Source organism: Scomber japonicus, chromosome 5 (genome assembly GCF_027409825.1).
Source record: "Scomber japonicus isolate fScoJap1 chromosome 5, fScoJap1.pri, whole genome shotgun sequence".
Classification (NCBI taxonomy): domain Eukaryota; kingdom Metazoa; phylum Chordata; class Actinopteri; order Scombriformes; family Scombridae; genus Scomber; species Scomber japonicus.
In genome coordinates, this window is record NC_070582.1 from 10,631,771 (window position 1) to 10,693,051 (window position 61,281).

The following is a 61,281-nucleotide window of genomic DNA, read 5'->3' on the forward strand; positions in this document are numbered from 1 at the left end:
GGGTGGCCAGCTGAGGCCCCAGATGTGCAGCGTTGTTTGGGCCTTGTCCTGTGTTGTAAGTGTGTAGTGAGGAGCCGGCTACCGGACACACACTAAGGAATCTGGGCAGCAGATGACGGCTTGCTGTTCCCAGTGTGTAAGATAAACTGTAGGCTTTTAAGGATTTACAATATAAAAACGTTAAGAACAAGAAATCTTTGGTTAGTAAGATAGGACAAAAGAGTTAAGTGATAAAATGGACAAATGAGCTGCTGCAAATTTGATATTATCAACATTTTATATCCACTTAAACATTTCTATCTTAAACTAATTCATTGGATGAAATCCAAAATCGTAAGAGTGAATTCATGTAAAACAAGGTTGTTCCCTTCAGTAAAATAAGATTATCAGATTAGATAGTTAGCTCTAGTGTACAGTAATGTGATCGTGCCAAGACTATTTTCAGCCTAATTTCTCCTTTAATGTTATGGTGCAGAGAACTTGGTGATGTTATGTGTTAGTGCCACATGAGACATATCAAACCCGCATTAATCGATTTGGCGGGCACTTGAGGACAACGGAAACAAGCTGTAAACACAACACTATCATGCTATAAGTTGACATTGCAAACAACAAGTTAGCAGAAAGTTGCATATTTACACATCCAAAAGATACAGAGCAACATTAGCACTCAACTTTAGCACTGAGTCATGTCCCTGGCCATCTGATTAAGTCTAATATTCATTTTCCTTTTAACTCTATTCTTGTTTTCTACCAACCCCTGTGAGAAATATATGCTTCTTTAGCTGCTACATTTTCCACTGTATTCACCAGCTAACCTTTTGGTCCTGTGCCGTTAGTATTGTGGGTTTTCAGAGCTTTTTATACCACCTGCTGCACTTGGAAATGGGATTGATGAAAGTCGAGAGCGTGAACCAGAACAGTTCATTTATAAAAACAAACAATGAACTAAAAGATACTGAAATGTAGAGGTGAGGACAACTGCAGGGCTGCTCGTAATAATAATACGAAGAAGAATCTTTTTTTATTCAAAACATTGAATAGTGCAGCTACTTGGACTAACTATCATTTTATCACCTTATAAATCACCTTATAAATCTGATATGGGGAACGTGTTCGTATTCAGTGGCTTATTTCCACATCCAGCAGACACAAGGCATCACTATGAGTTCACTTTTCACATACATTGTATTGGATGATCCATTGATGATTTCAAAATATTGGTTGTTGCAGCTTGAAGTATTGATAATGCTCATTTAAACAAAGTGGCCATCATACTTACATCCTGCAGCACACTGCTGTGGTAAATCACAGTGATCAATGCTAAGTATTTTCTTATGTCCCTTTAGTTAATGTAGGATTGCACCCAGTTCACTCTGACAGCAATAAAAAAAATCAATTTTCCATTTTTGTCTTTTAAGTGTCCCTGGCTGTAACCCTGATTGAGGATTTTTTTTTCTTGTAATTTTGTGACAAAACAGAGCCAAACTCTTCTTATTCTACATGTCTCTTCATTAACTGTTTTCAGGTTTTCTCTTTTTGTTTCTCAGCACATTTAATCTGTGCTGTGGGAGAGTTTGTCCTCCTCTTGCCTCGGTTTTCTCTTTTTTCCATGCAGTCATGGAGATGGCTGCCTGTTCCCACACTGACTTGTGAACAGAAAGTTGACCAGCAGAGGTAACGCTTGTCTACCTTTCCCACCGGTTTGTTTGCTTTCCACCTTACACTGCATACGGAGAATGAAACCTTACTATTTTGAGACACTCGGGGGGGAAAATACTCCACCCAGAAGTTATGCAATTTATAAGCATAAAAATGTTCCATATTTTTTTCATGAATGGCTCCTCGAGGGCCACGTGTGAGTCCATGCTGGATGGGCACCATGAACATGTATCTCAGGGAGGGAGTGGAAGTGTTCTGTCATGGTTGAACATGGGTGTCTGGTGGTGATTAGAGACCATTTGTTTCTGTCAGAGCACAAAGCTTCAGCCTTCTCTCTGCGTGATAGATGAATTAGTGGAAGTGAAATGGATAGAAGGATAAAAGGGACATGCTCATCAATGAAACGCTATGACACTGAGATGAAATATCTGTTTTTTCTCCAGTGTTCTCATGGAGGGAATTTTCCATTTGCAACTCAACTCCATGTATCCAAGTGTCCTATTCTCTCTCTCTCTGCCCCCTTGTTGTTTTCTTTTCTCTCTCTCTCTCTCTCTCTCTCTCTCTCTCTCTCTCTCTCTCTCTCTCTCTCTCTCTCTGTCTCTGTCTCTCTCACTCTGTCACACACACACACACATGCACGCATACACACACACACACACACGTATACATAATAAACATACTAGTTGATGACCTGGCTAATGCTTGTTCTTTGTCTAAAGAGCAGAGATAAAGACAGAGAGGAAAGTGGCGAGTGGTGCAGTAGACCCCCCTCCCCTCCTGTCCTCCCCAAGGGGATCGGATGTTCTCAGCCGTTATAAGCAAGCAAAGCTGGCGGCCGGCAGACCGTCTGGCTCCAGAGCAGCCCGGGTACACAGACAATGCCAGACCTTCTGTCATGAGGTTTGCTTTCACTGAGGTCAGCTAAACAAGCCTCCAGGCCCTAAACACAACCATGTGCACACGCACTCCTTCATCCTCGTACACACATGCACATGTGAACACACTCAGATATAACTTACTTTATTTCCTACCTTAAGCAACAGTGTCAGTGTCTTGTTTGTGTTGTCTGCGTCTGTGTTTGCAGTGTCACTCTGTCCGGCAGTCAATGACCTCACTCTCCTTCTCTAACTCAGAGAGGACAGGCGTTTGACCTGCTCACTGTGCCAACACTGCCATACTCTGCATGCCGTCGCATTTTAATTAGAGCATTACTCTATACATTATTACATGTACATTGTTAACATTGTGTCACCAGCAACTGTCACAGTGAGCTGTAACGACAGATACTGTAGACTGTCAGTAAGTAAATTCAATCAGCTGTTCAATCAGCTATTGAAAGGTGTTTCCAACATTTTTGTTTCCACCTCATTAACACATATATGGGGGAGCAAAAGATTAGGAACAAATTACAATATAATGCAATCCAATGCAACAAACTGTAATGTCAAATATTACCAAAGAGATTAACACAGATTTACAGGGTATGTGACAAGATGAATGCATATAGGCTTCTCTGTATGATAGCCTACCCTTTTGGTCTTTTAAATTATACACATTTTATCTATTTGGATGTTTCTGGATATAAATGTATGTTTATTGCAATTTAAGAGTCTCACTGATGGTGTGTGCAATGTGATTGTAATTCAGTTTCACTTAATAATAATGCATGCTGAGCTTGTAATAACATGATTTGAGATTATATTGCACTTAATATCTTTTTTTCTGAAATGACCAGCATACAAGAAACTGTAAGTTCGTCCAGAGTTTTTGTTTGTGCCTTCATTTGATGTCAAACTCCATGTTTTTTATTCTTGATGTCCTATATGAATCGCTCTATTCTCATTTTTATACTTAATATTTATTTTGACATCAGTTCAAAGAGATAATTACATCCTAATTCTGTTTCTTGATGCTCAGGCAGCAGATTTGTGGATTTTATTGTAATGTTTTTGTCCTCTGCCGTAGTAAGAAAAGCACATTTGTTGCAACTGTGTTTTATAGCAGTCATTCGCTCTTTTGTGTCAGAGGGGATAGACGGAGACCAGAGGGCTGCTGGACGGGTCTGGTCTCCTGCATTTGGGGATGCGCCAATCTGCCTGCACTCAGGAGAGCATAGTAACTTTTGTGAGTGAGTTATTCCAGCTGAGGCTCCTTTGTAGCCCGCTGCGGCTGTTTTTGATTTCACAGTTCATCCCCCTCCTCTCTCCCAGCCAGCATCTCAGAACAGACCCCCCTTTCCCCCTTCCCCTCCACATCACCACCCCTATGCTACACACTGATACTCACTCACATTTACTCTCACATGTTAAAATAGCGACACGCACCACAACAGGTGTTTACACTCGCTTGTCTGTCCACACAGGTTTCAGGATGATTTATGAGAGACAAGAGGAAATTAAGCATGACGGATTACACTATGTTTAAGACACCGGCAAGACTTGCAGAGTGTGTGTGGTTTCCTTTATAAGAGGCTGATGGTCTGCAAAATATGAGAGCTCTTACAGATTCATCCTTAAAAATTATGGAGCATACACAAACACACACTTTTATAAAAGGACAAACACTCTCTTCAAGGTGTTTTTAATGTCATGGGAAAGTGGGAAACCAAATATAAGATATTTTCTAGTGAGTTAAAAGAAGATGTGGAAGATGGATGTTTGATTTCTTTTTTTCAGACATATTTTTCATCACTTGTCATCAGGAAAATATGATGCAGCTATTGTGTAAAACATGTGGGAGTCTGATAATGTGCTGTCTGAATATATATATATATATATAATATAAACTGTCTGAACTTGAGACAAATGATTTGCCCAAGAGAAACAAACAATCCCTCCATCTTTAAAATTGAGAAGCATACAATGCAGTCTCTTGAGGAGCAAATAACAGCTACATGCCCTAAAATGTTTCCTTTTATCCTTCCTCCCTTTTGGCCTGCTCCCACTCTGCTTTCTAGTCCATCCTTCCCCCTCTTATATCTCCTTCTCTTCCTTCTCACCCACCCCTGTTTTTTTTTTATCACTCCCTCTCTCCCTCTCTGAATGAGCTGCCCTCGGATTACTGGGGCTTGTGGAGGTCTATCAGAAACATGTGTGGAGGTTTGGAGGCGGCTGATGGGAAGTCCTTCGTCAAGCGGCTCACCCTCATTTCTCCCAGAGCGCCCGAGCCAGTGGGGAAGAAAAACTCTTAGCGAGTTCAAAGACAGAAACTTATTGGCCTTTTACAGGATATTATTTTCCACTGAATGGATAAACAGGAAAAAACTTCTCACCCTAAACCGCTCTCTGTAAAATACAGGAGCCATTTGGAAAACTGGATCATTCATCAGTCATCACTGCTTCAGCTTTCAGCCTGTGCTTCTCCTGCCCTCTGTCTCACTAACCCTTATTGTGTATTTTTAATTACAAATAATGACATTAAACATATAACATTTTAGGATCCAGTACCATCTGAATTTGTAAATGAAATATAAAGAATGCAATTTAAACTCAGGCTGCATGGACAATGTGGCTCTCTGCAAATGCTTAATTATAATTATGTTAATAGGTGACAACAGTAGAGGCACCCATTGAGAGTAATTACACTTTCAATTCACCTTTTTGGAGAGCTTTCAAACAAATGTTACACTGCCACCATGTGGATATTAAGTGTATTGTCATAGTGGATATACACTTGCAGTAATCCTCTCAAAGTGAATATTTTGTTGTGTTGTGTGTCTGCATATGTGTTTTCTCTATTTGCACGTGTTTGAGCACACAGCCTACAATAAGAATGTGGTGGCAGACGTTATTTTGCATTTAGATCTGATGTGGAAGAAGTGATTGACGGCCTTTTGTCACCACATTGTGCAATGCATAATTAACATTTCCCATTCTTGCTTTAATGGACACTGTGCAAACAATGATGATATGTAACAAAATGTCTCTGAGGTGTAAATTCATCCATGTTTTGCTGCTTATTAAGAAGTTATTGCTGTTGAAACAAGAGAATGTCTTCCTGGTTTCTCTGTTTAGCTACTGAGCAGAGTCTGAGCCTGAGAATGGGCCAGAGAGGGAATGGAAAAATCCACGGCATTTAGGTAAAGCCATGTCATAAAGGCAACACTAATGAGCCGGAGGTTTTAAGAGAGGGAGGAGGAGGAGGGGGAGGAGGTAGAGGAGGAGGAGGAGGAGGGGGGAGGAAATGGTTTACATATGGATTTGAAAGAACACAGGCATCACAGCTATGTTGTGTATTTAATGAAGCAAAGTAATCCTGGTCCACATGTCTCTCTGCTGTTCCTGCTGCTGCTCTACCACTCTACCATTCATACTCCCTTCTGTTTTATGTGAACTCAAGAAATAGTTAATTTTATCTAAATTACATATTAAATATTCTTCTGAGCCCCTTGACCAACAATTTGACTGTGTCCTACAGCAACTTCTGTGAGGCTGCCGGAACTACAAATGAATAATTTGAATATTTTTGGTGTCTAAATTGCTGCTTTACCACAGCAAATGTAAGGGTTGACTAGAGGTTACGTGTCAATGCATAATAGATAAATGTAGAAAATTGCTGAGGACCACAACAAGTCTGATTACTTTCTTTTCCTTAAATGATCTTCTAAGCCACACGAAACTCCATTCCTATCATTGCAATAGTAATGAGATTGTTGTTTTATGAGTGATGAGTAGAACCTGGGCGAGGTCAAAATATTTTTGAGATATACAAAATATTAAGGCTCATTCAGCTGCTTCATCTGCACATGATATTGCAAAATAATTAAAGTAAATATATATATGGTATGGAAATCACAATCCTCACAATGCAAGGAATTGAATGAAAAGCAAAATGTTCCTGGAGCTGCAGGAAAAATAGATACAGATATCCAACAAAGCACAATATGGGTTTGAAAATTATAAGCAAAAGTATCAGTTATACTTTATTAGTAGTAGAACAGCTGAAACTCATAAATTCATTAAGTAAATGTAGGCTTAGTTTAACTGTAACCAAAAACAATGGGAGTAGGGATCCATAAACATAAAAGGTGCTTCCAACACTACTTTTTAAATATTAGTGTTCAAAAACTCAATATTTTGAAAATGTCTTGAAACTTTCCTGTATATCCAAACAGGGGAAAAGGATGTGCACTTCACCACCGTCAGGAATCTGATTGAGTGACTTTAGTGATGTTTGTTCATACTAAAAGTTTACTGGCAGCCCCTCAGTGCTGCTGACATTCTTCACTTCAACCAACGAATTAAAACAGCAGAGGTGATTTGGTTTTGTGTGGGAAGTTTTTTTTAAGGCTCTTTTACGTGACACATAATTAAGGCAGTTTGGTCCTAATCTGCCCCCCCCCCCCCCCCTCTTTCACATGTAATCCCCTTTTATCCTGCACATCTGTGGCCCCAGTGTGGGTCCATTTTTAAGTCCAAAACACACATTTGACAAAGGAAGTAACGATAATGAACATTGCATCAGTTACAGGGTTGATGTCATACTTTTAAGTTTTCTTGTTCTTTCTCAAAGCACAATTGAAGCACATGAATGACGCATCTGATCCTCTCATGAAGACATTATAGACAGTGTGACTGTTTCTATGTTTGCAGCATCACACTCATTAAGGCTCATCAGTGCAGGCCTGCAGGAACACTCTCATGAACTGAAATTATTAACCCTCAGTGGGCAGGATAGTGAAAGAGAAATGATGATTTTAAAACACACACACACACACACACACACACACACACACACACACACACACACACACACGCACAACAACAACAACAACAACTGAGGGAGACAGGAGTAGTCTCTCTCATTATTGTCCAAACCTGAGGAACATGTCTATTTACTTCCCTGAAACATGCAGAGTCCTCCTGGAGCTGATGCGGGACGTTCAGCTCCAAATTGACTGCCCGAAGGTTTGTTTGCGCAAGGAGTCAAAATAACATTTGGAATTGCAAAATATATCTCTACAAGATTGCAATATATTAAATATCTAAGTCTTTTTAACCAAATTTGACATAATGATTACATATGATTACAAATATCTGTCTTCATATTACGTTATATTGCTTGGAAGATCAGAAAGCCATGAAAGAGAATGTAATATTATCAATGAATTAATCAACATTAGCCATGTCTTAAAGACCTAACATGGCCTACTGTACACATAGAAAATGAAAACCCATTTTAAGGATACAGTACAAGAGATCCAAAAGTTAACAATTGCTCCAATACTAATACTAATGAGAACACATTATAGGGAAACACCAAAAATAGTGATGAGTCCAATAAGAGCCTCCACTGCCTGCAGCTCTCTGAAATAAGCAAGTTTTAATGTTCAAGAGTAATGCTTAATTATCCATACATGGCCATTTACAAGCATATTGCCACAGGGCTCCAGCTCCACAACAGTCCCCAATCTAATAGGAGATAGCATTATTGCGTGCAGTCAGAATTATTCACTGCATTACCCACGATTCATAGCACGTATTAACACAAGCAATTTCATGCATATGGATACAGTGGGTCTTAGCAGGGGAGCTCCTGATTGCTCTGAAACTAATTTCACAATCATTAGTTTTGGTGGTGATGTGAGTGACAGAGTGTATTTACCAGATTTCAGAAAAATTGCAAGTTTAAAAAAGGCTTTACAGAAGTTGTAAAGATGAAAAGGTCCAAACTGAGGGAAGCTTGGTTTGATAAGGAGAAACGATATGTTGACTATGATGTTGTGAGATAAACATTTCCAAACTGTTCCTTGCCAAATACAAAAGAAAGAAAGAAAAAAAAGAAATTGACAAATCCTAAATGATTATAATTACCTAATGGTATTATTGATGAGGACAGTGTCTCATAAAATGCAGGGGGTATATTTATAAGAGTCACAGAGAGAGGTCCATGGTAAATACAAGGCCAAGTGCTTGAGGTACAGGCCAAACATGAAGCCGTTTCGCCTGGAGGTGAAGTTAATGAATCATGGCCAAGTGCTGCATTCCATCCATATGTAAGATGAGGAAATATTTTGCAAAGCCTCTGAATCAACTTAATGCTGTTATGGGCCATTGTTCACAATAAACATGTAAATTGTGTTTATGGAACAGCATATAAATCAATGGCACTGATTCACAAATAAATTATAATCACTGTGAGTGCTAACCAAAATTTAAAAAAAAATGTGTGTCCTGTTGTACATGAATACAAACTAAGAAAATATCTTTCTATTGTTGAAGAGGTCTTTTTCAGAGCGGACATGTTTATCTTGCCACAGTAAGAGAAAGCACAGGTGTTACTAATAACATGAAGGATGACTCTCTCCTATTCAAGTGTCCAAATAAGCCATGACAGTGAGCCAGAAAACCCAATACTAGGAAGCTAAAATTGAAGCAGCTAAATGGATATCAGCAATCTTTCATTTTATTTTAACACCTGTACTTTTCCTGCTGTGACATGCCAAAATGTCTTTTCCTTTAGATAGGAACAATTTTTAATACCTACATGATTAAAAAGTCAACAGAAATCAGCTGAGCTCTGTTTTGATGAATGAAAAGTAGGACACAAACTATTGTAGTAATAGTGGAAAGCCACCAGGTGGTGATATCTTACCTATAGTGCTGATGGTTGTATTTCAGTTACAGTGGATGTAACTTGTGAATGTAATGGGTTGGTGTGATAAATTGACAGTGTATGCCTAAAGTTTGCTTTCAGCCTTGTAAAATGTATCAGGATAACATTATAGATGTAATTTAATGTAAAAATTAGTACAACACCACACGGCATGGCTCATACTCTTCTTGGGAACAGAATCAAGAATCACATTGATTTTCCAAGTAGCAAGAATGATGAATGCAGTATGGGCCAGATGTCAAAAGAAAGCACAATAGACATAAAAATAACAGTGTAAGTAAGAGAGATTCTGTGTAGTGGGGGTGCTTTCATATTGAAAACTAGATGTGTGTAAAAAAGCAGAATACAGAAAGAAGTAAAACACAAACGTATATAAATAAAAGTGTATATAACTATAAGTGTGTATTAACACTGTATATGTACAAATAAAATGTATATACATCTACACAGTGCAGAACAGAAATGTACAGGACACCATATACACTGTACTGTATGAATATGAATGAGACTGAACATTTATAGAGTTAATGGTATGGCAAACTTGGTACCACTTTCTAATAAGGCTCTTTTTAAACATGACTGACGTAATGTCTAATGACATGGTCAACTGATCCTTTAATAATGTTTTTTTTCCTTTAAAAGCCAAATAAGGAGAAGTTTTAGGATCCCACGTTGTGAAATCTCCCCTTTGACCCTTTCTATCTCGTAATAATATTATTGAAATGTTGGTAATACATTATTAAGGCTTTTGGTTCAGGGGAGGAGCCTTCATGATAAATTAAGAGCTTGTTAAAAAGACAAAGTATGTGTGATACTAGAAAAGGATAAACATCAGCAACCCCACCCATTCCTATCACTGACATGTAATAAGTAATACATGAAGCATTACTTATCCATAAAACAATGATAAAGCAATCAGCTGCAACCTAAAACTTCTAAACCCTTAATAAGTGTGCCTTATTAGAAAATGGTTCTTCAAACTCATATCCTCTTGTCAGAAGACTGAAGGATCACACATGTAGGAACCCGAGGAAAAAAAACACAAGAGAAAAGGAATATACAAGATGGAGAGAAACACAGTGAGAAAGAGATGTGACGGTTTATCACCTCTGCGGGTCTGAAGCCAGAGGAAGAGGATTTGAGGGTGCTTTGGTTCAGGCCAGAGGGAGGGAGGTCACTGCTGTCCCACATTTGGAGGTGCCACTGTCTGGGGAGAGATTGATGGCTGCAAGCAACAGATAACAGCTTGCAGTGTGAAGGGAGATTAAAAAAGGAGGCAGAGATTGTAGGGAGGACTGGACCCCACCCGTTTGGGGCTGTGCAGTCTTTGGCTGTAGAGCCACGTCTGATTCTAACACACTGCAATTAGCTGCAGAGACAATTACAGGTTTCTGGAGGGTAAATGTTAGCTATACTATTATATTTTTTTAAATAGTACAATATGCTGAAAGCTATCATTCCTTACAGAGAATAGTGTTTATTGCAGAATTGTGAACACAGCTAGATAAATAGTTGCTTTTAGAAATGAGAGAGCTTTATAAGAATTCAGAAGACTCATTACACTTCAAATGTCACTACAATTTGCCCATATGGACACACAAAAGGCATATTTACTCTAATTGCTCCTCCGTGCTCATCAAAGTATTGTTGTGGCAGCAGCCCAGCTGATCAGGCTCCTGCAGCACACCCTGCTTGTTTCCCACGTAGCTCATGAGTGGTCCATCACAATGCCATTGTTATCCATCAGATTGTTTGCAGTCATTACTTATTCAGCCAGCCGTCGTGCCTTTTGTCCAAAATCATTCTTCACTCGGTCCCTAAGACCTTCTTCTGCCTGCTGCGGCCCATCTGCCCCCCCTTGTCTGACACATACGACACGAACCCCCATTTCTCTCTCTCTCTCTCTCTCTCACACAGACACACGCAAAAGCTCTCCACACCAGCTGTCCAGCTCATGTCCCCGGGTGAAGTGCACATGGAAGCAGTGCTCACCTCTCCGCAGGCTGTTTTGTTTAACCGTAATAATGACATCTTAAACATAGAGCTTTGATTTTATTTGAAAAGTGTGACACAATGTTGATGTGTGGTGGAGGGTCTGACACAGCGTTTTACATTTTATATGTATCCGTATGTGTCAGCACTACCATGTCCTGAATACGCAAGACCATAAAGCACACTCAGTTGAAACAGACTGCAACCTTAGTGTTTAACAATCATTATTAATATGAACAGTGCATACTTTTGGTTGCACACTAACTGACTATTCTACTAAGACTCATAAAGTGTCCTTTAATATTATTTTTCAGGAGCCTCTGCCAGGATAGCTATAATATTTATTTAAGAAGAAGGAAGTAAGAGGCCATGCCAAATACTTGTGTAAAAATAGACTGCAGTCATTGATGGAGGTTATAAATAGAGAGAAGGAAAAGGGGGCTGGTCCTGCACAGGGATATTTATAGCAAAGGCACACTGCTGTTTACTGGAGGCAGCGGCCAGGGGTGCGCTTATCAATAACGCCATAAAAACCAAACCCCACATACCAGCGAATGCACAGTCATCTCCCTCATCCATTTCGGGAAAGATGCATCTGAGGTGAAATCAAATCACTTTTATGAGAGGATCAAAGGGATTACTCCTGAGGGCTCTTCTATTCATGGACACACTAAATGTAAAAGTTGGATTACTTTTCAGTGCTCACATATCTCTGATTACAACATTTTTTAATTCCATATCCTGCCTCTGAAGCTCAGTGTGTGTGTGTGTGTGTGTGTGTGTGTGTGTGTGTGTGTGTGTGTGTGTGTGTGTGTATGTGTATGTAAGCAAGGTTTAAAGTCCAATCAGAAACCTTTTGACACTGACAAAACCAACAGAAATGAAAAGTGAATGAAGAAAAACATAAATATGTAAGACCTATCTCAGCTGTTAATAAACAGATCAAAGCCCTGTGATGAAAAGAGAGATCAGAAGATAGAATACTAGAAAACAAAATGTATTTTAGTTTTACTGTGTACTTGAATATAAACATCTAACCAGTGACAGTGTTTATCTGCATTGTCCATGTAAAGAGTGGTATTTAATTTAATTACAAAACAAATGTAACTGTGATCTGTTACAGTTATTGAGAAAAAATGTGTAATTAAATTACAGTTACTTATGAAAATGGGGTTAGATCTGAAGTCAGACCTTTAAGATTTTGCTCAGGAGGAGGGGTTTTTCCTTATTGTTTAAATATTTAGCATGTTACTGAATACATATATTCGTGTTTTTGATTCTATGGAATCAATATTTCAATAATAATATTTTAAATTGTGTAAATAAATCATGTAATGGGCTTACTGGAGCACACATGGACTGAAATGGTGTCACAGTACCAATTAAGTCCATGCCAGACGTTTGACGTTTGATGAAAGGTAATCAAATGAGAGGTAAATCTTGCTTTATAAGAAATGATCTCCCTTGTAAATCATGTCAGTATCCATAAAAAACACCTGAACTTAGATGTTGGTGTATAATGGATACTTACACTTACACTTACCCTAACAGCTGAAAACATTTGTTAGAAAATTATAAATGTAATCAAAAATCAAGTGTAATAAGTTACATCACTTTGATGAAGTAATTGAAACAGTGGAAAAACTTATTACATTTTAAATGAGGGTAACTAGTAATCTGTAACCTATTACATTTAGGGTGGATTAGGGTCATGTGGGACACTTTTTTCAATTCTGACTTGTTCACCATATTTAAATGAATCCAATACATTATATCAACATCTAATATCATTATGAAATCCCTGAGATGTGTCCTTGTTTAATCATAAAACTCTGATTTATACAAAGCAGTCTTAACTGCCAAAACTTTCTGCCTGTATGTTGTTGGGTTTTTTTTGCTTTCTCATCAGAAAGGTTAAAAAACCTATAGCCTGTATGTTCACATGTGTAATGTTACACAATATAACTTACAGCTTTAAAATAACCGAATAGAAAAAAGTGATAAATGCACTGGAGTGTAGTTGTCCCACATTACTCTAATCCACTCTACAAAATAACCTTCCCAACCCTGCATGTAAATAAACCTGTAAATGAATGTGTGGACAATTAGACTTAAGCTGCATATATATCTCTTGATACAGGTGGAGGACAGACCAGCTGGCTGAGGAGCAGCAGCAGGAGAAGGGGGAGGATGAGGGGGGGGCGGACCCTGCCTGGAGGAGCTTGCTCCACTCTGACAGACACACAGTCAACTTGATCGAGGAGAAACCTGCGACTGGAGCCGCTGCTGCTGCTGAGCCTCCCGGCAGCCTCCAGCCTCTCCTCCGCCTGGGAGTCTAACCAATCAGCTGTCCTGGCTTGCCTCAACCAGCACCAGCAATTCTGGACCAAGCAGAATTAAAACCCAGCTGTTTTATAGGCGACTTAAAATAACAACAATAATAATAATCATAATAATAATAATAATAAAAATGTCTATATTACCGTTCACTCCTCCGATCGTGAAGAGGCTCCTCGGCTGGAAGAAGGGAGAGCAGAACGGGCAGGAGGAGAAATGGTGCGAGAAGGCTGTCAAAAGTCTGGTGAAGAAGCTGAAGAAGACGGGACAGCTGGACGAGCTGGAAAAAGCCATCACAACGCAGAATATCAACACGAAATGCATAACCATACCCAGGTAGACACACACACACCGCTATGTAGCTGCTAGCCGCTAAAGCTAAGTGCAAGCTAAGTGTAGCTAGCAGGGTTAGCCGTAGCCTTGCTAATATCAGCTAATACTTAGTAAATGAGGGGGCTATTTTGTGTGTTAATATGCTTCACATTTTCAAAAGTTAGCCACCACCTTCACCGCTGTGGAGAAAAACAGATAGTTTCATCAGGTCACGCAGTTGAAGTTGCATGTGTTAGCTTATAGCATCTAAAGTCATTTAAAACAACTTGTAGTATAGCTTTTCATTGAGCATTTTTTTAAATCAATTTGAAACCCACATGCATGGCAAAACATCCTAAAAGTGTGTGGAATGGGTGTTTATGTATGTCAGCTAATGTCACTGTAGCAAATTTAGGTGTGTTATGTCACATTGTACCCTGCAAGTAACAACAACTCTGCCAGTGTGACTGAAGGAGCGTGATTTACAGTGACTAAAGTGTCTCTCAAAGGTCAAAAGCAAGTTTCACCTGCTGGCTATGGGACATCCAAGAGCTGCATAAACAAGTGTTTCCCACAGTTCACACGTATGATGATGATGATGATGATGAAGGAGGAGAAGTGAAGGGGAGGTTTTGGTGAAGCTGAGCTCTGACTCAGAAAGGATGTTTAGACTGGAGTGTGTGTGTGTGTCCTCTGGGAAAGTTGGAATAAGTGTTTAGTTTGGGATTCCCTAAATGGGATACCCATCTGTCTGAGACCTGTGTGTGTGTGTGTGTGTGTGTGTGTGTGTGTGTGGTCTGTAGTAGGCTACTTTTGGGAACCTGTTTCATACTTAAAACCAGTTAATTGGGGATGGCTTGTTCATCTGGGACAAAAGCCATGTCCCCTAATTGGAGAAAAGGCAGATTTTTGGGTCAGTGGTTAAGATTAGGCAACAGTGGTTAGGGTGAGGCAAGTAGTGACCATGGTTTGACGTCTGCGTATGTGTGTGTGGGAGATTTTTGGAGGGTGATGCAGGTCTGTGCACGTGTTTGGCGTGAGTAAGTGAGCCTGTTGATCAAATGGTTCACATGGTCGGATGTTGAACTAAAATATTGTGCAGTTTAATTCTGTTTTCATCAGTAATGTGGTTTAAATGAGACAGAGTTAGCTTTGAATCTGCTGTTCCATCTGCTGTCCCGACTAGAGCCCGACTGATATATCAGACAGCCAATATTAATCAGCTGATACTGGTCCATCACAGATATTTATCGGTATCTGAGATCCTTTTTCTTAATCCAAGTTTTTATATTTACGTACATGTTTTTTTGTTTATTTATTTATAGTTATTGATAAACATTAAATTCCCAGTGATGTTTACTGTTTCAGTGCACTGATGTTACTTTATACAATAAGGTTTATTCTTAAACTGTAAAATATCATAAAGAGATAACCACATTTGATGGATCATTGCAAAAAATGTGTATTCATGTTCATATTCTGTATAAGTACATATGTCAGGCGATAAATCAGTATTGGAATTTATTTTTATTCTCTAATATCGGCCCTCAAAATCCAGTATCGGTCGGGTTCTAGACCTGATCAGATGTGAAACTGCAACTTTAATTAAAATGTATTTATTTTACCCCAAAATGACCTTCACTGTGCTGATGTATGTGTATTTATCTTTATTATTGGCATGTCATTATGTTGTCTAGATATATTTTTCACTATTATTTTGGACACTTAGTGGTGGTCGGTACATGCACAGGGTTGTATATATTGGGAAAACTGTCGGCACAGGAACGAAGCACACTCACACACTCACACACACACACACAGTTCTCACCAGATCAGCTACTAAGCTAAAAGCTACAACTATATAAAACAGTTACATTCATCTCTTTGTATTACGGCTCATGCTCATCTGCTGACAGTGGAAAGTGTCTCTGAGCACATTGAAGACCTGAGTTTAAGGGGGTGCGCCTGTGATCATGATTTGTGACATCACACATAGTTTGGAAACCGATCCCGGTCAAAGATTCAACTTACACAAGTGTGATGTGGAAACCTGAAGCCTGCAGTGCACATTTTAACTGGGAATGGACTTTACAGTGGAGGAGGACACTCCTGCTGTGTCCAGCACAGGAAGACTTAAAATAGGTATTACAACAAACAAACCATAAACTATAGATACGCTGCATCATTTCACAGCTACAATTTCTACTTTCCTCTGATGGACAGAAGTCTCTCTTTTTCTTTCTGTCCCTACATAAAATAAAAAAGGTTCACATATTTGCCCTGGGAATAGTTAGTGTAGAAAAAGAAAAACATGTACAGCTCATTTTCTTTTTTAAACTTTTAAAAAAGTTGCTTTTGTTCAAGGGAGATACAACTCAGCAGTGCAACTAAGGATTGTTTTCATCTAATTATTTTCTTGATTTATCAATTAAAATGTCAGATGATAGTTAAAAATATGTCCATTATGCATTCAGATAGCTTGTTGTATTTGTTAACAGTCCAAAACCCAAAGATATTTAATGTATTATCAGATATGACAAAGAACACTTGGCAAATTTGGCTATTTTTATTTTTCTTCTTAAAAAGAGACGATTCATTGCTCTCAGATTAATTTTATGTCGGTCAATTATTTAACGACTGCTTGTAGGCTAAATGCTGGTGAAACTGGAGTCCCCCGGCGTGGCGTGCGCAGCAGTCAGAACATGGGTGGTAACTTACATTCAAAAGTTTTTCTCCGTTCTTGGGAAAGTGCTCTGGGCTCTGGGTAAGGGCGTAGGCCACTGTTTGGATTGTGGTTTAATTTCAATGGATCCAGAGACTTCACAGAGAAACAACTGTCTCACTATCAGCTGGGGGACAGGAGTGATTCAGTTTTTCTGTACTACGGCGGATCGCCTGTGAGCGCCTTCTGTACTGTGGCTCTGGGGAAAAAGAAGAGTCGTCAGCTGAGCGTAGGACTGAAGTCTAAACAAGAACCAACAAACCAAAAGGAAGTCATAAACTAGTGAATCATCTGCTTTGTGTTAATTGAGGGCAGATACATTTTCTGTCTCATGCAGTATGTTGAGAGACTTTTTAACACTAATCAAGTTAAAGTAAATCATGCTATGTGAGTTTATACAGTCATAATAAATGGTGCTTGGGTTAGTAATAAAATAAGATGAAATTCTAGCTCTCCAGAGGAAGTGATATCATCGGTTAAAATTAACATACATTATTTTAAAAAATGTCGTAACCATTGCGCATGTGTTTTTTTTAATTCGTTGAGCGGATGTGATGCTGGAAGATGAGAGGTGTAAAAACGGGCTCGACGGTATGCAAAGTGTCTCTGGAACCGAACGCTTTCACAGGAAGTGGTTGGGATGCTTGGGAATCCCTGGCTGGCTGCTGTACACTTGACATTTCTTCTGGTGGATCAGACAGTTGCCTGCGTGTCGGGAGCGGTCATCATGTCAGATCATGTCAGAGAGCGCCGAATCGGGGGAGAGACGGGACATAGCCCAGGCCAGTCTCAACAGAGGATGCAGGGATGCTGACCTTAGCTGTCCCCCTTTTCCCTCACTCTCCCCCACCCATCCTCCCCAACCCCCATGCAGGAGGCAGAGCTGGAGATTTGAGGGCATTTGAGTCTAGTTGTTTAAGAGCTCATTAGTGGTAGTAAGGTGTTAAAAGATGGATGAAATTAAGAATGAAAAAATAATAAATAGTCTTGAAATAATGTTTTACTGAATAGTTGAAGTTTTAGGAATAAGTGCATTACAGTTAGTGGTTGTTTGTGGAGTGTGATGGTGCAGAAAATGTGTTTTTTTACTGCCTTTATTTACCATCCAGATAGATTTATTTTTCTTTTTAGGGAAAATATGAGAGGTTATAAATTACTAGCAGTTACACATCAAGTCCAACCACAGTAATGGGCCGGTCTTAATGACTAACCATGCAGGTGACATGAAATTACAGTGTTTTCACTAAAATGAGTCACAGTTCACTTTCCAGCTTTGAACCTGTGATTCAGGAAAATTGTGTTTTTTTTATTCACTTGTGTTGTAGACAATGGACACTATTACTATTGTTATGACTAAACTGAATTGAGTGTGGTCTCTTTGTGTAGTCTTTTAGTCCATAACTAGACAGAAAATAGTGATTTATTTTCATCTTCCTACTTCCTAGCCAAATTCACACCAGATTTCTGCATTCAAAATTGGGATGTGGTTGTCCGCAGGCCTAATCTTAAAGTTACCTCATTCATTGTTGCCTTGACTTTTAATTTTTGTCACATGTTTTATGCAAACAAAAAAAGTCCAGAAAAGTGTTTTATTGTAAGATGTTTCCTCAGTCACATTAATACTCGCATCAAGCTAGTTCTGACTTACTGTATTTATTTCATATTAAAGAATAATAACCATATATTTCATGTTTGACAGCTCAGCAGTCAGCTAACTGTTGTTGAGCTTACCTCAGACGACTGTCTATGAGGAGAGAGATCAAGGTCTTGTACAGTCCCTCACAACTGCATATAGAAAATCTCTTGACATTATGTTTCAGTACTTTTTGTACACAGGTCCAATAGCTCTATCTCTACACAGTCACAGCAATTTAAGCCACATCACAGTAGGTATAACACACTTGGGCCTCTTTTGATTTACAGTCCACCACATTTCCATTTGACACTAATTTATGCCCTGGCTTTTGTTTATATTCCAAAATGCCCTTTTTATTTCATGTCTAGAGTTTTTAGTATGGTTCACATAGCTGGTGGTGTCTTCACTAGAGCAACCATAAAACACTCCATTTCATACAGTCAATTAAAAAAGGAAACGTTGCATAACAAATATTAGAGTTTGGTTGCCTCTGTGTTGGTGATAGTTGTTGGCCAGAGGCGTTGTGTTTTAGGGTTAGTCCCTCCTGTACTCATGAAGGCAATATCTCAGCAAAGCCTTGAGGGAATTTCTTCAGATTTGGCACAAACGTCCTCTTGGACTTAAGGAAGAACTAATTAGATGTTGGTGGTCAAAGGTCATCGTGACTTCACAAAACATGTTTTTGGCCCTAACTCAAGAATGTATCCACTAATTGTGACACAAAGTTTCACACAAATGTCTAATAGGATAAAATGATGAAGTGATGACATTTTGTATTCAAAAGGTCAAAGATCGGCTTCACTGTGCTGTCATAATGTTCTGCAAAAAACACTTTTCTGGCCAGTTATTCAACACCATATATCAGGAACAGAAGGGGAGATTTTTGTCAGATACTGAATTGGTGACACTAACCTTGGGTGCCTACCTGTAAACTGTGGTGACTGTATGGATCTTCTGTGCTGCCGAGTTGAAGGTGTGTGTGTGTGTGTGTGTGTGTGTGTGTGTGTGTGTGTGTGTGTGTGAGAACCTTCCACGTTTTGGAAGTTCTAGCTATATTGCAGCGACAGTGTTCAGTCAGAATCGGCTTTTATGGCCAAACATATGAACACGTACAAGGAAAATACACTTTATACCTTATTCGAAGTCGTGACTGCAAATACTGACGGAGTGTCTGGACAGAAATGTAAGTAAACTGCAACACGACTGCTTGGTGGAGGTATTTCTAGTTTTTCTTTTCAACTGATCTGACGTCTCTAAATTGCTTTGCCGTTCTGCCCTTGGTTAATGCTGAGCTACATATTGGAGATTATTAACTGACTATCTGAGAAATCCTCAATGACCTCCGCTTCTCTACAAGTAATTTCTCAGAAGCTTGAAATATGTGTGAATATCTCATAACACACGAACAAATGAACACAAAGTCATTATATTTAAGCTGCGTGAACCGTGACAGTATTTTTGTCGGTATCTTTCAGGTCACTAGACGGGCGACTCCAGGTCTCCCACAGAAAAGGTCTTCCTCATGTGATTTACTGCCGCTTGTGGCGCTGGCCAGACCTGCAGTCCCACCATGAGCTGAGGGCAGTCGACCACTGTGAATTTGCCTTCCACACCAAGAAGGACGAAGTGTGCGTTAACCCCTACCACTACCAGAGGGTGGAGACGCCAAGTGAGTGCAGTTAATTGCTATACATGATCCAAATGACTGTATTTAAAGTGGTGTTTTTGCTATACAGTATACCGAACTGAGCCTTAATGGAAATATGTTTGTCTCCAGTTTTGCCTCCTGTCCTAGTACCACGACATACAGATATCCCCGCAGAGTTCCCACCGTTGGATGACTACAGCCCATCAATCCCTGAGAACACCAACTTCCCTGCTGGCATCGAGCCCCAAAGTAACTATATACCTGGTAAGGAAAACTGTACCGCTAATTATGAAGACAGCAATGAAAGTTTCACATTTGAAGAGACCTGTCTTTAAATGTAGAATAAACGCTGGAAAGCATCTCTAAAGTCACAAGAAGCTTTGTTTATTAATGAGACGAAAGGTGTTATATATTCACATGTTTGCGTTTTTTTTAGAAACTCCTCCACCAGGGTATCTGAGTGAGGATGGCGAGACAAACGATCATCAGCTCAACCACAGCATGGACACGGGTGAGTCACATGAACGTACACACAAACTCAAGCTCATACCGCTCTAATTATGCCTTATCTGGATTATGACCCAGTCCACTATTACTGCTCCATTTCAGGTTCGCCCAGCTTGTCGCCCAATCCTGTGTCACCAGCAAACAGTAATCTTGGTAAGCAAAACCAGAGTCAGCTTTACTTTCACAGCATATCATTCATTATATGCACCCGGGGCTCATACCATGACCTCTTGCAAACTTTAATATATAATCATAAAATTACATTTCAAATAATTAGTTATCTGTTTATTTATATTACATATTGTGGATCTTTGACTGTTTCTGCTATCAGCATTATGTGATTGGGATGTTCAGAGTTTTGCATGTACCAAACAAGCTTTAAATAAAATGTACAGTGTCACAAAAGCAGTATTATCTACTGTTTCATGCAGGTGTATTTATTTAGACCTGCACTTTAACCTGAATCATCCTGCAACAATGGACCCTGCCCCCCATCTCCATTGGTTGTAACATAGAGTAGGTAACTGATGTCTCTATAAAAAGCCTCCTGCATATGAATCAACCTCGGTGAGATTAAATCTGCACAATTATATTAGACATGTTATCTGCTTAACTCGCCTCTTCTGATGTTTTTAATGGACATCACGACTTGTGACTTTTTACTGTCGCAGTTTACTGAACAGGTCAAAAGGGAAAATAATGCCACTTATTGAGGGTGCTGCTACTCATATAATGTCCACAGACTGTATGATGAGAATATCATTAGGGGTGATCATATGAATGAGGTTTGTGTGAATGTGAAAGAGAGACAAATGAGCAATATACAGGAGTCGTGGACTACATCTGAGAGGCTCAGCCTGAGGGCAGTAACAGAGTAAGTATGGTATGAATGGAGTCTTTGTCTGTGTTCTGTCCTCATCCGTGTAAAGGCCTGCTACAGACAGCTCAAGGTAATGCAATAATAATAATATCCGGTTGCCAGGTTATTCTATCTATGTGGAAAGCCAGCAGGAGGTCGTTTAAAAAAAAAAAAAAAAAAAAAAAGTACGTCACATCTTGGCCATTCCTGGCTGAGGCCATGAAGGTCGTGGGAAAGAGCTATTGAAGAGAAATCAAAGGGAACTCTTGTCAGTCATGTGCGTCTTCACAATCTAATGGTTGTTTGACTGCAGACAAGTCTACCTGTTCCCATGAACTTCTTCAGGCATTTTTGTTTTCAAAGACCTAACTTTGAACTGCCTCTTCATCTAACCTCTCACCCCCCTACTCACACAGACTTACAACCTGTGACGTACTGCGAGTCTGCCTTTTGGTGCTCCATCTCTTACTACGAGCTTAATCAACGTGTAGGAGAGACGTTCCACGCCTCCCAGCCCTCCCTCACAGTAGACGGATTCACAGACCCCTCCAACTCCGAGCGCTTCTGCCTTGGCTTGTTGTCCAACGTCAACCGGAACTCGGCAGTAGAGCTCACGCGCAGACATATAGGTACACCTTTTATTTCATCAGGATCTTTTATAGGCTTTCATGTATGCTTTTTTATATTTTCACTTAAAATCAACCAGTAGCCGTTCACTGAATTTCCTCTCTTACCTTTGCAGGACGGGGCGTGAGGTTGTACTATATTGGGGGAGAGGTGTTTGCAGAGTGTCTCAGTGACAGTGCCATCTTTGTCCAAAGTCCCAACTGCAACCAGCGTTATGGCTGGCATCCCGCCACTGTCTGCAAAATCCCTCCAGGTCAGCATGAGAGGACACACACATAAACACATGAGGCCATCAGAGGCCAAATGACCTCAACATAACCTCTTCTTCTAATCCAATAATCCGCTGACATTGACTTTTTTTTTTCCTTATCAGTGATACTTATCCTAAGAATAAATATTTTGTTTGCCAGGCTGCAATCTTAAGATCTTCAACAACCAGGAGTTTGCTGCCCTGCTCGCCCAGTCAGTCAACCAGGGCTTTGAGGCCGTCTACCAACTCACAAGGATGTGCACCATTCGTATGAGTTTTGTCAAGGGTTGGGGAGCTGAGTACAGGTAAATTAATGTTGTTATTTTTAAATTAAGCTGCCTCAATTACATGAAATTACACTGATTGAATATGTGTATATTTCCATAAAGATTACAGTTATAGGCTCAAAAATTAAGAAGGTTGTAAAGCAGTGGGACCAGTTTGATAGTTAAGCCTTTATTTAAGTTCAAATGAAAGCAATAACATCTGTTGTTAGATAAAAATATATGAGTTCTGGTAGAGGTGTCGAATAAGAGTGATCAGAATTTTTTTTCCAGTGTGGTCATTTACATTTTTCAGTTTACTAGTAAGTCATTTTTGTTTCTGCTTGAAATTGACCTCCAAGAAAAGTTAATTGGTAGATTCTACATTTAAAGCTGAAGCCAATAATCCTTGAAAGGTAGAATTTACCTGATCCAATAATTGACTAGAGCCTCCTGTCCTGTCCTGCTGCTTTTTTCCTCTCTACTACTTGGGTAAACACAGAGTGGATGTTGAGGGAGGATGTCAAGCCTGAGTAATCCCCAGTGTGTGGGAGGAGGGACAGAGAATGTAAGGTGGTCTGAAGTGGGTCCTCAATGAACCTGCCCTTTTTGGCTCAGGGCTCCTCTCTTGAGAGAAGACGTCACTATGCACTATAACTTTTTACCTTATCGTCTCACTTTTGTTCTTTTCTTGTTTCTTGCACACACAAAAACCTACAGAGTTAACTTTCCAATTAGTTGCTCTTATTTCAGCTCTCTAAGGTGAAATATTGCACCCGTTTTAACACACATGCTTTATGCTGGGCTGTCTTTCTAGTCTGTTTAAAGGTATCAGTAACTTTAAGTCAGTTCCACACATGGTTGGGACATAAAATTTCATGAAGCTTTGTGTCCTGAGCTGAAGATGTTAGAGTTAGAGTTAGTTGAGAGTGCCTTGATGTTAATGGTCAGGATAATTCAATTTCATTTGGAGAGGAGTACGAAAAGAATGGAGGGGTGTTGTGCACAGACGGTAGCAGACTTGGAGGGGAAAGGAGAATGATGGGGGGTGCAGAGTGTGAGTCTGCAAGAGAGGGTTGAGTAACTGAGGAAGAATGCAGCAGGCATGCAGTGTTGAGGAGGACATGGAGTGGGAGGTGAGCACATTTCAGACACCCTTTGCTAAGGGGGATTCCCACCGGACTGTGAGTGGTCTGGGTTATATTTCTGGCACCAAACACCTCAGAGAAAAACATCTCTGGTAGAAACTTGAATGACTTCAGAAATAGCCTCTAGAGTTGGCTTCAGTGTTTGTGCTAATTCAAGAAAACCAGGAAATAATGAGCAGACTGCGTTTTTTCATTGACAGAATAAAAAGTATAATTAAGTTACACAAGTTCATGTCTGTTGGTTATTTTAATTGTATGAGAAGCAGCGGAGTACCAAACTGTGTAAGACACTCTCTCCTTCTTTGTACCCCGCAGACGTCAGACGGTGACCAGCACCCCCTGCTGGATAGAGCTGCATCTCAACGGCCCTTTGCAGTGGCTGGACAAGGTCCTCACGCAGATGGGCTCTCCCAGCATCCACTGCTCCAGCGTGTCCTAGAAGGAGCAAACCTCCCTTCCCATCTACACACAAACCACATAGGAAAACTTGAGTCTCTCAGTGATAATTAGGAAAGAGACAGTACTCATCAAGTCAACAAATCACCCTCCTCCCTTGTTGTCTTAAACATTTCACCTCACATGTATAGCACTTTCCTTAGTATCATTTACTGTCTCCATTTGATGGTTATTTTAGGACTTGTATGTTTTTGTTTTCAACAGGCAGCCACAGGGTATTTAAAATAGGATTCAAAAACCACATTTTGCCATTTTCTTCATTTTTCATTCAGACGTCATGTCCATGCATAGTGATTCGTTTTGATCGGATTGAAATGTTTGTCTCCCAAGTTGGCATTTCTGACAGTTTCGGCTTGGTCATCTCTTACACGTTTCAAAACACTTTTGATTCTATGAATTAGCTAAACTTATGAATACGCTACCATCACTGGTGTTTCAGTGTCCGCTCTTCGTAATCATTGAATTGGGAGGATTTATTTATGAACTTGAGAATTAAAATGAAAAAATGTCATTCTGAGTAGTGATGTAATAGAAAATATTTAAATATTTAAGTACAACGTACTTTGCCCATGATTTATCTATATTAATGAAAGTGTCAATTATCTGATTGATCATTTAATTGGTATTTTATTCTATTTTAAACAAGAAAATAGACATTAGCAGCATTGTTTCTTGAAAAGAACCCTTGTATGAAAACTATTTTGCTCAGTGAAAGAGACATTTTATAAGTTATTTTTGCATACTGTCCTGCATGGAAATATATTTTTATTATTGCCTCAATATGATTGTACATAAATATTTATAGCTTGTGATTTCTTGTAGTCATGCATTGCTTGAAACAGTGGACCAGACTGACCTCTGGCATGAGTAGATTCACAGAAAGACTTTTGCTTTAATGACCCAAAATCTGGGCTGCATAAGTGCAGACTTTTCTAACCTGAGTCAACTGGTTCTGAAGTGAAACGCATAGGATTACGGTCCCAGCTGTTACTGGTATTTTATAATGGGGGAATATAGTATACAGTACGAGTGATCCTAGTGGACTGAATTTTTGGTTTTGTAACTGTTTGACTTCAGTAAATCAGTTGACGGCATGTAGAGTGAAAATAAAAATGCAGGTCTTTTCACATATTACCAACTATTAGCCAATAGTACACTATGCTCCTTGTGGGTATATGATGCACTTCCAATTTACTGTGTTGATCAGTGTGAAGCTTTAGTTCTAGTGGTAATTTGCTTGTCCAATAAATACTGTATATTACATGTACATTGCTACAATATAAGGCATGTGTAATATGCTCGCTGTCCTTAGTCATTGTCTCTGAAGTCCCCATGTTAATAATCCTGCACTTACAGTACACAAGACTGAGTCACCATGTAATCTATTTAAAACACAGTGCTAAACTGAAATGCTGTGTACAGCAGTGCATTAGGTAGTTGGTAGACCTGTATCAGTACTTGTGTTCTTGGTATTCTTAGTTGGTGGTTTTCCGTTCCAAGTCTTATGTACATGTTTTTTTCATGTAGCCTAATATTTCTTCTAAAATGACCATTGTTTTGTTAAATGTGAAAATTTAATAAATTGCAACTGAGTAAAAGAAAAAAGAGTAATTGTTTCATTTCTAAGCCATTCTTAATCCACAGCTAGAAATCTAGACTTCCTTCTATACACTGATGCAGTCCAATACTGTCCAGTAATTCATGCTACTATTGTCAAACCGTATCAGAGGCGATGATTCAACCCAAGGGAAACGTTTGAGGCTGGAGTTTGTAGTATACTGACATTTCTTTATATGAACAAAATGAGTGTCATGTAGTACAGTAGTCCTGTGTTCAAAATGTTTTAAAAAGCCACACCGACACTTAAGCACAGAAGTAAGACAAAATCACAAGTCTTTATGTTGATTTAACAGAATGTGCATTAATTGTTTCACGACTCTTCTAAAGGATAAGGCACACTATGTCACTTAAAAATATATGTGACAACAGTACCCAAAGGACAAATGCATAAATCACAATTTATTTTTGTTTTCCGCCTTCAACACCATCACATGTTGAATTTGATTCAGAGCTTAATGCGTAGCGAGGAACCCAGGTAAGAAGACTGAAGGTCGGGCCGTTCATTGGCTCTCTTCTCTCCCTAATAGGAAATCCAACTGCTTCTCACTATACACCAGTACTGCAATTATTTCATTTCATTTAAGGAATCAAAAAGTTTCTAAAATTAACTATGCCTACAGTACCATCTGTAAGCATCTCCACTTTCCAAGTGCAAGAAGCGGGTCAAAGGGCGCTGGATCTTGTGGGAGCCCCAGGAAAGGTAGGAATATTAGGAGAAAGTATGGCTCAAGTCACAGGTAGTTGCTTTTAGCTTTCCTCCCCCGATGATAACCCATCTATCTCATCTTCATCACCACCAATGGCCATCCAAAATGCTTTTGCTACCTGGAAAGCAAATTTAATACAAATTAATACTCAGATTTTGCATGAATGTGTTCACCCACACTACAATGAATTGTTGCCACGCTAGTCATGTTATTGCTCCAACAATGTGATTTTAAGAAGACTAACAATTTTATCACATCATTAACGTAGGCGTCAACCTGTGCAGTTATGAAGATATAATTCATCAGTTGTGGCACACTTCAAAACAATTCTTTGGTAGCTACTACTGCACTGATGAATACTGAGATTGTCTTGATACAATCTGGATGCTGAAATATGCATCCATAATCATAAACTATGAAAAAGAACAAATGCAATGAATACTCAAGAAATCTTTGTCCTGCAACCAGAGTTAATACAGATGCTCACCTTCTCTGCATGAACCTTTCTCTGCTCATGAGGTAATGAAGAAGCTTTGTCTGTAGATTGAGAATCAGAGAAAAACCAAAACATCATAATGACATCAACTGTACAAATAATACCAACAATAAGAATAATGTGTACATACATCCAAAAAGGTTATTTTTTAGAAGCCCAACAAAGTTATGCATGTGTTCATATCTTGTTTACCTTTCATCTCTTTTAATTTGGTAAAGAGGCGTTCAAAGTTATCCACATCTGCATCACCAGCTGTGAGATTAGCGAGTTCCTGAATGTCCAAATCCGTCATTGCATCTGAGAGGTTGAGCACAAGTGAATACAGATTACTTCATATACTTCCATTTAATCTCCATTCATCAAGATATCCATGTTTTAGGTAAACTTGTCGAATAGCAGAATTTATATAAATTTGGGAAAAAATAATTACTTCATGTGTTCCATAGAGAACTGTCCACTTACCAACTACTGTGTTCTCCTGTGTGTCTGAGTTTGTGCTACTTTCTGTGTGGTTAGCCTCCTCATTAACAAGTGCGCCCTCTTCTGGCAAGCTGGAGGACTGCAACAACAATAATAATAATAATAGAGTAATGATTTAATAAGTAAGAACACACACAGAAGGACAAAAGTAAATGTAAAAATTAAGGATGCCACTAACCGGTGGATCTGGACAGCTGCGTGGGTTGTTGTGTCTTGAGGCCACCAAGCTACTCATCAGACCAAAGCCCTGATTGTGTCCTATTAGAACGCACATTTGAAGTGTCACATGCCATACGTACACAGAGTTGAATTAAATAGTCAGGGTGAAAGCGTTATAGATAATTGTACTCATGAACTCATCTCACCATCCTTCATCTCTACACTAGACCACACATTGGCATTGAGTGCCTGGACAATTCGCTTTACACCTGTGGATTCTGGAAAGTCATCTGATAAAAAGGGGGGAAAAAGAAAAGAAAGGCAGTGTGAATGTGAGTACGCAGATATGAAATACAAAAAGAATAGTGTTATTGTAATTTCTGCTGCATCTGCAAAACATATCCTCACCATCCTCATCTGGCAACTCTTGAGGATTGAGCTCCACCAGCTCAAAGGCGTGAGCCAAACACCACTGTTGTGCTTCATGTCTGGTGACCCCTAGAATACAAATCACATTTCAGATGCCAAACATTACCCTGAAAAACTATATATGCTGTAGTTTTCAGCAAGCAAGCAAAGGAGAGCTCACCATTTTCACAAACTCTGTCACACACCAGAATGAGCACCTCTGGAGCAATATCTTCAACCACTGATATCCACGAATGTAGCTTCTCCAGTCCATCCTTCTGCAAACATGTTACATATTATCACACGTATCACAAGATGAACTGCGTCTGATGTTTTAAAAAAAATAATAATAATTTACTTACCACTGTACTGTCAAAATAAGCGATGAAAGCCTGCATGGACTGGGCAATCTCTGCTGACATTTGAAAAGTGCTCGGTACAACGCATAGCCGGACATCTGCTGTGTAATATTTGTTATTGATGGTCCATGGATACCAGGCTACTGTTTCTTCCCGCTTGGTTGGCTCAGGCAAAGTCTTTGTACCAAGAATCTCTGAGACAAAAGCATACAAACATTTGTTGTAAGCAGTTGGGAAGGTCACTTTGGAAATGTAATAGATTACAGATTACAAGTTACCCTATTTAAAATGTAAGCAATGTAAATAGTTCAATTACTTAAAGTTATATAACTCATTACATTTGATTATTTTTCTAATTTTCTAAAGTTCAGGTGTTTTTCATGGATACTGACATGATGAATAAGGGAGCTCATTTCTTATAAAGTAAGATTTACCTCTCAACTGAAAATGTATTCATTAGTTCATGTAGGTTTTGGGCATGGGCTTAATTGGTACTGTGACATTATTTAAACCCATGTGTGCTCCAAGTCATGATTTACAAGTATTGTTTTTTTTTAAGTTTTCAAATAATTAAAAACAGCAGTATATGTATTCAGTAACATGTGAAATATTAAAAAATGAGGAGGAAAAACATCCTCTTGAGCAAAATCTTAAAGGTTTAACTTCAGATGTAACCCTCTTTGTAATCATGAGTAACTGTAATTTAATGACCCATTTTTTTCTCAGTAACTTAAAGTAACACTGGTTGCAAGTCACACAAACACACAGAAACATTGCGCAGGCTTAGTAGTTGCTTAGCTTGCTTCGACTATACCCCGGCTATCTGCAGCAATACGATGAACCCTCTTCAAAGGGACTAGCCACCTCTGTTTTTTACACCTGCCCATCATGAGATAAATCAACTAACCAGCTTGGACAACCTCAAAACAACGAGCTGTTAACCTGTGTTAGCTACGTACAGCTGCTGCTACCACATTAGCATGTCCATGATACAAGGCATATTTCTCAACTCACGTTTTATCAGCTCTTCTTCTTTAAAGCCACTGTCACAGCTAGTGATGAGTACACACGGAATAGTCATCTCCGTGTTTTCTTCTGTATCTGACATTTTTTTACTGTATTTTGGGGGGCGAGTTGCCGCTGCTAGCTGCTAGCTTGACGTGACGTTTACAACTTTGATCACCTTTCAACTCTGACTGAGCCGACGGTCTCTTCCGGTGCGACGTTGCCATAGCTGCCAACACTGCCGTTTTTCCCGAGTTTCTCCCGTAATTTAGACTCTTCTCTCGTCGCCCTCCCGTTTTTGTAATTTCGAATTTATTTATGACTAATCGTTCAATATGTTTGTTTGTTTGTTAATAATATGAAGAAGCGTACAATAACAAAGGTTTTATTTTGAAAACTCAGACCGGAAGTGAAACACTATATGGCGAAATGTTTTTAACTGTAAATAAAAGTGCACATTTTCCAATTTACCGACTAATTATTAAAAACCACCATGTGTTGCGTGAACTATCGTCATCTTAACCCGATAAAAGGCTGCTGCTTGGAGAGAGAAAAAAATTAAGCCAAATTCAAAAGCTTAAAAGTGACAAAAGTTCTTTTTACATGTGTTTGACCACAGTAGGCCTATTAAACTGCAGTGTTTCCGTGACGTTCATGTTTCGTTATAGTAAAAAAGAAACATGAATTAGTTATTGTGAATAAATAAAGTTTTTGTGAATTTATTTATAGGTATTGGAATCTAGTACTACATCAAATATTTGTACACTTACTTGCACTAACACACTTCAAAAGCCTGGAAATTGATGCCCTGAGGAGTGTCTTACAGGTAAAGCACTGACCTCACCTATTCTACATTAAATGCGGCTCCAATAAATTAACAATGTAAGTTTAGGTTATGGTTAAAGCAAGATAAAAATTAATTACTATAGATAAAATGTGTTTCTGCCCTTTGGCAAAAGTTGGTACTGCCTGACAGTTTGAACCCGGGGGTTAAAAGTTATTAAACATTTCATTTAGCTTCTCGTTGTCATGGTGACGAGTAATGTTTGGAGGACAAGTGGTGTGGTTTATGTCTGTGGTTCAAGTCTTCATTATGATATCTTTGAACACATCTTTCAATCATATTATTAAACCACACGTCTAAAGAAATGTCTGACGAAGATAAGTTGGGAGCAGTTTTAGTCCAGGTAATGTTTGAATCTAGTTACAGTAGAGTTAAATAGTGCAAGGCAGGTTTTAAAGTTAGTTAAATTGGTATAGGCTATGGTCTAACTACAATACATAAACTCAAAACCTACCTGTTCAGCCTGGCTTTTGATTAACAATTTAATAGTTTATAGTCTTTTATATTTTTTTATTGTGTTATTTTTATTTTGTCTGGTTTATTTTCACAATTTATTTTTTATTTAACTGCAAAGCACGTGATTGATTGATTGATTGATTGATAAGAATACTTTTTCATACTTTTTTTTTGAGACAGAAATTTAGCTGCCTTGTAAGTTAATTTAGCTAAACAAGACCAGGCACTACTCCAGATAAAAGTTATATTAACCTCTTTATGATCCTGTATTATATATTACAGGTTCAAGACGATTTGAGAAAACTCAAATGTAGTCTTGAGAAAATCTCTGTCAGTGAGACCGGGGGAACCCTGGACATCCAAGCCTTGGATAGTGCCATTCACAGGACACAGAGTGGCATCAGGGTAAGGATGCTGATCTTAAAATAGGATTAGCAGAGATAAAAGACAAACTGACTATTACTGTGTCTTTTCTGAACAGAGACATGCAGAGGATTATCTGAAAACAGTCAATAAGCAGGTGCTGGTTCTTCCGAGCATTGCAGACTTAGAAAAGAAAACCACGCAGGTCCCCAAATGGTAAGTAAGGATGCGCTTATACATACAGTATGTGTTTTTACTAAATAACTGTAAAGTGTATGTAGTGATATGTTTAGAGCTGTAAGAAATTCTTTTGGCGGAAATTGTGAGCTTGAAAGAAAGACTTCACACAGGAAACCTGAGCTGGAGAGTTTCCCAGATGTGCATCCACAGAAGGAGGACCTCACATGGGATTCACCTGGGCAAAAAGTTAGTATCCCTGGTGTTCACAAATGCAAACTAATTTTTTACATAGTAATATAGATTTTTAGGTTCAGATATTTTATTGTATTACAAATCAAAACAGGCAGGGGAAAAAAGCACAACAGAACATATGAAAAAGGGAAAAACTGGTACAATTTTCCACTTAATATATAACTGTTTCCACACCATCATTCACATTTTGAAACTCGTCCTCTTCCATCTCTTCTTCCATCTGTCTCATTCAGCATAAGACAGCTTTAACCATGCGTTTGCTGTGTAATCCCGCTCACCCAAACAACAGAGCCATTATGAACGAGAAATTTGGGGTTCCACTCCCAGATGTGCACAAGAGGAGCGTGAAAGCAGTAAGTAATCTGACTATGAATCTATTTCGTAGATTGGGATTTTTTATGCCATATGCTTGACATAGAAACTACACTTTACATAGGCTTTTAATTACAGCACTTTCAACATGCAGTACATATTTTTGGGCCACCAGTATCATTACCACTATTGTTGATGTTTGTTTTTTGTGTGTCATTGTGGGGTATAAAGGGATTCAAATTTAATTTAATACATGTATGAATAACTTACACACATTAATTTTTTTGTGGACGCAGCATAAAATTTCTGTTTTTAATCAATTTTGAGAGAAAATTTTAGTGGGTTATGTCAAAGTGGTATAACCATAAAAACTTTGTACCAAATGATTAAACATTTTTAATAAAACACCCGTTTGGCATGATCTTACATTATAACTTTTTATATTAAATAAAGATGATGGAATACAATTTTTCTAAATATTCAGTTTAATCTGGGGAATAGTGTAAATCAGGAACCATTTTATTTTCAAGTAATTATTTGTATAAGTACACTTAAATACACTGTAGGTGGATACAATATTTAATATTTATCATTCTTTTGTGGTTACACCATTTGACATTTTCAGAAGCATTCAGTCTTACTTTTGGTCAAAAAAATGGTGCAAATGTCATTTTAGATAACTATAACCAACACAAATACAAAATAAATACAAAATGTACATTTTAACAAACCTGATGCTGCTTTAAAAATGTATTTATTTTTAAAAGAAGATATTTTTAAATTGCTCATCTTGCCAACCCTTATTTGTCACTGATCCACATATATGTGAAATATACAGACATTAAGTGAAAGTGCTAGTTCAAAGGTAATTCAGGTTCAGTATAATTGTCATAGGGCTAATAACCTTTTCTAGAAGCATGTTGATTTGCCTGTGATTGATTCACCTAATGTGTAATGCATGCTTATGTATTAATCTGTTCATTTTCTTACATTTTTGGTTCTCCCTGTAACGGTCTGTATACTTCAAGTAGGTTAAAATAAACACAATGAACCTGAAAATGCTACTTGTCTCACATCTGCCCTGGAGCCTTGTAGTCCCATTAAGAAATCAAGTTGACGGTGGATTTTGCCTTCCTTAATCAAGTGCTGCAATTTGTTGTCTACATGACAGTCGTGGAGTGGATGACAGTTAATTCAACTGTGGCTTTTTACAACGGAGCCATCAACACCCAGGAGAATTTGATCTTTATATTTGTTGACAAAATCAGGCTACATCTGCTGTTTTGGCGTTCTTGGTTATGGAGCATATTTTCTCATCACACTTCAGTCCCACTGCTGGAAAAGACACCAATCAGTGCATGACGTCTTATATAATATATAATCAGAGTAATATCTTGTCCTCCAGTTGTTTGCTTTGTACAAGGAGAAATTGATTCTTCTCGACCTGAGCTGATATTGTTGATATTAATTGTAACATACAGCACATGCCTCGGGAAAGATTTGATTAGGAAGTATTACACAACTATCTGCTACAACTAAGATGAAATGGGTATCATTGTTCCCTTCCCTGACACTTACTCCCTTAATCCCCAGAATAGGCTCTTTATGCTGGAGTGAAGAGTGATGGTACAGATCCACTTTAATAGATGCCTCATGTCTCATGCGCAGAGAGACAGTGACATAAAGGTCACTTAGCTTAGTGATGACAGCCAGCACTTGTCACAGCAAACAAATTAATCTTTGCAAAGGTCGGCATTAGTTTTAGATATATTTTACACACTTTATTCTCCAATATGTTTTTGGGAATCTGTACCTGACATGAGAAATAGAGGCCAAGCCTGTCACTCTGATATAGGAGACATAGAAGTCCTGGCTGCAAAAAGCGGAAAGCAGCAGATTGCAGCACATCAGCATTCTTCTAAAGAAACAGCGCCTGATTGCTGTGCTATGGGCTACTGGTTTACAGCTGTCTCAGGACAGAAGTAGGTAGCTGGTCCAGCATGCCAATAAGACAGCCGTAGCGTCTCCAACTGCTAAGTACTGGCTCTCTGCCTGCTGCATCCTCCTGCAACTCAGGCCAGCTCTTCTCCACTCCATATCCATGCCAGGGACAATTTTACAAAAGGTGCCACCTTTTCCCAACCCCATCTGAAACAGATGTGTGCCTTTGAGCGGAGTATCTTCCAGCACCTGGCTATTACCTGTGGTCTGTCAGAGAGCTCAGTGGTCTGAGAACGAAAGACAAGATATTAGGTGACATGTCTGGAGGATCAGCAGCAACTTTGTGTTTTATGAGTAATGAGGCCTTTGAATCTAGGCGTGAATAAAACATTGAGTTTATTTCAAATGCATCATTTGAAATAGACTCAATTATAATAACAGTATTAAAATGTACTGATCTAGATCTGGGTACGTTATAATATTTTAAGATGAACCATTAATCTTGGCTTTGTAATTAATGTCTGCAGGAAGTGGATTACTTCACAGTTTATAAAAGTTGTCAGTGGCTGTTTTCAGGTTTGCCAAATTCCTGTTGTCTTTAGGTAAAACATCATCGAATAATCACTGGCCCCACTGTGACCTTTCACCCCATGGAACCAAAGGGCTATCACAGCCTGGCAGCACCTGAAGATGACATGGGGACAGGTAAAAAGATATTTCACTGCCAGCACCTCACCTCTGTTACACTCCAGACAAAAACTCATTAATTGTGTGTTGCAGTTTGATACACTTTGATCAGACTGCTGCTTCTTATTCAGTACCAGGCTACATCACATTATTTAAATGTTGAATATTAACTTAGCATTCTGGTTCATCATGTTATGCATCATTTCAAGTCATATTTTCTATTTTTCTGAAGGTTTTATAAACAAGGACAAACACAAAGTTTTAAAACTTATTTGGTTGTTTGTCATCACGTCATTCATCATTTCATGTTTAACCCTTTTTTTCATTTTGCACAATCTGAAATATTTATAATCAAGGACAAACTCCATTTTTTTAGTTATATGGTTGTTTTTCACTATGTGATTCATCATTTCATGTTTAACCCTTTTTTCATTTTGCACAATCTGAAATATTTATAGCCAAGGACAAACACAAAGGTTTTAGTTATATGGTTGTTTTTCATTATGCGATTCATCATTTCATATTTAATCTATTTTTTCATTTTGCACAATCTGAAAGTGTTATAACCAAGGACAAAAAAAGTTTTTAGTTATTTTTTTATTTTTTTTATCAGTTCCAAACACAGATTCGCTTCATACATTGATACAGCACAAGGCTGCTTCACTTCATCCCAGAGAGGATTCATCATCTTCTAAAATAGGTCAGTGCTTCTCCAAAGAGTCTTCAGAAGATAATATGTTTTACCTGATTCTGTCTCCTATTTGTTTTATAATATGCAATAAGTTTGAACACACCTTTTCATTCATGTGAATTTGTAAGTTGTGTCCAATTGACTGGTAGCACTAATTTCGTGCTGCCTTCATGTTCGGGGAAGCGAGAAGAAACATTCTTCTATCTCCTGCACTATGGTAATCCAATGTTTTGTAAAGGCTGATTTCTACAACAGTCCCAATGATGCATCCTATTTTCTGTCTTGCTCTCTTGCTATTTCTCTCATTTTCTTTTATCATGTATTTTGGTTCAAACCTCTTACTGAGTCTTGTAAAGGGGACAGCTGCCACTTGATTTGACAGTGATGATTGGTTGCACTTGATTAAATAGAATATAATAGAATTGAGTCTATTTGTGTGTGACTTCAGGCATGGTAGACTCCAAGTCCAGGTGTCATAAGCAACTAAAATGGGAAACAGACCCTGAACCCACCGATGAGAGTACAGACAGAGAATGCACGCCCCCCGGGACCACCAAGACACCACCTCCCTCTACAACCTCCAACAGCATGGACTCTAAGGGTATGATGCCAGACAGCAGCGGTTGTATCTTACAAACTCCTCCGGTATGAACACTGAAATAATAATAATTCATGATTTTCCACATTTGCTGTTGTTTTATCAAAGTCTAGGTGGTTTTTCCTCACCTAGTTCCCCTGTGTCTTTAGAGTCTACCTTTGCAAGTTGCTGTAAACATCAGCAAATATCCCTTTACCATCATAAAGGGACACATCAACCCAATGGCAACAGACTTCTGTCACTTCAAGCAAAGCTTCAGTTTGTGCTGGAGCAATGTGGTGGATGCTCTGGAGGCCCTGGAAAAGCTGCTCAGGGACTTTGCAGTGCCTCTAGCCAAGGTGAACGGAGAACGGCTAGTAGAGTTTGGCCACGGTTGGGAAAATGGTTGGAGAAGGGCTCCTCCAATGACCGACCTCCTCTCAGTGCTTGAAAACTGGGAGGAGGTGTTGGATCTGGTTTTACGCCCAGGTCAGCGTTACAAGGGAGATGGAGGCGTTGAGGCAGCTGCCATCCACATCCAGTCCTGCTGGAGGCGTTACCTAGCCCGGACAGCCTACCTGAGACATTACCGCCGCAAGTGGGCGGCAGGGACCATCGCCATCTCATGGTTGATGCACGCTCAGATGCGTCGAGTCAGGAAGGCCCTGCAGGCCAGGCGTTTCAAACAGCTGGAGAATTATCGCAGCAGAGCCCAGGTGATGTTTCTTCTATCTGACTGCTGCTTTCTCTCTCTTTCTCCCTCTCTCTTACTTAAAATTGTTCTTCTCCTCCCACCTTTTTAATTAGTCTGCAATTGTTTTTTGTATTTTGTAAGTCTATCACAAATTAAAGTCAGGCTATGATTTATGACTTCTAATAGTTAGATAAGTCAAATACTAAATGTGGTTGTATATAGCTCCATTTGAGTTTACATTCAAATTAAGTTATCCACATAATCTTTAAATGGTACTTTGTGCTTGTGTGATAAAAAAACAACAACTATTTGACACTACATTTAAAAAGATGAATTGTTTAAAAATGTTTCAGTTAATGAAATTCTATGTCCACATTTACAAGTTGCTATTATGTTCTATTTCTCATTCAGTGACAAACTTCCGATTTTCACAGGAGGCCAGCCACATGTTTGAGCTACTGCAATGTCCATGAGCATTTTAAGTTTGAGATGAAAACAAACAGGGAACAGTGAGCAGAAGCAGTGAGACAGATGCACAACAGAAGAAAGCACAGAGACCAATAAACATAAAGACAGACTGATGAGTGAGAAAAATAAAGAGGAAAACAGCAGAGAAAAGTGAGACAGATGAAGAGTAGAGAACAGCAGAGAGAAAGATGAACAAAATAATACTGCAGCCACCTCGATAGCAAAGGAAGACAAAGGGAGAAATAATGAGGGTTAGGGAAAAGGAGATATTCAACAGTATCCAAATATATCATAACATGCTATAGGTATTAAAGAGGGTCTTAATATTTAAATTTAGTATAATATGTGTAGGAACTTATTTTGCAGCTGAAGTAACTGTGTGTGCAGTGACACGATGTACGGTTAAGGGTTTTGGGTGTTTATAAAAATTTAGACATACAAAAAATAATTTAATTTAATGCAAATAAAATGTTATATTTAAAGTATTACCCCTTTTATGTTCATTGCCTCAAGCAGAAGAAGAAGAAGAAGAAGCAGAAGCAAATCTTATATCTTATATATTTAACTTCTTTCTGCCCCAGCACAACCTTCTTACCTCGAGATATAACATTTTCGTTTCTGTTTAGCTCTTCAATAGAGCGGCATGACAGCTTAATTTTCCCAGATGCATAAAGTGGTGTAATTTTTTCCCCTCTATTCAGCGTTGATGTCAGGTCTGTGCTGTCATCTGGGTTGAATGTCTTTTAGAGCACTGACACTTTATTAATTAGTGACTACAAGTTCATTTAGTTTTAACATCACTGTGTGTGTGTATACATGCACTAAATGTATGTTCTCACTCTTTAAACATTCATACCCTGTTAATTAAGCCTGCTAATCTTCCCCTGGCAGTAGCATCATGTACCTTGCTGATTGAATTAATTGCAAGAAGATGTTTCTAAAGTAAACGCTTAATTTAATTAAGGTGGTATTTTATGCTTGGTTTGCTTCTGTTAGCCCAGAGAGAGATTGGCTTGATGTGTTTTAGCTATGCAGTGATGTGATGATTTGTGTGTGTGTGTGTGTGTGTGTGTGTGTGTGTGTGTGTGTGTGTGTGTGTGTGTGTGCGCAGTCCCCTCTCTGATCACTCCTTTTCTCCATCCCCAGCATCTGGCAGCCAACTGGAAACACATCCAGTCCTCCAAGAGGACCATTATCCACATCCCTTCATTAGGTAGCTTTCTCTGCCTGCTGCACACACATACATACACACATACACACACACACACACACACACACACACACACACACACACACACACACACACACACACACATCTGATCTAGCAGCAGTCATCCCCTGTCTCACCACTCCGCTGCCCCAGTCTGTGGCCCTGGTGGAGGCACTCTGTCTCGTTCAAATGACTCTCTGCAGGAAAGCACTCACAGGATGATGACAGTCCCCATGCCAGGGAACTGAACAATTTTGTCTCAATCGCCATTTAATTTGCAGATTAGGCAAATGAAAAGCCATTATGTTGAATATTTGCAAGAGGCACAAAGGTCTTATTTTATTGCTGTACCAAAAAGAAAAAAAATACAAGAGGAAGAAACTGCTGTTTTTGCACTAGACGTAGAGTGCAAGCTATGATCCGTTCTTGTTCTAATTTTACCATGGCTCTCAACATTTAGACTGTAATCAGGCATGTGCATTGTAAATCATTGAGCGATTGTCTAAAATTATTAAGCCTAATTACTAGCAGATGGAATGCTTTATTTGCACTTGGGGTGGCTACAGAGAGTGCTGTGTGAGCAAGGATAATTAGAAAGTTGAACCCCATTGTTGTTAATTAGCATGAATCCAATCATTTAATTACCTTGATTCAGTTGAGGATTCTCTCTCAGGCAGAAATCCAGACAGACATAGAGTGAAATCCTGGAGGTATCACTGGATGTAGCTCAGTGGTGGCTGGACACGGTGCAACAGGACTCCCAGAACACGACAGACACTGCACCTGCTAGTTATTAAGCTAAATTAATCATCGGATTGCACTACTGTGTGATTAGACTTAAATACCCCACCTCCAAGTCTGGTAATGAACACAATGGAAGGGAGCTGTACTGAGACACAGATTTTGAATAAAGCCAATTAGAGAAGATTTCTATTTATTTCTTTGTGACCTTGTTGTGACAGGATACTCTGAGAGTCAACGATTGAGCTTGAGAGGGTTGGACATTCTACAGAACGTCCAAATAGGCAGACTCTGTGAAATAAGAGGTAGGAACTTTTTTCATAACATCATCATTTACACTTTCTACTCTCAACACATGATGTTTGTGATGCCCAACATCACTGTATGTTTGTAGATCCAAATGTGGACGTGATCTACGTATGTCCCCAGCATCCTGGGGAGGACGTCTTGCATTATTACACCAGTCTCCTGAAGTGCGATGGAACTTCAGAGGGGGCTGATACCAGGGACACTCAGGCCTTCAGCAGACGATTCATCATCCTCACACCTGAGGCTGTAGATTATTTCCCGGTGAGGTCAACTATATTTACATTTAGTGCACAAATTTGAAATTTTGAGGATACATTTTACTTGATTATAGAAATTACGCTTGAGAAACTGACTGTGTTGTGCTGAAAGCATCTGTAGTTAATTAATTCTCCTCTAGAGGGTACTAGAGGAGATTGTTACTGTATAGCTGCTCTGTAAGAGCTACATTTTGTTTAATATTTGTCATTCTCTTTTTCAACTTTTGAAGAGAAACATCTGTGTTAGTTTGAGATAAACACACCAGAGCTGAACTATATTATCATACTTAATTACAATATATTTTAAATTCCATATTGGCTGGTTCAATTAACTATTCATTCCTTCTAATTGCTGCATTTTTTAGAAATTCAGAATTGTTTTGATTACCTCAGTCTGATCAAATGTGGGTGTTGCTGTATTAACCTTTCACGTCCGGCCATTCTATCCATCTTTTTTACATCCTTTTGCATTAGATTGAATGTGCGCTGTAACATGGTCTTCTTCATTTCTTTCTATTGATTTTCCTGCTGTTTTGTTGTTAAACTGTGCCAGACATGTTGCTGAGATGAATCACTGCTACCCATGGCTGGCAGCGCATTCTGCCAGTGACAGAAGGGATAATTCCTTGTGGATCAAATAAATACAGATGTGAAGTAATTAGTTGTATTCCCAAGGAGCTCATTGCTAGCAACACATTAAAGATGTGAAGGATAGGGGAGGTCTCCCACAGGCAGCTTTTATCAATTCAACCTGCTGGAATACAGGAGAGGTCAAAACCCTGCTGGCTATTACAATAATAGATCTGTTGTGTGTACACAGTGATAAATCAGGTCAAGAAACAACCCTTGGAAGAGACAAGGAGAACTCTTAGCTCCAGCAATAATCTTTCTCCCCTCTTCTCTTCCAGACTCATAACATGTGCCTGTCCTCGCTGCTAAAGTACAGTCCACATGCCCTGAAGCGTATCAAAAACCTGATCCAGGGGAAGCAGGCCTATATTGTCGGCGGATTGGCCCATGTAGATGACTTGGCAGTTGCTGATGAGCTAGGGGTGCCAATCCTGGGCCCGGAGCCGGCTATTGCACAGCTCTACGGCACCAAATCTGGAGGGAGGAGGATCTTCAGTGGGGCAGAGGTTGATGTACCACCTGGTCAAGGAGATGTCTACTCGCTAAACCAGGTCAGAGATCAAAAACACACATGCATCAACAGACTACGTTACAACATTAGCATTCAAATTAACCTTTATCTGTAATTACGTATATTATCTAAATTCACATGTCTTTCTCTTTTGGCTTAGCTTTATGAAACACTGGCTGAGCTCATGACTCAAAACATTGACGTGCAGCGCTGGCTCTTCAAGGTGGACTCTGAGCACCGTGGTCGTGGCACAGCTTACTGTGATGTATGCCATCTTGGCTGCTATAAGTGGGCTGTGCAGGAGTACCATCGTTACGGGCCTAAACTATGGAAGGCGAAATGGATTCAGGTAAAGATGACTTTGAGGATTACATAATTTCTTCACAGTCATAAACTATGGGAACACTTCTTAAAGTGGACTTTATACACTTTTCTGCAGTGTTTTATTGAATTTGCTCGAATTTTAGGTTTTTGTTTTCATTTCTGTATATTTTATTTATTTCCCTTATTACTTGTCCCTAAATTGATGTTTTTTACTATTATACCTCTTTTTATGGCTCCCCTCAAAGCACTGATTTTAGAAAAGTGCTATACAAATAAAGTTTATTGCTATTATTATTACACCCATACCAATGAGAAATCAGCCATTTAAAGTGAACATAGTAACAACTAGATACTTAATAGATAACATTACAGTAACAGCTAGATATTAAAATGGAGATTGTGCTTCTCGTTGAGAACGAGACAGCTTAAAAAAAGGGTTGGATTCCCTCACAAGAGCATGCTGGAGGTCACGGTGGGGTCAGAGAGATGTCATTTAGCTTGGAGTTGGGTGTCTTAATGTAACAGTCACAGCGTTGGTCCCTGTAGTACAGTATTTTGAGCATCGTCCCCAGAGCCACAGAACATTAAATCAATACATAAAATATCTGTTTATATACACAGCCATTATCCATTCTCTGAGGCACACACATCAACTGGTGTCGCTGTGTTGGAGAGAGAAAAAAACAAACTCTTCTAATGGTATTTATCTCTTCATTCACCTTTGTGGTGACAAGTAAATCACAGTACAGACATTCTAGTTAACAGACCATTTCTTTCTCTTTACATTTGTATATATTTTGGAAAACCTACTGTGCAGATTTTCACATTGAATTACAGCCAGCTTCACCTACATTACAAATTAAGAAATGTCTTCAAAGTAGATAGTAGAAATGAAAATACATTACAAAGTATGATATCAAACAATGAATCAAAAAAGCACTTTGATTCCTTAATTGCAGCAAACGCTGATGCTTCCGTGGTGCAACATTAAGCTTTCTGTCTCTGTTCTTTAACTCTCTGCCTATGTATAGTACTATGTGTGGGCACAATGTGATTGCAATTATTGTAGAAAAAATCAGCAGTTAATTTCCTCTCAAAAAACAAATCAAAATTTAATCTCAAACCTATTGAAACAAATAAAATGTACTTTAATTATTGGTAAACCATTCTTTTAGTACAGTTGCAATCTGCACACAGCTCCTGAGCCTCTGGCTCTTATTTCTCATATGCTTACAAAGTAGCCTTTGATTTTCTGTCATGTGTTAATTACCGTATTTTGCCATTTAACTGGGAGCTTTGTGTAAACTAATTACAGGCTAATGATTGTGGGCTTGGAGCACAACGATTTTACTTTTTATTCCATTCGAAAGAACAGCAGTCATCTCAAGCTTCTTATGGCTCACTCTGTTTTGTTCCCATTAGCTCGTTCTTTGATTCATCGTGTATTTGCGGTGCAGGGCTGTAATTGTTGTGGCATTGGTGCTGTTAATTATGGCAGAGTGACTGAGCCACAGCCAAGGTCCATAATGGTGGCTGAGGCAGCACAGGAAAGTAAATGGGGTTTGTTTCACCAGCTGGGGTCCCACAGAGAGGGAAGAGTGCCGAGGCCCCCAGTGTAGGCCGACAGCCTCAGGGCTTCTGGGCCATATGGACACAACACTTTAACTGGCCTTTATTCTACACCTTGCTCTTTTAATCAAAGCAAAGCCCACATCCTGTGCCTCTCATTGCATGTTTTTTTTTTATTATGACATTGTTTTCTCCTAAAATATATTAACCACTTAAATGCATTACATCATCCTTCTGCTGTTCTACTAGTTTATATTGAAGATAGCAATTTGGCTCTATATACTGAAAGATTACAGAACTACATTGTTTATTATAGTCAGACATGAATATTTTATATCAGTTTATCTCCTTGCTATCTTCTTTTCACAGCAGAAACTGTAGATTGATGTTTCAACATTGCATTATATTTTGAGATATAACACTCATTAACGTAGCACTTTGCCAACAAGAAGTCAACCTAATTGCAATAGCCGTGACAGCTAGCGAATAGCAGGCATACACTCACAATTCTGAACATTTCCAAGCGTTTAGGAACAGAGTTAATAGATGATTAAAGCTAGGTTTATGAAAATGGTAGCAATTTAATTAATTATTAATGAAAAATAAAATATCTTATGAAGCATTTTAAATATTAATTTACAATTTAACCGTTTATTACCAAGATCATTGTTGACCAAATAAATAATAAAAAATAAAAAAATTAATTAAAAAAGTATAAAGTGCATATTATACGAATATGTTTCACACTACAGTGGAATGTCACGTACCCTTGATAATCAGTATAAAAGTAGAGAGAGGATTACACAGTATGCTTGGCCTTAGCCCACACAGACTGTGTGCATATTTTTTTAATTATTGCTTGTTCTGAGGGGCTCAGCATGAAGAAGCCTGACTCATAAGAATACCATGTGGTCTTTCAGAATAATACCAACAATCAGATCCCTTCTGGCTATGCAAAAGAAAGCCTAAAAGGGTACAACAGGGAGGAGGAGGGATCGCATCCACTCTACTGCAGCTTCCACAGATTTCTCTAAATATTGTGAGGCCCACAGCCTCCAGTACAATGTTGCAGCCTGCAGAAAGCCCCCGGGCCTCTTTGAGCATTTACACAGAGAGAGGTTAAAGACATGTAGATCTGCACCCATGCAATGCCTGAAGGGGGCCATACACACACTTAAGTGCTCACACAGCTTGCATATGGATCATTAAGCACAAGAGGGTAAAAATTACACCTAATAGCGTCAACAGATGGAGTATTTCTTTTTGTCATGCTGTGTACAAACAGATCTTGAGCAACACCTTATTTAGGTTAAGTTTGTCAGGGAAATGGGTCGTTTGATAATCACTGCCTCTGAAGAGGTAGAGGGACATTTTATACAGATGTTTTTACCTAAATATTGTGCAGTCTGCATGGAGAAGTTTCAAAATTAATGTTCTGCCTTAACATAGTTAACCAAAATTTAATATTATAAGATGTTAAAATGTTTTCTGTGGCCCATGTTTGATAAGTGTATATTTTGTGTTTCCTTTTTGTTTTGCTGAAGGGTTAGGGTTAGGGTTAGGGTTACAGTGCTCTCTGCAGGGATGAGAAATGATGGCAGTTAGAGGTAGACCACCTTGTATGTTTTCTTTGAAATAACACATGAAATGAGTAATGGGCTGGAGGTTTTTTTCTCTTACTGTACTGGGACAGTGTTACAAGAAATAAATATTCATACAAAATGTGTGACTAGTTGTCAGATTACACCCTATTCTCTTTGCAAGACTTACTGTAGTTTCTCAGTTGTTTCACTATGTAATGGAGAAATGAAATGGCAATCAAGGAGACAGGGCAACATCTGTTTTATTTATGACCAGATTGCTTGGTTTTATGTGGACACCAAGCAAAGCCTGAATCCTATCACAGGGTACTGTACGCAGTTTAAGTCCAAATAATTTATTGCAAAATACCTCTCTTTCTTTCCTTCCTGTCCTGCTGTTTCTGTGCACTGCATAGGCAAAGTCCTGGGGTGAGCTTGCTCTTCCGTTGAAAATGACAACCGTTCCCTTACACTTTTTGCCGCACCATTGTGTGCTTTATGGTTTGTATAGGGGGAATCACTGTGTAGCATTTGACCTCGCCTCTTACAGTACTTGAATATGATGATGGCTGTTACATGACTGGAATATCAACAGCATAATATCCAGTTCCGTCTCCAGTGAAGCCAGACAGCATATACTCAAAACAAAGTAACGCTCTAGATAGATCGGTGAAAGAACAAAGAAGACATTATTTCCATTCAGAATTTAGCACCTTTTATGACAGGTTTAAAAATGTGGTAAGTTCCTGTCAGACACTTACAGAAATATTATTAAATAGAGAATTTAATTGAAAGAAGACTCAGGACTATTTATTAATTAGGCATTCAATTGTAGTTCTTATAATACATCTAAAATGACATCTAAATGTTTGGTGGAGTTGTTGCTGCTGAATGTACTTGAGTTGCCAAACTGTTTAAGAGACATCTAAAACAAAAGTTCGAAATTAACAGTGTAATTAAGTGGTGAAACTATTATGACATCTCCTAGTTACAGAAACAAGAGCGATATTGATCCCAGTCAAGTCCTGATTGATCCCCAGATAGATGGGGTTAGCTTAGGTATTCATCAGCTGCCCAGTGGAGAGAGTTGTTATTGAGGGCAGGTGCTGTCTCCGTGGCTGTGAGTTAAAGCCATTAGACTCCTGAGGCCTTCTGATAATAGGCTGTCACTCACAGATAGACCCTCCTGCAGTATCCGTCAGACACTTACACAGAAATTGAAGCAGCCACCAAAGGTCCCAAGGATAACAAGCAGTCACTGGAGCCATCCGGATAACACAAGGGCATTTCCAATAATGCAGTCGACACTTAGAGAGCTACGATAATGGGAGAAAATAAAGTAGCCAAGACTTGTTATCTTGTGTCTGAATGAACAAACATACATAATGTCCTCAGATACAGTTCATTTCAAGTAGATCCCTGATGAATGCTCCTTAACTTTCTTTCTGCAGGAGACTGTACAGCTCAGATATTTAGATGAGATCCCAGAGTGGCTGGCACGTTACGCCCGGCCTGCTAAAACCTCCTGCTCTCCCAATTGGGCCTGCTTCCTGAAGACCTTCCTCAGGCAAGGTCAGATTCTTATTGTCAGGCACTACTGAATGCTTTTCACCTGCAAATGCAGCCATTTGGAATATGCTAACAGTTGTTTCTAATGTCCCTCTTGGTTCCCAGATGTTGCCAATGTTAACTGACAATTTACATAACTTTTATTTTACTCGTGTTGGTAATTAAACAGCTGCTCTGAGAGTTTCAGGTGCTGTTTCATGGTTTGTTTCATGGTGGTTTCTGCTCTCACTGTTTGTGCAGGTGGTGTGGTGGAGGCCTTACCCCCTTCAGACTGTGTCACCTGTCTGACAGTAGATCTGCTGCTGGAGCCTGGGGGTGAGGTAACCATGCTGTCCTGCGGCGACCAGCTCCACGGCTCCTGTCAGCTGGAAGCTATAGGTTCCTCTGTCCCTCAGACCTCTGTATGCCCAGAGACCTTGCGCTCCATCTGCATGCGTGTGGGCCAGGCCTGTCTGCAGCGCCTTGTCATAGGCTATGTCTCTGTGGACCTGGCTACCTTTGTGAACCACAGCACCATGGAGCAGAAGGTGAGACACAGCAGGAGTTGGGGGAAGCTTTAACTCACACTAAAATAATAAACATAGTTAGGGGTGTTGCAACATGCAATGTCAAAGGGCTCAATTGGACCATGTTGGTGAATCAGATCAATTTTAGGCTGGATCAGTGATCCATATGAACAGATAGGTGCCTCCCCTACTGCTCCCCAGGGATAAGGAAAACAGACAAGGCAAACAGTGGGCACAGGGACCAAATGTGTCACAAGGCCATTTAATAAACTGTCAGGTCTTATTGTGTCGATACACTTATTCCATCATTTAAGTCTTGCCCTTTAACCTTAAAACGCTGCGAAATTCAGAGGCACCTATCTTTCAGACAATAGGTCACTCTAAAGTGATTTGGCAGCTTCACTGAGATACCCTGTCAGTGTTTAACCCCTAGCTGGTTATCTGCAGCGGCCTCCTGAAAATGTCTCGTTATTAGAGTAAGGCACCACTGAAACCTTATCTCATTTGTCAGGATTAAGTTTTGTTGAAACCTTCTTGATTTATGATATTGGAAATGGACTGGTTTATGATGGTTTAACCTCTGCTCCAAACATGTGGACTCATTGACTGCGTATTGATCCAGAGCTGTAAAATGAAATGCTTTGTTTAAAATATGGCCTATAAAAATCTAAACCTTCAAAACAGTGGAGAAAGAAAGCACTGAAGCTTTACAGTTTTACAAAGGGACAAAGGGTAGGAAGAAGGACGCTTATTTTTCTGTCATTAAATATCAACACATCATCTGTCACTTACCTCTTCACGGTGGACTTTTAGTAAAAAAAAAATTCTCTTCACTGTTGATGCTTTATTTATTTTTCACTGTCTTCCTTATGAAAACAAGACCTAGAATGAGACTGGACTGTGTATGAAATGCAAGAGGGATTTTAATTTGTAGCAACGGATACAGGAAGTGGTAACACACGGTGAACAACTCCTTAGGAAGTGAGCCGGGCTTTGACTGAACCCAGTTTGACATTGGGCCTTTCTCAATACCAAGTACTCCAAATTAGGATTTATATACTCGTCTTCAGTTCAGTCTTGGCAAGTTTGACTCAGAAGTACATACTTTCAAGGACGGGAGGACACAGTAAAATCATTCTGCAGTTGGAACAACCAGAATACACAACTACATGACCATACTGTGACAAAATAATCTCAACTCAAAGCTCCACTAACAGAAGATAACGTGATTGAGGGTTGCAGTAAATTATAATATATAGCTATAATAAAAATCCAAACTGTTATGTAGCCTAATATAATAAAACATCTAATACCGACTGATTTTAATATGTTTATATTTATTGATATGAGGTGATATCGGCACATGTAGAGCCTCAGAAGCAAAATATGAAGCTTCCCTTCACATTCAAACTAATGTGGAAGCTACCAAATTGTAAAATTTCATCTTTGAGAGCAACATTTATCTTCCAAAAGGAATTATATTGTATATTAAAATGATGTGGACACATTAGAGTCAACGGTAAATCACCAAGGAGCTGCGCATATCAGTTCATTGGATCCATGTTCTCCTGCTAGCAGCTGAGATGATGGCTGTTTTCACCCGGCCAGCAGCTCCTAACATCTCTGAAAACATTTCAGCTAATAGGCGTTATTTAGATAAACTGACCACACACTGGGAATCTACATGGTTACTGTCTCGCCTGAAAAAATATTAAAACATTACAAAATGGCATGTAAACAGTCTCACGGTGGAAATTATAACAGCTTTAGGCCTGGCTCAAAATGTCCACTATCACTACTGGTTGATGTTAAATTCTGGGATATTTGGCGGTCCCAAGTTTTGGTGGCCATCAGCCGACGATGGCCAACCAGTGGTATAACTTCATCAATCAGTCAGTGACTCAGTAAGTGACTCAATGATGGACATACATTAGTGTTTATAGGGTAGGCCCCAATGTTGCGTTCCAGCCAAAAAAAAGGTGGAGTAGGCCTTAGCTACTCCAATATCTTATGGAGTAGATATTAATACACACTGCACCCACAGCAGAGTTGAGACAATGCATTTTGTGTTTTTTTATTTTATTACAACAGTTGTTGTTTCCTTTACGATTTAAAAATCCATCCAGAAATATTCTTTTGTCAGCAGAACGGTCTCTACGTTCACTGTGGAGATAGATATAGTAGCCTATTTGTTATATTTCAGGATTTCAGTCAAACTAAATTGTAATTCCAGTGATAAAGCTGTCTCTACAAGAAATTCACCATTTCTTAAATCTATCACAGGGACACAAGCTGCCCTTTTCCTTAAGTGTTCAGAATGATATGACAGCCTTACAATTAATTTTCAGTTTTAATATTGACCCAGAATTGAATGGGATTCTCTGACAGCAAAATTAAGAATAGACGGTGGACAATATGTGCTTCAATAGATGCAGGAATATTAAAGACAGATTCTTAACCACCCCCACCCCACACACACACAGAGGAGAGCCACATGGGCAAACCTGTCTGGATTTAAACATCAATTTAGATTCAAACCTGTTGCTAAAAGCTGCCTACTTTAGTTGATGGGAAGAAGTGGGTCACATATGTTTGCCCTTGCAGTCTTCCCTCACATTGTGGAACGGTGGGGCCCCAGCTGCAGCATCAGGCTTTTTAATGAAAATGCAAGGCAATAGAAAACAGGTAAAATCCAGGCTTACATTTCCCACGGTTTTGTTAAGAGCGACAATGGGACAGTGGAGTATGATTTTTTTAGTGAGTAGAGTGAATGGTTTGGTGGAGTGTGTCCATCTCTCAGGCCCAGGTATCAACCTGATGCATAGAGACTGGTAGCTTTTCTTGGTCCAACAGTAAAGGTGGCTGAGAACAGGGCATTACTGCACACAGCTTATAATTGTTTGTAGTTTTAATGAGAACATTTTTACACACTTTATATGTGTATCTTCTCATTTATATTCCATGTAATATAGCGTTTGTGCATTTTTTAATTAAATAGTCGAAGTGTTGAAATATTTAATCACATAATTGACAAATCGTAAGTGCTGATTTTTCATTTATTGTCATTCAAAAAACTGTTAGAGTGTACTGACTACAACAAACACTGCAGTGCAATACATAACTACTGGTCTACAAATTAGCTTACATGTTGAAATATCCAGTATATGATTTTTACAATATAATGTTTTATCATTTTATTTTTAGCATTTCTTCAAGTGGCCCTTAGATTTTTTCCAATTGTCCAGTTTTTTTTTGTTTTTTTTTTTCAAGGCAGCTCCTTTAAAATGTATACATTATGTTTTAAGTCATGATCTTAACTGTACTTTTAAATCACTTTAAATCAGTAAAATGTCAGGAAATATTAACACTTGCCCACGCTCTATGAATCAGTAAGTGTAGCCTCAAGCTGATATATTCTTCATCGTTTGATCCACGGTATATTTGAATTTAATACAAAATAAAAATATATAGGAGACTGTAAATAGTTAGATATCCGCATACTAGTGGAGATAAAGTGCTCAGGTTACAGAGACTGTGCGGTTCAGACAGGCAGCGATTTGCATTCAGTGGCAGGAGCGTTTACTTTGACAAATAGGAACAGCAAAAGGAGGCAGCCGACTGCCACTTAGTTATTAACAACTCCTTCACTGGTGATTTATTTGCCACTTTTGAAGAAAGGGCATAGCTATTAGGTTATTATTGGGAAAATTAGCCCTGTTTAAGCAGAAGGCTACGACTACCTGACCCCTTAATATACTTATAATGATGCCATTTACCATACATATCTGAACTTCGCTTCTCGTCAGACCTGAGCTGAACAAACTAGCCCAGGGCAGACTGACTCCAAATACGCAGGCGAGGATCTACTTTGTGCACGTGTCATTCCACATCTGAATTACCCAAATCTGTGCAGCACACACCATTAACTGTATTTTCCTTTTACTTTGCCTGTCAACATGGATAACATTTCTAAGAACTAAGAAAGGTACTGACTCTTCTCTTCTCTCTCTCTCTCTTCTGATTACTATGTGAAATACATTGTGTTTGTGTTTCATTTGTTTGTGATTGAATTGGAATTATTATATTCATAGTGTCTGTTTTTCTCTGTTGTGACACGGGATTCATAATATCTTGTTTGCAGGTGTGGGCGATTGATCTGGACCTCACATACAGTGACCAGCTTGCAATGACCCAGATGCTTCTGATAATGACTGGAGGAACGCTGAATTGCCGCACAGGCTGTTTGGAAGTGCCAGTGCCAGTCAGAGAAAAATACTGTGAACACCAGATTGTAGCCAAAGTATAATTTTATATTTCCTTACAGTGACAATTTTTTCTTAAACAAGAAGTTAATTTTAAAGGCTATTTATTTAGATTGTGTTTTTCCCCAAATTATGTTATGTCCTCAAGAAGAAAGAAACCACCACGTTGAAAGCAAGCAGAGACTTTAGAGGATATTGCACTATACAGTAATCACAAAGATAGATCAATGTTTTGCTCTTCATTTTTGTTAAATACAACTAAATGCTGTAATTACGCACTGAGCTCAATTGGTGTTTAGGTGCTGAATTCATTATCATTTTGATAGATGAGCCTAAATAATCAACACATTAATAATTCATACCATTTTCATTATGCATGTGTATGCATGCTTGAACACCTCATCAACCTGGTGCCAGGCCTTAAACAATAGAGTCCTTTTATTAGCATTATGCCCGAGTTTACGCTTGTTAATCTGCGACTTGTATTATTTTATCAAACATTCATTTAGTCGGTGGCCTGGTGCTTCAGTTCAGCAGTTGAGCTACCACAGTGGTTAATAGCTTTTACAGTGGCCATCATTAGAGGCCTGCATATTACAAACACAATTAAATCCCTGTTGGACACTTTTATTGTTGTGTGAGGGTCCTGCGTTTGACAACCGCGAACACACAGCCATCACAGCGAGTTATGGGCTATCTCCTGTGCTCACAGGAGCTTAGGCCTGCGCTTTTTGTCTCCCAAAGGTGCTTGAGAACCAGGAACATTTTTATCCTGTTGAGCCCTGCCACTTTTAAGTAATCAACTTCTCTAGTGTTACTGATGACACATACCCAGAACCCCTCTATTATGGTGATAGGTATTGATATGTGTTGAGTTGTGCTTTTATCTCAAACTCAATACAAACACTAGCAGTCCCAGAACTATAGTTTATTTGTTTGACATCATACAATTAAGCTCATCTTGTGTTTGGCATGTCGTCTAAACATTAATTGTTCCTCCCTGCAGTTAATTAAGAAAGGCTCAACAGTTTAGCACATATGTCATCATGTTAACTAATCACACACACTCCCTAAACTTAAAATGACCCCAAGGAAACCTGTATGGGGTTCAGCCATCTCTACTTGAGCCATTTCTACCACTAAAAACACCATTTCATCACCTAATACTTGAGCCCTAAATATAACATAACATAAACTGATGCAATTAAGAGAAAATACTTTTATTTCTCATTTTATTGTTTTTTTTACAGCCTCCTGTGGTGAATCACTATGCAGTTATTGGGAGCCACTTGTTTCACTCCAACCTTTCCATGTTGTATCATAGTGTGTTCTTCAAGATGTGCAAAGCTCATGGCATTGGATTTAACAAGAAGGTAAAAACTCTCCAGATAAACCTGTTCACCCTTATTAAATCCTTACCTCTTCGTTATTTCTACAGCGTGGGTATGTCACTGATTTAATCTTCACAATGTGACAATGGAGCTCATCCTTGACAGTTTGTCTGTGACTTTCCATATTGCAGAGAAAGCAGGGAACTGTCTTTGCTCTTTATGACAGCAGCGAGCGATGCAATATTGCAATGATGTAAGTATTTCTTCTTCTGTCATATTAATAAGCGTATGGTTATTATCAAATTTACGGTTCAGCCACAGGAGAGAGCACTTTGTTTGCTTCACCTCTCCCTCTCTCTCTCTCTCTCTCTCTCTCTCTCTCTCTCTCTCTGAGAATGTACATGGCGAACAACAACAGAGGATTAGGTGGATGAAAGAGTTGCTCAAAGACAAGAGAAAATTCTTCTAGAGGATTAAGATGCCACCTCCGGCTTTGTAAATGTTGTTATAAACTCTGGAACTTGTTAAGCAGAGGGTTATTTAACATATTTATCACACAAATCCTTTAGCCCGCACAGCGCTGTAACAGTTAAATCAAGCTGTTCTCATTCCCCTAAAGACTGAGGATGTTGCCTGCTGAAAGTTTCATTTAACCACAATCATCAGATGAACAAGGCGATTGTGTCTTAGCTGGCGACATGGGGATCATTAGTAAACTCGTTTGTTTGTGGTGTCGTTAATAGAACCGTCTCAGAAGATCTCCGGGGAGCCCTACTGACCTTTGCTCGGATGCTGTCAGTCATTCATCAGGAAATATCATCCTCTAAAATGCAAGGAGAAACCAATTTCAGGGTACCATGTTAATGACTTAACGATCTCTCCTCATCTATACCATGAAACTTGCATATTCAGTAAAGCTAGCTGTCAGCCAGAATGTTCTTACTCAAGAAAGTCCAGTTAAGTAAAAAAATATAATAACAACGTAAAGATTATACTTATATGAATGGGTGATGATTTAAATCCACTTTTCTTTTGCTTTTCGGAGGAGGTGATCAGGAACGTTGAAGATGTACTGCAGATGACTCTTCAGAACAAGCTGCGAGCAGTGGAGGATAAAACTGCTGCTTAGACAGCTGATTCACTGATACACTTGCCTTACTGTTGCCAAGTTAAGTCATCATGTCATTGCCAGCTTTAATCTCAAATTACACAGTGAATCCTGAACCCTGGAGATGGATCAATGTTGATTAAACGTAACTGGCTAAATAAAGTCCTGAAAAACATTAGTCTGATGAATCTTTATGATGAGTAGTTTTGTCGTCTATTTGAACATTTAAATTCAAACCGTAAACACATGCACTTTCAAATGTGTAATTTCACCACCATCAGTAGGCCTCATTCAAGAGTTAATGAAGTATTTATGCATTCAAATCATATAAAGCAGCTTTATGTGTTGGAAGCTGCAGATTATCAATACTTACTACAAGTTTGACAATAATACAGATGGTGTGTATTACATAGATGTATACATAGATCTGTATACGTATACTGAATACATGGTTCATTGTTACAAGACATAATGCATTGCTGCTGCGAACCTGTGGGGATACAGTACATAACTTTCAGCAGTTGATGACAAAGTGATTGATGCTGGTTTCAGAGGATGCCTTCTGTAAGTTGACAAAATGTATGTCCTCATCATAGTGCATATTGTGAAATATGATCAAATGTTTTCGGAAATACAATACTTTGTTGTTTAAAAAACAGTAAAGACAACGCTAACTTGCTCATTTTTTTACTTGTTCATAATCATTAGTCACTGTGATTTGTAACAGTTTTCTGAATCCTTGATATATATTCAGTAGCACATGTGAAGCCCTATTGCAAATATTGTAAATTAACATTTTATAATAAATACACATGTATAGTATACCATTTGTAGCCTGTTTGTTTTATTATTTCATTCAGGGCATGGTGGAGTTGGAGAGTTCAGTTGGTATGGAAAGCTGAAAGCAGCGCCTTGGCCTGAATTTCACCGCTGCCCACTGAGCCTCTATACATCCAAAGACAGGGATGACTTAATGTAGCATTTCTCATTGTTATGTGTGAGTGGCATGTTTTATTTTTCTTATCCATATGTATTTGTTTTCTATGTCGTAGTTTGTAAAGGACTGGTGACTGAAATCTGTTACTATATCCAGATCAGACACATTTGTATTCAAACACTACCCTTATAGTGTTAGACAAGTGTCTGTATGTAAATAGACCTTGACTGGTTTGAATAGCTGCTATGACATTGCTGATAGCGTACATATGTCTTTTTCCTGTATGTATGTTTGCATAGAAGAGTTTTTAAAAAGGACTTAAAACATTTATTTTTAGCAGAACCTTTGACTTTTAATTAATTTGCTGGTTGCTGCTTTTATGCTCTTATTTTTTCTTTTATATTGATGCTTTTACCTTGTAACACATTGACATTTGCCTCAAATGTAAAGTGTGTTACAAATAAAATGTATTATTATTATTAGTAGTAGTGGTAGTAGTAGTAGTAGTAGTAGGGTGGGGTAACTTTATTGATCACCCAAGGGGGAATTCAAAATTGACACAGCAGTATCCTTTAAAATTAAATAAAAACAATCTCCAAATATTATACAATACATTAGTGGGAGTGGGAGGTAGCCAACTGGGAACTATGGTATTATTATTAGTAGTAGTAGTAGTAGTCGTCGTAGTATCATATCCTCGGGAACAATGAAAAAAGATGAGAAGGGTCATTTTGATTAATTCTGAACCAAAATAAAAAATATAATACATACAATTCAAGCATTAAAATTATCATTATTATTATTATTTATTCATTTTTAAGAACGATGCAGGTTAATTTGGGTTTGTTGTTTTATAAGTTGTCCTCTTTTGAGTAATCTGCTGGTGGTTAAACACAGCTGAGGAGGAACATCTGCACAGCGCTGCGTTTCCAACCGGACGACTGTAGCAGGAGCACCAGGTCAGAGCTGCAGACTCTACAGCACATCAGCTCCCACACGAATGAATGGCTGCTCACTTCTCAGGTGTCTTAGTGTAGCTGAATAAGACCACTTGTGTGTGTTAGACGTGTGTATCCGGATATGTGAAGCTTAATATGTTCAGTAGGGGGTAAATTTAAGCTCACACACTGGACTGTCTGCTAACATTAGCCTAGCTAGCTCATGTAAACTTGCACCGAGCAGCACTTTGCACAGCTTTGAAGGACGAAGTTGTAACATACTTTACTGATTTTAAACTTTACTGATTTTAAACTTTCTGTGCGTCTCATTTGTAAGTGAAGCTGCGTGTCTTTAATTTGCATGCAGCTCTGGTGACTTTAAAATATATATCTTGCTACTTTGCTCCTTTGTTGTTGTTATTTCTGCACTAGTTATGAAGGAGCTTTTGAGAAACATACACCGCTTGTTTGTAAAGGTCACCCTCTTTCCGAGCACATTTGGCAGGACGGTGCCTCGGCCCGCTGCCTCAGAGGTGCTCACCTGTCACCTGCTGCAGCGTCGCCTCCCGCCGTGGACCTCCTACTGCGTCCGCTACTCCGCCGTCCACAACGACCAGTTTGGACTGTCCAACTTTAACTGGACAGTTCAGGGCTCCAACTATCAAATACTGAGAACAGGCTGCTTCCCCTTTATCAAATATCACTGCACCAAAGCCCCTGCACAGAACCTGGACTTTGAGGACAAGTTTTTCAGCATGTTGAAGGTTATTAATCTAGGTTAGTATCATACATACATTAAACTTTGACATATATTACTTTTAAATTATGCATTACCTAATGGATGGCTGTGAACAGTCCGGTGCCCCAATGAACATTGAAATGTGTGGGGGGTTTTTCTTGATGTAATTATTCCTGTTTATACTGATCATGAGAAGATCCCTTCATAATGCACCTATAATGCAAGTGATGGGGGACAAAATCTATAAATCATTCTGTGCAAAAATGTATTTAAGTTTACCTGAAGCTAATATGAAGTTTCAGTCATTGAAATGAGTCAAATCTAGTAGATATCTTTCAATGTTAGTCTTTTTAGTGCCAGGGTCCCTCTTTTTGTTACTGTTCTTCCACTGCAGCTCAACAAGGAAACACAAAGAGGGAATTTGATGCAAAAAAGAACCAAACTGTAAATGTGGCAGATATCAGCTTGATGTGACTAACTCAGGCTACTGAAGCTTCCCATACGCTTAAGATAAACTATTAAAGGCATTTTTGCACAAAATGACTGTGTAGACACTGTGTTTTGGCCTCTGTCACTTACATTGAAAGCACATTTGAAGGGGATCTTTTAATTGCCAGTATGAACATTAGGTTTACAGCAAGGAAAAACCTATTTCAGTGTTTCCGTAGGCACCTGACTGTTTTAAAATTATGAACCTATCCTTTAATAATCACTGTGTCCACTCATTACAGGTATCCCATGTTTGGCCTATGGTATTGGTTGCTGGATGGTGGTGGGCGCTAAAGAAACAGTCCAGACGAGTGTCGGACCCGTCACAGTATATTTTGCCTACAAGGAAGACGAAGGTGCACAGTATTAAACCATGAACACACACTGCCTTGCCTGAGTTTTCAAGAGGATATTGTCTACCTGTATTTACAACACTTACCCAGGACATGATCAGGTGGACCTATTGATTGACAGAAGTGCCATCACGTGTCACTGGTGTATTGTCTGACTGCACAGGTTCATTTCTATTTAATTATTTAAGATTTAAAGTTGCAATGGAGGAGTCAGTTATGCATGTTATTACACTGACATACAATACTGGCAGTGTTTATTCAGAACGCCAACTTTTCATTAAAGTTTAATGAAAAGTTTAGGATTTCTCTAAGCATAGACAGTTTGTTTCAATGCCTTTACCTGTGTGTTTTCACAGCTCTCTCTGTGAATGTTGAATTTACCTCCTGTGCATATGTATAAATTGTAAAAATGTATTTTCGTATAAAATAAAGTACACAGAATGACAGTACAGCAGATGATTTGATTACAATGTTTTTTTGACTTTGACTCACTAAGAAGGGTCAGCCAACATCTCAGGATGAGAACAGTGTTTCTCTGAAAGTTTGAAGAATCATTAATAATTTGTGGCATCATTTATTCAGTGCCATCACATCCTCTTGCTTCTTTTTTGTGTGACATATGCAGGAATCTAAATAACCTCAGCTCATTTACCTAAAGGTAAATTAGTGATCACTCTCCATGCAACAGATAGTCAATAGTGTTAGAGAAAAACCAGTGACAAGACAGGTCTGATAAAATAGGTTTTAATTACCAAAGTGTGGCCTTAGCATAGAGACATCTACATCCTTCCCTTCAGGCCCTCTATGGCCTTTGATTTCTGGTAATGTGCTTTGCTGACTGGGCACATGTACCTCATGGCTGCAGAGAGTCCCACTACATCTGAGAGGCAGCTTGACAAACTGCCATATTGATTTCTTCACCCCTCAGCATCTCCTGCTAATAGCATTTATCAGGGACCTCAATTTTCTGGTCTTGCCCTCTTCATTTTTAGCAACAATGAAACAGAACGAATAATTTCTTGTCGTACATGTAAATCAATGAACCTCTTGACCTTGTTTGCACTCGAAGGCGACAACGTCGGCCGACATGCTCTTCATGATGTACTGCCTGTTTGTGAGCGTTCAGGTTTATGGGACTTGCTTGTTAAATTGAATTTCTTGTGGTCTTTAGGTTGGACTCTGTATTCAGCTGTAAGCCTAAACAAAATGCTATAATCAGCCACTCACACATCATCATCATCATCAGCATACTATAATTACTGCAGATATTTAACAGATAGTGAATGTCCCTGAATGTAATTTGCACAAAGTCTCAACTAAATCTCAAAAGGACACCATTTTAAATATTTGTTTAGTGAAATTTAGTGAAATTTCTCAACCTCATGCAGAATTCATGGACAAAATCCTCCTAAACAGCGTGATGACACCACACTATCTCTTAATCATACTAATTGCCTTGAACAAGGAACATTTAGACACACTTACGGGAATCTGATCTGTCGTATCAGGCTGCACTTAAATCCCCCTCCTTTCATTTCCAGCCCTTCATCAGGACTGAAAGTGTGCATGGGGAATGCTCAGGCAACCATGTCTTAATTACTCATTGACCCTTTGACCCATGAGCTGCATTGATACTGTCGTGCAGCCAGACGCAATTGTGTGGGGTTGCAAGCGACTGCAAGCTCTCTGTGTGAGGCTCTCACAGGATGATGTGAGTCAGTGAAATCTAAACTGTGGAGCATGTGAGTACATTGTATTTGTTTACAGGGCTTCACCTTTGAGTCACTCTAAACTGCAGGGGGGGGTGGGGGGGCACCTCTTGAGCTCGGGCATGGGCTTAGTGTTACACATCGAACCTCAGCCGCCACCAGTGCAGGTCTACGGTATTAGCATTGCAAACAGACGGCTGTAAATTCCCAATATATATCTGTATTTGTCGCAAGATTAATGCCTTTTAATAGCCGTGGTAGTCTTGTTCTGTATCGAAGTGGCTAAATTACCCAACACACATCTAATGTGGTAATGAACAAAGAATGAATGCCTGTTTGGCAAGTTTAATTGCATGCTGAAGCTGGTAATACGTTTTGTCAAGGTGAAATCTTTAAATACTTGTACTGTTTAGAATTTAGGTAAATAAAACAAAATAAGAGCTGAAATGAAGTGCAGTGTTGTAAATTGTTAATGTTCAACAGTGAAATTGCTAATCAGATTGCAGAGTCTTGTAATTATCTTCTAATTAGCCAATAAGTTCTCAGTTTCTTCAGTGTAGTACAAAACCATGTTCATCTCCTGGAAATAGTTGATGCAAGCCCATTCTTAAATCAATTATTTAGCAGGAAAGTCATACTATTTTTCCCCTCTCTGTCATATAGATATATGACTTGGCAGAAACAATTATTGTGCGAGCAACCCCTGCAGCTAAGGCAAGCGAGGTTATCATTATTAAGCCTCCGGATCGGCCACCAGCACCGTCTCCCTGCTTGCTCCGTGAGCAGCGGGGGTACTAGAGCCATCACTCAGATCACTTTAAGGATCACGCTGGAATTACATCTCAATGCAGAGGTGTCAGCCGACGTTGTCACAATACTCACAGCGAAATGGCACTTTTCTGAATTATAATAAGACGACTGAAACATAAAAGCTCATTACTCTCCAGCTGCAGGCACACACGCACACTTTGATCAGATGTGAAAGAGCAGGTATGTTAAGAAATACATCAGAAATAAATTTATTGTAATTGTTAAAAGATTTCTTTGCAGTAATTAATAATTGCTCTTGTCACTGGAACTCAAATTACCACCTTTTCTATGTGAAGACTGACTTTTTTGTAAGGGGGGGGGGGGCAGCATACTGAAGCCATTAAAAATCTATTATGGTGTATTTCTTTACCCAAGGGATGACAAGGGGCACCATAATTCTTTTCTTTACATCTCCCCCCTTCCCTTCTTTATCTTTATGACGTGCTGTATGTGTGTGTGTTTGTGTGAGTATGGGGGGGGGGGGGGGGGGGGGTATTGAAAGACTGTGCCTGCTGTGCCAATCAGTGTTGCCAAAGCTACTGTCAGTGGGTGGCTGAAATGTCTGTCAGTCATCTTTTCTGGCTTTTCTGGTTCTAGACCACTCCCAGCTGACATCAGGAGTGAGTTGCAGTAAATAAAAATGCTGGACAATTTCATCAGAGTCCCCTATAATTGACTTAAAGCGTGATTAAAAAATGCTAATTTTTTGTGTTCTTTGAGTGGATTCAGATTTCTATAGTTCAATTTATCATTGTCATTTCCTACACAGTGTTACAGTCGATGCCCTTAAGCATTTAACTTTAGTCTTCCAGTTCAAGTTGATTATTGTTTTGTTTTTCCTTTTCGTCGATGATGCGGCATCATGTTCGCTTCATTCATACTTAATGCTTACTCTGTTGACATTAAGAGAGGAATGGATTTTAATAGTTTTTCCACGACTTATCGGGAGAGTTAAATGAACTATCCATTTTTATTATATATTATGCAGTATTTAAAGTTTCAGCTCATTAAAAAACAGACGCCCTCCAAACCCCCCCAGGCTGTCTTTTACCCCCCACCAGCATGCAGTCAGGCTCCTCTAGCCACAGGCTCTGCTTGATCTGTTTTTCTCAAGTCAAAATTGAAACGCTCAGAAATATTTATTTATTTGTTTATGCCTTTTTCTTTTACCAAAGAACAGCCTAATATCTTTGCAGCTTAAACATGAGGCATCAGTGGATCAGAAAAGGGGGACAATGTATGGTTTTGTTTGACTAGTATAATATTTTACATTGCATATGTGTTGTTGTTTTTTATATCATTGCAGATGAGGATACAATCTATAAAGAAATACTGCATGTACCTTTATTTTGCACCAGAACAGGCCCCTTGTGTTATTTGATTGCTCTGCTCCTTACTTGCACAATAAGCAGCAACCTACATAGCAACTCAATGCCAGACTGGGGATTTACATTAAATACACTGATACAGATGCTGCATACAAACACAGAAATGGAATAAATCAATTTTCCTCTCAGAAATGCTTCACATACTTTTTGATGCAGCATGATCTCCAATCTTTCTGCAAATGAGCTGCAGTCCCTTGTAATGGTTTCTGCTCCTCGTGGGAGGCCGGTGTCTCAGAAAAGCTGCTGATTGAGGGAGAAATGTAATACAGGTGTAAAGCAGACTTGATAGGGGTCTTACACGAGGGTTATGCATTTTAACAGTGATATACATACTGTTACATATTTATCAAAGAATATGGAATTTGCTGGGTTGACTCTTTCTGCCCCGCAGAGATTTGTAAGTTGCTGCTAGAGTGCTGTTAATTCTGGCAGAGAGGGTGGCTATTATGTTGAATTAATAGGAATTAAGGGTTTAAATTGGTTAAGTAAGCACTTCATTAATCGTGAGTGGATTGCCCTGTGTGAGAGGTTTATAGGTGATGTAGACCACCCATGCTTTGGATGAAAGAAAAGGAGGGAGTTCTGAATTAAAAGGCTGATTCGTACACAATCGGTGTAGATGGGAAATCCCAAATAAACCAAATACTGTACATGTTGGAGCAAATATCTATTAACTGTTCAAACTATCTGCTTCCTAAAGTCACTGTGATATGTATATTATCTATTTTGTAGTTAATATGTACAGTCCTATAGAGCCTCACTGACTGCTTACCTACAACATGCTGCAGCACATTGTGCACATTGTTCTCTACCTCTTCTTTTGTCTTTTCTAAACATTTATTATTTCCAATTTATACTGCAAGATAGACTATGAAACCTTGATGATTTAATTAAATTAAAGGCTTCCTTTGAATGTCCACACCTGAAACCTTTAAGCAATGTGGCTGTTGCGGTGACTGTTGGATAATGTAATCTTTGGCCCTCGGTGTGGACATGGAGTGATCTGCTGTAAGTGAAGTTATGGCACGGGTCAGTTGGAAACGTCTGCCTCACTGGATGTGCCTCCCCCAGGTGAGGTGAACTAATTGAGGTGTGTTTTTATCTGGGCTTGCTAATGATGATGAGGATGCAGGAGAAGTAGATTGTCCCCTTAGGCTGAGGAATAGCATGACTTAGCCAACCTTCTGTACTTATTGTCCAACAAAGGGGGAATTCACTTAATGCAGTGCTTCAGAAAAGTGGATAATTGTGGCTACAATCAATAAAGTAACAGAGCGGA

The 61,281-nt window shown here is 39.0% G+C and overlaps 4 protein-coding genes across 4 annotated transcripts; 3 read left to right on the plus strand and 1 right to left on the minus strand.

Annotated features, from left to right (window-relative positions):
- The first annotated feature begins 13,641 nt into the window (after positions 1-13,641).
- Positions 13,642-25,632, plus strand: smad3b (SMAD family member 3b). Its single transcript, XM_053319732.1, has 9 exons — positions 13,642-13,941; positions 19,751-19,944; positions 20,053-20,187; positions 20,360-20,434; positions 20,533-20,583; positions 21,706-21,918; positions 22,032-22,169; positions 22,327-22,471; positions 23,893-25,632. Exons 1-9 carry the CDS (start codon positions 13,739-13,741, stop codon positions 24,014-24,016), a joined length of 1,278 nt encoding a protein of 425 aa, XP_053175707.1. The 5' UTR covers positions 13,642-13,738; the 3' UTR covers positions 24,017-25,632.
- A 277-nt stretch (positions 25,633-25,909) lies between these two features.
- On the minus strand, positions 25,910-29,440 carry aagab (alpha and gamma adaptin binding protein). The gene is made up of 10 exons (XM_053319734.1): positions 29,277-29,440; positions 28,266-28,456; positions 28,085-28,181; positions 27,904-27,993; positions 27,702-27,785; positions 27,515-27,594; positions 27,319-27,415; positions 27,049-27,153; positions 26,848-26,897; positions 25,910-26,478 (listed from the first exon to the last, which is right to left on the minus strand). Exons 1-10 carry the CDS (start codon positions 29,368-29,370, stop codon positions 26,401-26,403), a joined length of 966 nt encoding a protein of 321 aa, XP_053175709.1. The 5' UTR covers positions 29,371-29,440; the 3' UTR covers positions 25,910-26,400.
- Positions 29,441-30,415: 975 nt separating this feature from the next.
- On the plus strand, positions 30,416-52,660 carry iqch (IQ motif containing H). The gene is made up of 20 exons (XM_053319834.1): positions 30,416-30,454; positions 30,850-30,972; positions 31,049-31,146; positions 31,281-31,356; positions 31,596-31,715; positions 34,218-34,320; positions 35,442-35,638; positions 35,741-36,286; positions 37,879-37,945; positions 38,905-38,988; positions 39,078-39,253; positions 40,158-40,430; positions 40,551-40,739; positions 45,315-45,435; positions 45,673-45,959; positions 50,080-50,238; positions 51,451-51,573; positions 51,723-51,784; positions 52,275-52,383; positions 52,577-52,660. The coding sequence occupies exons 1-20, from the start codon at positions 30,416-30,418 to the stop codon at positions 52,658-52,660; spliced, it is 3,036 nt and encodes a 1,011-aa protein (XP_053175809.1).
- Positions 52,661-54,937: 2,277 nt separating this feature from the next.
- Positions 54,938-56,534, plus strand: c5h15orf61 (chromosome 5 C15orf61 homolog). Its single transcript, XM_053319735.1, has 2 exons — positions 54,938-55,291; positions 55,985-56,534. Exons 1-2 carry the CDS (start codon positions 54,949-54,951, stop codon positions 56,110-56,112), a joined length of 471 nt encoding a protein of 156 aa, XP_053175710.1. The 5' UTR covers positions 54,938-54,948; the 3' UTR covers positions 56,113-56,534.
- Positions 56,535-61,281: the final 4,747 nt, after the last annotated feature.

Coding starts and splice junctions, on each gene's coding strand:
- smad3b (XM_053319732.1), top strand. CDS start 13,739: ATGTCTATATTACCGTTCACTCCTCCGATCGTGAAGAGGCTCCTCGGC. Junction 13,942..19,750: donor AAATGCATAACCATACCCAG/GTAGACACACAC, acceptor GGTATCTTTCAG/GTCACTAGACGGGCGACTCC. Junction 21,919..22,031: donor GCTCACGCGCAGACATATAG/GTACACCTTTTA, acceptor TTACCTTTGCAG/GACGGGGCGTGAGGTTGTAC.
- aagab (XM_053319734.1), bottom strand. CDS start 29,370: ATGTCAGATACAGAAGAAAACACGGAGATGACTATTCCGTGTGTACTC. Junction 28,457..29,276: donor AGAAGAAGAGCTGATAAAAC/GTGAGTTGAGAA, acceptor CTTTTGTCTCAG/AGATTCTTGGTACAAAGACT. Junction 27,786..27,903: donor AGAGTTGCCAGATGAGGATG/GTGAGGATATGT, acceptor CCTTTTTATCAG/ATGACTTTCCAGAATCCACA.
- iqch (XM_053319834.1), top strand. CDS start 30,416: ATGTCTGACGAAGATAAGTTGGGAGCAGTTTTAGTCCAG. Junction 35,639..35,740: donor GTATCTTACAAACTCCTCCG/GTATGAACACTG, acceptor CTGTGTCTTTAG/AGTCTACCTTTGCAAGTTGC. Junction 45,960..50,079: donor ACAGCACCATGGAGCAGAAG/GTGAGACACAGC, acceptor TCTTGTTTGCAG/GTGTGGGCGATTGATCTGGA.
- c5h15orf61 (XM_053319735.1), top strand. CDS start 54,949: ATGAAGGAGCTTTTGAGAAACATACACCGCTTGTTTGTAAAGGTCACC. Junction 55,292..55,984: donor GTTGAAGGTTATTAATCTAG/GTTAGTATCATA, acceptor CACTCATTACAG/GTATCCCATGTTTGGCCTAT.